General features: G+C 48.1%; 1 protein-coding gene across 2 annotated transcripts; it reads right to left on the bottom strand.

Annotated features, from left to right (window-relative positions):
- Positions 1–17533: 17533 nt before the first annotated feature.
- HTR1D (5-hydroxytryptamine receptor 1D) lies at positions 17534–34901 on the bottom strand. Of its 2 annotated transcripts, none has more exons than XM_059690865.1 (2): positions 34747–34901; positions 17534–20816 (listed from the first exon to the last, which is right to left on the bottom strand). In XM_059690865.1, the coding sequence occupies exon 2, from the start codon at positions 20230–20232 to the stop codon at positions 19099–19101; it is 1134 nt and encodes a 377-aa protein (XP_059546848.1). In that variant the 5' UTR covers positions 20233–20816; positions 34747–34901; the 3' UTR covers positions 17534–19098. The 2 variants fall into 2 exon arrangements, with proteins under 2 accessions (XP_059546848.1, XP_059546847.1); XM_059690864.1 differs by having other exon boundaries at positions 17534–20927; positions 34747–34894.
- Positions 34902–71797: the final 36896 nt, after the last annotated feature.

Below are 71797 nucleotides of genomic sequence, written 5' to 3'. Positions count from 1 at the left end.
TCTCTCTAAAAAAATTAATTAATTAATAAACATATCCTTGGGCGAAGATAAAAAATGGGAATAATAATAGCACCTATCTCATACAGTGACTGTGATGATAAATGAAATAACATGTGAAAGAGCTTAGTTCAGAGCCTGGCACCCAGTTCATGGTGGCTGCTATTACTATTTCATGATGTCCTCCCAGAAAGGCCCCACATGTGCTGGCCTCTGGGCTGTAGGGCTAACTGACAGTCTTGACTTCATAAGCTCAGTTGGTAAAAGGAATGAGGTAGATTTGCATGATCAGGCAAGAAAATGCATCTACTGGGTATTGTTAAATGATAAGAGTAAGTTGCAGAATTACAGGTACAGTAGGATCCATAGTTATAACTTTAATATACCAGGTATGCTTAATGTATACATAAAATATGGAAAATAGCCCTAACCGGTTTGGCTCAGTGGATAGAGCATTGGCCTGCGGACTGAAAGGTCCCGGGTTCGATTCTGGTCAAGGGCTACCTTGGTTGTGGGCTCATCCCCGGTAGGAGATGTGCAGGAGGCAGCTGATCGATGTTTCTCTCTCATCGATGTTTCTAACTCTCCACTGAGCCTAACCAGTCAGGGCGATGTTTCTAACTCTCTATCCCTCTCCCTTCCTCTCTGTAAAAAATCAATTAAAAAAATATGGAAAATATAGAGAACTAAATAGGAGGCTCTCACCTTTCTTCTTACTGTTTGACATGTTTGTGTGTATGTGTGTATGTATGTGTGTGTGTGTGTGGCAGGAACTTTATAAAAAACACTACTAGATGCTAAGAGGGAAAAAGAAAGGGGAGAAAACACAGCCACAAGACAGGTCAGCCGTGTGCATCTGAATCATAGGAAGTTCCACAGCTCACATCTCATTCTTCATGGCACTCCCGAAAAAGCCCCTGCCCAGACATTCTCATTTCCCTCCCTTCCCAGCCCTTAGCTTCATTTGAACTTTCAATGCTACAGCCAAAGGCAAGACTCCCAGCAGAGCTCCCAGAAACCATGGCAAAGCCAGTAGCAAATACGTTTAAGCAGACATTTTTTTTTCTCCCTGTTCTATGCCCTCCTACACCTCCCAAAGAATAACACTATGTCACCATCATGTGCCTACTGTGCCCAAAATTTGCACTTTCGTGTTCCTCATGTTATCTGTCTGCAATTTAATTTTAAAATAATTTTCATTTCTTTATTTATTTTTATTTTTATTTTGCTTTAGAAAGAGAAGAAGGGAGAAGGGTAGAGAGAAAAATGTGAAAGATAAACCTAGATCTATTGCCTCCTATACACACCCCAACCGAGATCGAACCCAAAACCTAGGCATGTGCCCTGACCGGGAATTGAACCTGAAACCTTTCAGTGCATGGAATGACCATGCACCGAACTGAGCCACACAGGCCAGGGCTGCAATTTAAATTTTTTACAAGGAAGTTCTATTACTTAGTCATCAGGAAAAATGGCATATATAAAATATATAAAAGTGCTAACCAAGCTGGGGTTGGTTCACTTTTGTTGGTTTGAAAACAATAAAATATAACATTGTGGTTGAGGCAAGTGCTAAGGTTCACAGGAATCATAGAAAGCGAAAGTGGAAAGAGAGAAAATCACCCTAAATTTCTCCTACTATCCCCCAAAAGGCATGATTTACATTTACATTTCAGGACACCCACCAGGACCTATATTTCATTCATTCATTCATTCATTCATTCATTCAACAGACATTTAAGGACTCTTTACCATAAACCAAGCATCATACTGGGTACTTTATAGTTACTATCCCATATAGGTTATGGGGGTTATTATTCTGATCTTGCAGATTAAGGAAACAAGGCTCAAGTAGGTAAAGTATACTTGCCCAAAGTCTCACATCTAATGGGATCTAAACCAAAGGCCTTCACAACATCAAAGCTCAATTCCTGAATGATGTGGGCTGAATTACAAAGCCAGTGAGCCGTGCACTCGGGCAGCCATGGTGGCCTGACTGGCCTTGGGCAAGTCACTGAACTCTTCTCAGCAGTAGTTTCCCCATCTCTGCGGGATGAGGGCATACATGGATATTTTGTGCAAATTAAGCGTCTTGCAAAGTTGTAACACATAATACAAAGGGAAGTCATTGGGTCAGCTGTTCCAGGACTGAATCCCACTCATCTTTGGATCTCTTGGTGCTGTCCCCCTTATTGTGTAGCCCCCTTAAGGTTTACCCACCATTAAGGCATTTAGGACAGTCTTTCTTGCATGAACTCATACTGCCCCCCAGTAGCCTGGGACCTCCTCAAGGATGGGAACGATGCTTATTCATTTCTGAACCTTCTGCCCCCACTACAGTGTCTGCCGTGCATCCCCCCCCCCCATTCCTTTACTTATTTATTTCATAACAAATGGCTGCGGGCCCAACATGTGCCAGGCACTGCACATACTACACGACAACAAAGATCTGGAGAGACAAGACAACATTAAACACAATTAATTATTTCATAACAATTGCATTAAGTGCCACAAAGTATCAGGCCAGGTGCTACGAGGGCTTTGGGGATGCAAAGTGGGGACCTAGCTCAATCCAGGACACAGGAAAGGCTTCCTAAAGGAGGTGGCCTTGAGGCTCGGAGAGGTTAAGAAATTTGCTCAAGGTCACACAGCTGGTAAGGGGGAAAGCTGGGATTTTAACCCAGGATGCCTGACTCCATAGCCCATGTTCTGCCTGCTATACAACACTGCCTTTTTATCTCTTCCATCTTATTCTTCCCTGGCTCTTATTCATGCGAAGGGAGCAAGGTCTATCTAACACTGAACGCACTAAAGCAATGTTTTTCCCAGCTTTGGGGACTAGGGACCCTCTTTGAGAATCTGGTGAAATCCATGAAACTCTCCCAGAAACAACATGTATACAGACACCCCCACAAAATCATGCCTACAGTTCCAGGGGGTTCGTAGGCATCCTGGCACTCAGCTTTAGAACCCACACCGTGGCGGACCATAGGACCTTAGAGTGAGATCCTCAAAACTTCAGAAAGAGACACCAGGGCCCCATGGGGACCTCAACTGCCCAGACAGACCCCAGGATCCTACAGAAAGATTTTCAAGATCCAAGAGAAAGAAGATCCTGGGATCCCGTAGGAACCCCAAGTCCTCCGAAGTAACAGCAGGGCCCTGCAGAGATATTCCCAAGATGCTTTGGTCTATTCGAGAACCTCAGGCCCCCTTACAGCACAGGTACCCCCCCCCCCCCCAGAGGAACCTGCAGGCCTTGGAAAGCTGTGCTTCTTAACCCTTTGGGCGGTCCCTGACACCTTACAAACTCTGAAGAAAGATGCAACACACAACATGTTCCACACAAAGCCGAGGGGCTTACTGACCTCTGGGAGGCCATCAGTAGCCCCCAGATTCTGACCTCCTGTTCTTGAGCTTCCACAAGAACAGGACACCCCACCCCCACCCCCTGCCCCTGAACCACTCAAGAACCTGGACCAGGACGACCGACTCAAGGCACAAACTTTAGAGTCAAAACAGACCAGGAGTCGAATCCTGGCCCTGCCGTTTTCTCGCCATGACCTTGGACCACTCACCGACAAACCCTCAGGTTTTCAGCATCTCGCCTCCCAAAAGAGAGGGTTGGGCAAGCCTCCCTCCCCAGCCCAGCCCCGGCGGCGTGGGCTCCGTGCCGGTGGGCGATGGCGCCCGTGGGACTCAGCCTGTCCGCTCCGCCGCCCAGGGTCGGGCTGCAGCACTTGCCCGCAATGCTAACGGGCAGCCTGCACCCGGAGCGCCGGCGGGCGGCGGGGAGGCGGGGTGGGGGTTGGGGGGCGTTTGCCGCAGTGACAGCTCCGCGCCCGCGGGCCTGGGAAGCCGGGAAGCCGGCGGGGCGGGCGCGCTCGCCGCCTCTCCCCCCACCCGGCAGGGCGTTCCCGCCAGCCCGCTTCCTGCAGCCGAGGACGGGGGAGGAGGACGGCGCGGAGGGGCCGCGGGCCTGGCAGGCCTGGTTCCTGGCTTTCTCTCCGCATTTCCTGAGCAGGACCAGCCGGGGGAGGGGGCCCAGCACAAACCTCCTTCCCCGGGAGCGCAGCCAGGAAACCGCGTCCTTGCTCACCCCGGCCCCCGCTCTGTGCCCGAGCCCTGCTGATGGCGCCCGCGATCTCCCAGTCCTTACCGCCGGGTGCGATGCGACCCACTCACCTCCCCCCCCCCCCCCCCCGAGGAAGCCGAGAGACGAAAGGGCAGACCCCAGACCCCACAACACAGCAAGTTTCCACCCCCGTGATGTGAGTGTATTAACTCCATCCTAAGCATGAGAAAACGGAGGCTTCAGAAAATGAAGTGACTCACCCAAGGTCACCCTAAAAACATTACATGCCAGGCACGGTGCTGCAAATGCTCCAAAGCTATTTCATTGTTGAGGCCTCAGAATCTATGAACGTAACGAATGCACCTATTTAACAAATGAGGACAGTGAGAACCAGAGAGGCCAAGCGGCCTCTCCAATGTCACACAGCTACGAAGCGACAGAGCTAGGAATTGAGCTCCAGTGTCCTGTTTCCGGAGCTCAGCCCTGCTTCCACTCATGACAGTCAGTAACCTGGGGGCCCGCACCTTGTCTCATCTGCTCCTGTGTCACCAGAACCCCACCTGGAACTTGGCACAAAACAGGTGGGCAGAGTTGACCATGGAGCCTAGCACAGAAGTACAAAGTTAGAAGGACTAGGTGGGTGCCTTTTGAGCCTCTTCTGAATGACCAACACCATGCTCCATGATGTGGAAGATCTAACTACCCTGAACTCAAGTCAGTCCCAGTGTTAGTGAAGCTATGCTCACTGCTGTATTAGAGAAAGCTGGAACTCTCAGTGTCTAAATAACAACAGAATCTAGTTCAATGTCTGTCCCATTCACTCAAGTCAACATGTGGTCTCCAAGGTCACTCTGACATTGACATCCAGTTGGCAGATGGGAGAAAAAAAAGAGAGGAGGTATTTAGTTGACTTCAGGACGCTTCAGCCGAGTGAAAATTCAGCCTATGTTTGAATACTTCCTATCATGATGAACTTTCTCTCTCCCATAATAGCCCATCCCCCTGTTGGACAAATCCGTTGGTCTAAATTATAAATAATCCATTTTGTTCGTGCATGGTTCCTTGTAAACCAGCGGTTCTCAACCTGTGGGCCGCGACCCCTTTGGGGGTCGAACGACCCTTTCACAGGGGTCACCTAAGACCATCAGAAAACACATATATAATTACATATTGTTTTTGTGATTAATCACTATGCTTTAATTATGTTCAATTTGTAACAATGAAATTGGGGGTCACCACAACATGAGGAACTGTATTAAAGGGTTGCGGCCTTAGGAAGGTTGAGAACCACTGCTGTAAACAAAGGAAGACCGCCATACACGTTGCCTGGTGTTCTTGGCCGTTTTCTAAGGGTAAGCGGCTCCGTGATGTGAAGTTCCTTGTGAACTGGAACAATGCCAGGTGTTCACCAAAGATGCTCCCCTTCCAGGCACAGAGTTGTTTCGGAGAAAAGCAGCTCAGACTACATTTTCCAGCACCGCTTGTGAGTCTGTGGCTAGTTTTCACCAATGGGAGATGGGCAGGGAAAACGTGTGCCGTACGCAGGCCAAATCCAAGTTAAGCAGTGTGTCTGCTTTCTCAAAGCTCTCGCTTTTTTTCTCCCATCTGCCAACTGGATGCCAATGTCAGGGTGACCTTGGAGACCACATGTTGAACATGGCAGAGCCTTGGCCAGCCTGGGTCTCTCTCAGTCACTTGAGTGAATGGGACAGACATTAAACTAGATTCTGTTGTTATTTAGACACTGAGAGTTCCAGCTTTCTCTACTACAGCAGTGAGCATAGCTTCACTAACACTGGGACTGACTTGAGTTCAAGTTAGTTAGATCTTCCACATCATGGAGCATGGTGTTGGTCATTCAGAAGAGGCTCAAAAGACATCCATTTAGCACTGACTGTGTCCAGCTGGCTCTGCTGGTCATAAATAGTCTCTGTTCATCTCATTGATGCATTATTTCCTGCCAATTCCAAAAAGGGTTTTGAGGTGGTTTCCATTGCAGCCTCAAGCCTATCTGATGAATAATTAAAGAGAAAAAAATCAAAGAGTAATGAAAGCCTGGACCAAAAGCCAGTGGGGAAGCAGGGAAGAAAGATGAAAAATTGACTAATTATAGCAGAAATGCTCCACTAAGTTTTCTAAGGATAGCAACTGTGACCGAGCAAAAACCATGGCTCTGAGTCTCCTGGCAGTCAAAGCAAAGAGGGAAACAGGATGAGTGCAGCTATAAGCATGTGATTAAACACAGACCCTGGAACCAGACTGTGTTTTTCGAAGCCCAACTCTACCACTTACTAGTCATGTGACCGTAAACTACTTAACTTCTCTGTGCTTCTGTTTCTTCATCTGAAAATGGGGTTGATATAATGATAAAACCCCTCTCTTAGGATCATTGGGACGATAAAATGAGTTAAAGCATATTCAGTTCTTCTTTTTTTGTTAATCCTCACCTGAGGATATTTCTCCATTGATTTTTAGAGGGAGTGGAAGAGAGGGAGAGAGACACAGAGAGAGAAACATTGATGCGAAAGAGACACATCCATTGGTTGCCTCCCACACATGCCAAAGGTACTTGTCCTTGACCAGAAACTAACCAAGGACCCTTTAGTCGGTGGGCCAACACTCTATCCACTGAGCCAAACCAACCAGGGCCATATTCAGTTCTTATAAAATCTGTAGAAGAATTGCCCATTGCTACAGTCTGATTGGAAGAATCAGGCCAGTGATTTGGGAGAGACAAATATTTTCCTGCACTAAACTCTCAGAGGAATGTATCACACAAGGGACACCCCCTGTGCCTCAACAAGAGTTTTATGACAACTCCTGGGCCTTTTGTCACATGGTTGTTTCTCTTACTGGTTTATGATAAGCCTTGGCATCCTACTCACTGGGGAATTCTGGGGGCAGGTTGCTGGGGTAACCTAGGGCTCTAGGTACCTTTCTGCTGACTGTCCACAGGGCAGGTGTCATGATGAGGAGCAAAGGTGTTGGCGTACATTTATTAACTTCTAGCTACAGCTCCTCCATTTTTACAGTGGAGACAGTGACAAATAGTACCTGCCTAAGAGAGTTGCCATAAAGATTATAGAAAAGAACATATAAAAACGCTTCCCACAATAACTGGTAATATAGGATGAACACAGGACACAAGCGCCCACAAAATAATGGGAAAACCGACACAATAAAACAGAGAATTTCCCTGGAGAGCCCTGGAGTAAGGAGAGTACTTTTTCGTTGTTAATCCTCACCCGAGGATATTTTTTCCATTAATTTTTTTAGAGAGAAGTGGAAAGGTGGGAGGGTATTGGGGGGGGGGGAGAGAAAAAAAACATCGATGTGAGAGAGACACATTGACTAGTTGCCACCCACAGGCACCCAGACCAGGGCTGGGGATCAAACCTGCAATCCAGGTACGAGTCCTTGACTGGGAATCAAACCCGTGACCCTACAGTATGTAGGCCAATGTTCTATCTACTTAGCCATACCAGCCAAGACTATTTTTATTTTTAAAAAATTATTAATTTATGAGAAAGAGAGAGAGAGAGAGAGAGAGAGAGAGAGAGAGAGAGAGAGAAACATCGATGTGAGAGAAACACATCGATTGGTTGCCTCCTGCATGAGCCCCAACCAGGGCTGGCCTGAGGAGGAGCCTGCAACCAAGGTATATGCCCTTGACCAGAATCAAACCTGGGACCCTTTGGTCCGCAGGCCGACGCTCTATCCACTGAGCCAAGCCAGCTAGGGCGAGATTAATTTTTAATGCTTCAAAAAGTAGAAAAGTAATGGTGCCTTTCCCCCAGATTGTGACCCTGGGCTGACCAATCGTCATTTCTTTGCTTCTGGCTGGAACGCTTCTTTGCCCTTATTCCTGTGGTATGCAGCTCAGGTTGGCCCGTTTTTTGGAGCCACACTGGCCTGGAGAGGTGCCACAGAGCAAGAATGACCACGGTGCCCCAGCAAAAGACTGTCTCTGAGGGGGGACCGAGGGCCGGAAGCTCCCCGTGGGTTCCATGTGTTGGGTGGAAAGTACTGGGCTGAGTTTTATACACATTATCTTGTCCAATCCCCCACAACAGCGTCAAGTGTAAGCCCTAGTTATGATCACTTCACAGTTGGAGAAACTGAGGATCATAGAAGCAAAGGGACCTGTCTTTGGTCACACAGCTAAGGAGCAGCAGAGCTGGGACATGAGACGTGTGTGACGCCCTTACGTGTTCCTAGCCACTGGACACGCTGCCTTCCTCCTCCAACCCGACCCAGGATCTTGCCTCTCTCTTTAGCCACCCTCTCTCTTCCTCGGCTGTCTGTTTCCATCAAGGATCTTCTTGGAAACACCTAATGCTGGCCACTCACTCCTCCCTCCGGCCTGGCCCCAGGGCAGCCCCTCACCCTAGAGGAACCATCTCATGAACAAGACAGACAAGTTTCATTGAGAGTAACTCCAGCTAATCAGAGGCCGTGAGTGGATGGAAAATCAGACACCACTGCCATCACCCAAGTCCAACCTGCAGCTTTTATTTACTCCGGGTTGGTCTCTCTGCCTCGAGGCTCAGCCACCTCCATTCCTCCCTGATTGAGAACCAGAGTGATTGTTCGCCACACATCTGACCACATGATTCCCCCGCAGAATAATCTGCAACAGCTCCTATTGCTCCCAGTTTAAAGTTCAAAGTCAATAGCCTGCTTTAGTCCCCAAGGCCCAACTTACTTTCTCCAACCTTCTCTTTCCTCTCAGACATCCTTGGCCCCACTGTCCCCCACATTCATAGTTCCCAGCCTCACGCCTTTGCACAAGCAGTTTTCTGTGTGATGAGAGGGGAACAAATGTGTGGATGAGCTGTCAGGCCCGAGCAGGGCTGTGAGGCTCTCAGAGTCCATTAACTGCACCTTCCTGACCTCTGAAGGAGACTTGTCTGCCAGGGGGATTTACCTACCGTCCGCCTGGAAAAGGAGCCAGGTAGGAAGAGAGCACCAGCCACTCTGGCTCTATGTAGAGTCCCGGGACATGAGGATCTTATCTTGAGGCCAGGTGTCAGAGAGGTGACATGATAAAACAGCAAAGGGGAGCTAGATTTCCTATCAAGTCTGTGTGCTGCCTGCGCCCAGCCTTTTAACAACCATCCTATGCTATCTCCCTTGGTGGAGGCAGAATCCACCTCTGTATATGCACGTACTGCATACAGTTGCCAGTGTTGTCCTGCAGCAGGCACAGGCTTCCCACCTCATCATGCTCACTGGCTAAGGGAAATTGCTCTTCGCTAGGAAGGTGCCCATCCACCTGGGATTTCTGCGTCTTTCACTGGTGCTCCTGCGCCACCTCGTGGTAATGTCTGGAATATGCCGGGATTTCTGACGAGAGCTCGGATCTCAAGGGTGGCATTTTCATCCTTCTCAGGCCCTCTACATTCCTCACCTGAGCCTGAGCTGCTGAGAAAGGCAGACGTTGATTCTGTCTCACTGTGGAATCTTGGGTCTGTTACGAGGCTCTCCCGGCTCAGGTTCTTCATCTATAAAAACGGGTCCTTCTACCCTCCAACATTCTAGGATCTTTACCTAAAGTGACCCGTGAGCTTATCTCAGTGGGCAGAATGCAAATTCTAGGAAGGCAGGGAAGTTGCTGGCTTGTTCACTTTCTATCCCAAGTATGTGGGGGCAGTGCTTCATATAATAGATGATGCTTTGTTGGTTTGGGGCTGCATTCATAGAAGCACTGTACGTATAATGAAGGAGGTGATGGTCAGGCTGCCCATGTCTGTCCAGGTCCTCTGTTATATTTGGGATCAGAACTTTGAAAGGAACATGAATAAAGTGTGACTCACTCATAGGAGGGTGACCAAAATGATGGTGGCGGGGGGGACCACAAAACCACACTTTATGGGGAGCAGTTGAAGGAATCAGAATATTGACTCTGGTATTAAAAAAACACTCAAGGGGAAATTGTGTCTGTCTGCCTTCTGAAGAGGGCATCTGGGAAAGAGAGATGGGAGGACTAGGAGTGAGGGCGGCTACTTCAGGAGTACAGAAACCAAAACCTAGACAAGCTTTCAGTCTGAGCTAGATAAAGAACAGACCTGCATTTGAGTCTCAGTCTGTCCCTAACTAGTTTCGTAACCTTAGGCAAGTTCCTGCATCACATTAAGACTTGGATTTCTCAGGTATAATATGGGTATAGTATGCAGCACTCAAGCCTGTTTTTAAATACCCAGTGCAAGGCTTAGTGCCTGGTTAGTGCTGAGTGAGTGTAGCTATGGTTAAAAAAAAAAAAAAAAAATAGAAAGGTAGCCCAGCCGATGTGGCTCAGTAGTTAAGCATCAACCCATGAACCAAGTGGTCAATGGTTCGATTCCTGGTCAGGAACACGCCCGGGTTGCAGGCTCGATCTCTGGTATAGGGTGTGAGGGAGGCAGCTGATCGATGTTTCTCTCTCATTGATGTTTCTATCTCTCTGTCCCTCTCTCTCTAAAGTCAATAAAAACTTTTTTTTTTTAAATAGAAAGGTAGTGAGCACCCTGTCATGACCATGTGAGCAGAGTCTTGAGGGTACTAGGTGTTAATGCCCAGGAGTCAAGCAACTGTTGGGGGTGTGGCTCAGGGTGATGGTGTGGGCACTACTGGCTCTTGGGTCACAATGCCTCACTATGTATCTTGGACTTGCTATTTATTTGCGGTGGGATCTTGGGCAAATTATGTAACTATTTTGAGCCTCAGTCTTGCCATCTGCAAAATGGGGACAATACCAGTTCCCACTTCACTGAGTCATTGGGGGATCAGGAGATAAATAATAAAAATGTGTGAGCCACTGCTCTAATGTTAGTGCTCTGATGGGGTAGTCCTTGATGACCTTGAAGGTTCCCTTCCACCTAATACCCTCCAGGTCGGGAATCCCTGCTCCTCCCCTTGGGAGCAAAATGCAGGGGGCCCTGGTGAAGCAGGTAGATGCACTGTGGTCCTAAGACTCCCAGATGCAGGGGACTGCTTGCCTCTGGTCCCTGCCCATGCAGGGAAAACAGGGCACTGTGCCTCCCCTCCCCCACCAGCCAGCCCTTCCTGTGACAGGAAGGTGGCTGGAAGGCACCTGGGGGAGCTGAGGGAGCAGGGCCCAGGGGAAGAGAGGCTGTCTGGCTTTCTCATCTGCTCCTGCACTTTGGTCCCCAGATAAACTAAGCTCCATGAGGGATCCAGCTGCCATATAGGGTATAGGCATGAGCTGATAGCACAGGGAGGATCAGAGGTTGCCAACTGGTGGACCAGGAGGCAAATCTGGCTGGCAGGTTCCTTTGTGGTTGGCATAGCTGCACAGAGGTTTTGTTTTCTTTGCTTTTTAATTCGTTGTCAACATTTTATTTTATTTTTTGAAAATATATTTTATTGATTTTTTATAGAGAGGAAGGGAGAGGGATAGAGAGCTAGAAACATGGATGAGAGAGAAACAACGATCAGCTGCCCCCTGCACACTCCCCACTGGGGATGTGCCCGCAACCAAGGTACATGCCCCTGACCAGGATCGAACCTGGGACCCTTGAGTCTGCAGGCCAATGTTCTATCCACTGAGCAAAACCGGCCAGGGCGTTGTCAACATTTTAAAATAAGGAGATTGCATAGTAAATCCAGATTCCTTGCTCTCTTAAAACACATTCTGCTTGGCACAGGTCAGTTGGAGAGGAGGAGTGGCTGCCACCTCTAGATAGGGTATCTGAGCTGCAGTCACCAGAGCCCCCACATCTCCCTACTGAATCACACCCAGGCTGCTTCATCCACTTATAAATGGCCCCTGCAGGCCCCTGAGCTTTTTATCCCAGGGAAACAGCACTGGCTTTGACAATATATAGGAGACAATGGGACACATCCTAGCCCAGTTATGTGACTCATTAGTGCCCCAAGCTCCATTTCCCAGTCTGTAAAAGGGGAATAGAGACATGGATTCCTCCCGGGGTTAACGTGAAGATTAAATAGGAAAATGTCTGGAGCGTAGTAGGTGTTCAACAAAAATTCCTCATGCGTAAACTGGCCTGGTCTCATTCAATAATCTCCTCTGGTTCTAAAGCCGGGGTGGGCAAACTTTTTGACTCAAGGGCCACAATGGGTTCTTAAACTGGACCGGAGGGCCGGAACGAAAGCATGGATGGAGTGTTTGTGTGAACTAATATAAATTCAAAGTAAACATCATTACATAAAAGGGTACGGTCTTTTTTTGTGTGTGTTATTCATTTCAAACGGGCCGGATCCGGCCCGCGGGCCGTAGTTTGCCCACGGCTGTAAAGGCTACAATGCCAGGCCCCAGCCACCCTATGAGGCTGGCACTGTCATCCACGTTGTACAGAAGGGCAAACGGAGGCACAGCGATATTAAGCAAGTGAAGGGAAGCGCTGGGATAGGCAGCCCAGTCTGTCGGATTCCCAAACCTGTGCTTTCCCACTATCTCACCCTGCCCCTCTAGGCTGCAGGCCACCTTAGCCCTGGGCACTCCACTGGGGTTAATAGTGTGGATTTTGGCCCTAGCCAGTTTGGCTCAGTGGATAGAGCAACTGGCCTGCGGACTGAAGGGTCCCAGGTTCAATTCCAGTCTAGGGCACATTCCCCGGGTTGCCGGCTCAATCCCCAAAAGGGGGCGTGCAGGAGGCAGCCCACCAATGATTCACTCTCATCGTTGATGTTTCTATCTCTCTCTCCCTCTCCCTTCTTCTCTGAGGTCAGTAAAAATATATTTTGGAAAAAAAGTGTGGATTTTGAGGTATCACTGTATGGCTTGCATTTTGACTCTACCACATACTAGCAGTGTGATGCTAGGAAAACAATGTCATTTCTTAGGACTTTCAGTTCTTTATCTGGAGGATAATAAAAGGACCAACTTTATGTGGGTTAAATGCTCATAAAACACCCAGGGCAGTGCTGGGCACACAGTAAGAGCTCAGTAAATGCTGGCTATTGCCGTCATTAGCTGCACACTGGCTGTGCGTCAGGTACTAAGAGTCCAAAGATCAATGAGAGCCTCTGCAGGCTCAGAGTCTGATGAGAGAGATCAGAGGTCAGAGTGACATATGCTGGAAGGGAGCCTGGCCGTCAAGGCTAGAGGGGGGTGATGGTTGATTTTATGTGCCGACGCGGCTGCGCCCTTGTGCTCAGACATTTGGTCAGACAGTATTCTAGAAGTTTCTGTGAGTGAGATGTACGTTTAAGTCGGGGGCTTTGAGTAGAGCCCATTGCCCACCAGAAGTGGGTGGACCGCGTTCATTCAGTCGAAGGCCGGAATAGGACAAAAGAGGAATTTCCCAGAGGACGGCCTTTGGACTTCGTCCTCAATGTTTGCTTTTCCTGGTTCTACAGCTGCCTTCTGACGCAAAGGATCATCTTTTGTCTGAATCTCTGGCCTGTTGGCCACCCCACCAGGTTCTGGACGCGCCACGCCTCCACCACCGTGAGCGCCAATTCCTTGAAATAAATCTCTTTCTCTAGCTATGCACATCCCAGGGGTTCTGTTTCTCTAGGGAACCCTGACTAATACGGGTGGGGTTGGGGGGTTGGTACCATTACCTCTGCCAGAGGCGGCGGCATCCTTATCTTGTTTGGCAGGGATGGAGGAGGTCATCCGAGGGCTCTGGCTCTGTCCCCGGAGGATGGAACAGTTCTTTAGTGATTGGGACTCACTTACTATGAGGACCCCACAGAGCTGGAAGAGACAGCACATACAGAGGCTGCCAGACTCAGGACTCAGAAACTACGGAAGAAATGTAGCCTGGATCGATGGAAAGCTCTCCCCGTGGGTTCAGTTGTGCAGCCATAGCATCAGGGGTGAGGGGGCGGGAGCCTGTGGCCAGCTTAAAAGCATTAGGAGTATCCATAAGATTCAGTGCTTTGAGTTTGACCTCAAGTGCAATATGGGCCAATTCCTCGCTGAGTCGTGTTAAGAAAAGAAAGGCTGACGGGGCACGAGGCCGCTCAGCCTGAGGCACAGCCCTGGCCTCCAGGTTTCACAAGCGCAGGATCAGGGCGGGCAGCTGGAAGTTACTGGAAATCAGACTTGGGCACAGTGGGAAGAACAGTCAGTACTGACAGGAGAGGAACTGGGTGTCTCATGGGCACTGATCTGTCACTGAGAATGTTCCAGGAGGAACATTCTTCTTTGTGATGTAACCAAGACGTTGCTGTAAAGAGAAAGGGCATGCACTTTGGATGGGAGAGACCTAGATTCAAACTGCAGCCATGGCCGCATCACGGCCGTTTAGTCAACACTGGTCCACAGATAGACTGCACACGGCCTGGACTGTAGGGGGCTGTCCCATCTGGGTTTGTGTTTGCACCCCGACAACCTCACCGATGACACGTTACTCAGAATGTTTCCCCGTTAAACGGCACATGAGTCACCCTCTCTGAGCCTCCATTTCTTCTCCTGCCAAGGGAACCTCAGGCCTCAGGGAGCCTTGGAAATCCCTGGGGGACTGCTCGAAGCAGCCAATGCACATAAACTGTTCGTCACATTGAAATACCCTTTGGCTATCCCCACATCCCCACCCGAGGCCCCAAGCCTGTGCCAATCTGAACGTGCCTCATGCTGCCCAACCTGCCACCATCCAACCTATGGGAGGGCAAGGGAGCAAGAGATGGCCCTTCTGGTGTGTTAGGATGTGTTCAGCAAGTAACAGAAAAAGTCAGTGAATAGTTTAAACCAGCGGTTCTCAACCTGTGGGTCGCGACCCCTTTGGGGGTCGAACGACCCTTTCACAGGGGTCGCCTAAGACCATCGGAAAACACATATATAATTACATATTGTTTTTGTGATTAATCACTATGCTTTAATTATGTTCAATTTGTAACAATGACAATACATCCTGCATATCAGATATTTACATGACGATTCATAACAGTAGCAAAATGACAGTTATGAAGTAGCCACAAAAATAATTTTATGGTTGGGAGTCACCACAACACGAGGAACTGTATGAAAGGGTCGCGGCGTTAGGAAGGTTGAGAACCACGGGTTTAAACCGTAAGAATGGTTGTTGCTCACTTAACAAGCAATCTGGGACAGGTGGTGCCAGGGCTGCCCCGGGGCCTCATCCTGTGGTTAAGGAACTGGGTTGGCGCTTCCCGCTCTGCCATCCTCCCGGCATCCATCCGCAATGTTTCCCTGCAGGATCACGGGACAGCTGCCCTCCTTCCCATCCCCATCCTCACAGGGCTGCTTCCAAGCGGGAAGAACTTTTTTTTTTTCCTTGTATGTCTCTCTTTTCCTGTAAGAAGTCTCTTTTCCCAAAGCCCCAGCTGACTTCCCTTACACCATGCATGACCAATTTGTCCCAGTCTGCCTGGTATTTTTCTGATTAGAACTGAAATTCCCAGGTCCTGGGAACCCCCTTAGTCCTTTAACCTGATGGTCTCCCTACTTACACCCTATTGGCCAGAACTGGGTCACATGTCTATCCCTTGACTAATCCCTAGTAAAGAGAATAAGGGTATACCAACTGTTTTAAACCAATCAGGATTCACCTCCTGGGAGACTGGGCATGTTGCCATTTGAACTGATGGGGGTGCGGGGGTGGGGGGGGTGGTTCTGTGAGCAAGGAAACGGGATGATTGCTAGGTGGGCCCCTGCAGTGTCTGCCACACTAGCAAATGCCAGGAATTAGCAGAATCCTGTCCTAGACGATCCTGTCCTGCTCCTCCCCATACACGCGTCATCGTCATCATGCTGTGTATGTGTTTGTGACTAAGTGTGAAAGAATTAGGAGCATGACAAGGATGTTGGGGGAGGGGGGAGGGTAGAGGATGGTCCCGAATACGGCCTTCCTCTGTGGTCCGGGAAAACAAGTTTATTTATTTTTAAGTTTTTAAAAAACAAGTTTATTTTTAATTTGACTTTCATGTGGCCTAGTTAGTGGGCAGTTCTCCAGGCATAGCATCCAAGTGGGCAGGTTTCAGGTTGTAATAAGGAAGACCAGAAACAGCTGCTCATTCTCCGAAGCTGCCCTCTCCTTTGTCACTGTGTAGAGACTGCGGAGGAGGGGTATCTGAGCGGAAGGGCAGAGCGGCTGAGTGCGTGCTTAGGGATCAGTCCCAGCCACGGCTTCTTGGGGACACTGGGGTCACCCAGCCTGCTCACTTTTCTCTTGCCTCAGCTACGCTCAGGATAGAACTGCCCTGAGTCTGACTGAGGACCTACCTGACACCAAATCTCATGATTTGTGAGATTCCAGCCCTAGGGCCAGTCATTTTATCTTAAAACTTTAAAGACAAAGACATGGAGAATAAGTCATTTGTAAACCTAGAAATGGTGTTCCATTCATTCATTGGCTTATCCAGTCAAACAAATATTTACTGAGCATCTACTATGTGCCTGGCACTGTGGTGTGTCGGGAAGCAAAACAGTAAACTTGACAAGGAAGATCCCCACCTTTAAGAAATTGACACTCTAGAGGTGGCAGACAGACAATAAGCAAGAACACAGATATTTCATCATCAGTAATAAGTATAATAAAAAATAAAGCCAGAGAAGGGGATAGGGAATGGATAGGTAGGTTGCGGGTGGAAGGTGCTCTTCTAGATCAGAAGTCTGCAAATTACAGCCTGCAAGCTGCCACCCATTTCAGTAAATAAAATGTCATCGGAATCCAGCCAAGCTCATTTATTTACACATTGCCTATGGCTGCTTTTATGTTGCAATGGCAGAGCTGAGTAGTTACAAGAGAGATGACATGACCTGTAAAGCTAAATATATTTACTATCTGGCCCTCAAACAAAAGTCAGCTGCCACAGTGAGATACTATTTCACACCCACTAGAATGGCTCTCATCAAAAAAGGTCATAGTGAATACTGCTGAGCATGTGCACAGATTGGAACGGAAATGTAACATGGTGCAGTCCCCTAGGAAACCAGTCTGGCTGCTCCTCTAAAGGGTAAACATAGATTACCATATGACACAGCAATTCCACTCCTCAGTATGGACCCAAGAGGAATGAAAACACATGTTTACACAAAAACTTGTACAAGAAAGTTCATAGCAGCATTGTTCATGATAGCCAAAGAGTGGAACCAACCCAACTGTCCATCCACAGATGAATGAGTAAATAAAATGTGGTATAGCCATACAAGAGAATATTCTCTGTCAATAAAAAGAAATGTAATAGTGATAGACCCTATCAGAAAGAATACATGTGCCCCTATGTTCATAGCAGCACAATTTACAACAGCTAAGATCTGGAAACAGCCCAAGTGCCCATCAGTAGACGAATGGATAAAAAAAAAAGCTGTGGTGCCCTAACCGGTTTGGTTCAATAGATAGAATGTTGGCCTGCGGACTCAAGGGTCCCAGGTTCGATTCTGGTCAAGAGCCTGTACGTTGGTTGCGGGCACCAGTGGGGAGTGTGCAGGAGGCGGCTGATCGATGTTTCTCTCTCATCGATGTTTCTAACTCTCTATCCCTCTCCCTTCCTCTCTGTAAAAAAACCCAATAAAATATATTAAAAAAAAAAAAGCTGTGGTACATTTACACAATGGAATACTATGCAACTGTAAAAAAAGAAGGATCTCTTACCTTTTGAGACAACGTGGAGGGATCTGGAGAGTATTATGCTAAGAGAAATAAGCCAGTCAGAGAAAGACAAATATCACATGATCTCATTTATGTGTGGAATCTAATGAACAAAATAAACTGACAAACAAAACAGATCCAGATACATGGAAGCATGCCACAGACTGACGATTCTCAGAGGGGGCAGGAAGAGATTAACCAAAGGATTTATATGCATATATGCATAACCCATGGACACAGACAATAGTGCAGTGAAGGTATGAGGAGGAGGTGAAAGTGGGGAGGAAGGGGTCAAGTATTATTACATTGTTGTGATACTTTCAACAATAAAGATAAATTTTAAAAATAAATAAAATATACAATAACATACCTATTATTATTGCCATTTTACACTTGAGGAAAGTGAGGCAAAGAGGGATTAAGAAACTTGTGCAAGGTTACCCAGCTAGAAATTGGTAGTCCTTGGATTTGAACTGAGGTATCAGATCCTTTGCTCTAATCATCATGTTACACTGACTTTCATTGTTAGGCGGTTCCAATGAGATAACAAATGCCAGGACTCTGGCACAGGGCCTGGCATGTGGTAGGTGCTCAATAAATGCTGGAGACAAAATTGAAATGAAAGGTTTCTACATCCAGGGAGAGGGGGAAAATTACTCAAAGACTTTACTGATCATGGTGTCTCGTGCTTTTTATTTGATAAGACTCAACATTTTTAAGATCTCTAATGAGAATGGTATGTAAAAATTCAGGGGGAAAAATCAGAATGGTGTTCCACTCAAACCTTGGTGGGTTCAAAGCCTGTCAATCTACTTCAGTGGGGGTGATTGTGGGTTTTAGCTTCAGAACATTCATAGGGTGCAGAGATATTGGAGAAGGAGGAAGGGTGCAAGATAGTTGATTTGGTTCCAATCTTTCCACTCCACTGCCCCCAGCTTTTGAATCTCTCTCTGTCACACCACATTGTTATCACCTTAAATGAACAACGGGGGGAGATTCCATCTGAGAAGGAATCAGAGGATGAAATCCCTTGGTGTTATTTTCCAATGAAGGTGCCACATGGAATGGAGATTCCTTCCTCCCTCCAAATTCTTTCAACTCAGGCCATTAATCTCATCCACCCTCTCCTTTGAGTTCCATAAAAAAACTTTGGTAGACCAGAAAGCCCCACTTTTGAGCCTGGCTCTTCCCACAGAGTCAGTTCCCCACCTGAATTGCATCAATGGGGAACCCGATGGGTCATGTTTCCTCCAACATGGATGAACCCTGAAAATATTATGCTAGGTGAAATCTTCAGTCTTTGTCCCCTTTCACTCAGCTTCCCAGCTTTTGGTGGCTTAGAAGTCAAGAAGACAACAGGAATAAAAACACACACAACAATTCTGTGGATTGAACCCAAACCCCAAATATCAGGATTAACCCAAATCTCAGGTGAAATAAAAAAAGACCATTCCAATTGGGTTATAGGACACAAACGATAGCCAGAGTCACCACCAAATAAGACTAGGAGGCTTTCCGGAAATGGACCACTTTCTGAAATGCTTGCCGGAACTCTTCGTTAAACACAGTGTAGATGATGGGATTGATGAGCGAGTTTAAATAGCCCAGCCAGGTGAAAAAGTCGAAAAGGGCTGGGTGGATCCAGCAGGAGTCCCGGCAGATGGGGAGGACAAGAGATGCCACAAAGAAGGGCAGCCAGCAGATGATAAAGGCCCCCAGGATGATCCCCAGGGTTTTGGTGGCCTTCCTTTCCCGAGCCGCGGAGATCCTCTTGCGCTCCAGCACGCTGTCGGCAAGCTTGATTTTCACCTGGTTGAAAAAGAGAGCAGAGCCGGCCAGATGAGAGTGCGCTTCGTGAAGGCTGGGGTTGAGAGAGCAGAGGGAGGACCCCGCAGAGCCTGTGATGAGCTGGGCTGTGGTGAAGCGCTTCCCGTAGAGGGATGGAGGGTTCAGGATGCGGTTCCGGGCAGCCAGGTAGATCCGGCCGTAGAGGATGATGAGCAACACAGACGGGATGTAGAAGGCCCCACACGTGGAGTAGATGGTGTAGGAGATCTGGGAAGTGTTCACCTGGCAGTCCAACATCTCCTCCTGAGCTTTGGCCTGCCGCCAGAAGAGAGGTGGGATGGAGATGCAGATGGAGATGACCCAGACGATGGCGATCATGGCCGCTGCATGGCCGGCGGTCCGGCGTTTACTGTACTCCAGGGCGTCCGTGATGGCCCAGTACCTGTCCAGAGCAATGACACAGAGATGCAGGATGGAGGCCGTGCAGCACGTGATGTCAGAAGACAGCCAGATGTCACACAGGATTTGGCCGAAGGTCCAGGTGTGGGTGATGGTATAGGCGATGCTGATGGGCATGACCAAGATGGAGACTAAGAGGTCAGTCGTGGCCAGCGAGCCAATGAGATAGTTGGCGGGGGTGTGGAGCTTCCTGGTGAGGAAGATGGTGGTGAGCACAAAGGCGTTGGAAAGGACTGTGGCCAGCGTGATGATGGCAAGAACCACAGCAAGAGAAATCTGGACGGCCTGCAGGGTCGCCGGGTCCCAGGCTGCTGGAGTGTCCGTAGCATTCAGAGACCAGTTGGAGGCCTCCTGCAGAAGGCCTTCCACCGACTGGTTTGTCGGGGACATTCTAGGTGGCTCTCCATAGACTCCGACACACACAGCTGCTGCTTTCACAGTTGTCTCGCCCACAGAACAAAGTCACCCTGTTTCGCACTGGTGGGACCATGCATCAGAACAGACCACAGTGAAGAGACCTCAAGGCCGGACTATTTAAAGAACACTGAGGTGGCCACCAGCTGGTAGTTAAAGGTCTGTCCTAAACCAGATGAATGCCGGGATGTCTCGCTGTTCTGGAACGCTGCCCCACACATGGCCAGGCCCACGGGACACATGCTGGCTTTGTCAGACAGGGGTCAGGGTATCACACCAGTGTGGGCAGTGCCCTGAGATTCTTGCCTTTGGCGTAGTGGCTCCTTCTGAGGCCTGTGAGATAAACATGTTTGATGGGGACTTCAGAATCCCTTCCCCATCCTATTCTGAGACCGTAGGGGATTTCAGGTTGCCCCTGGGGAGCTTTTAAAACCAGAGACACCAAGAAATAGCAGCTGACTCAGAGGAAGTCCAGTCGGCAGCTCCCAGTTTTCCCGGGTTCGTCTGGACGCATCATGAGGTACTTGACGTTGGTTCCTGTCCCACTGATGGTTGTGAGCCTGAACAGACAAAACATTCCAGTTACCAAGACTCGAAGAATGCATGAGCTGGGAGAAGGCAAAACAAGCGGATCCCTGGGAGTTCATGGAGAAGGGCACATGTTCTGAGTTCTGGGGTTTTAAAAAGAAGAAAAATAGAGAATTAGGTTCTAGAAGAACAAGTGAGACACTTGCGATTCACTAGAGGAGTAAAAGGATACTGCTTAGCGCCGCGAAACTGGCATTCTCCAAAGTGTCCTGAGCGTACGGGCAGGGCCATGTGCCCCGCCCCCACAATTCCCAGAGCGAGAAAGTATCATCGCTGTTGGAAGCATCACAGGCTTGTTACAAGGACATGTAAGCAGCTCTGTAAATCGTGAATCAGAACTCCTTCTATTTATTCAGTGGAAACTAAACTAAACAACCCTGTGCACAGAAAAGCAGGGAAAAGAAAAGAGGGGGAAAAAAAAAAAAAAAAAGGCCAGGCCAGGAAAGATACCAAATTATTAAGATGTGTTTCTCTAGAAATGGGGGGGGCGGGGGGGGGGGTGACTTTTCTTCTATTCTACGAAATCTCCAAATTTCCTGGAGTGAGCCTGCTTGACTCTTAAGCCCCTTCCCCCCAAAGGCAAAAGCAAAACACCATTTTGTTAGCAAAGAAATGAAAACGCTGAACATTTTTCATGGTGAAAATTTTTTTAAATATATTTTATTCATTTTCTACAGAGAGGAAGGGAGCGGGATAGAGGGTTAGAAACATCGATGAGAGAGGAACATCGATCAGCCGCCTCCTTGCACACCTCCTACTGGGGATGTGCCCGCAACCCAGGTACATGCCCTCGACCAGAATCGAACCCGGGACCTTTCAGTCCGCAGGCTGATGCTCTATCCACTGAGCCAAACCGGTCAGGGCGGGTGTTTCATCTTTTAAAAATATCTGCTGAGCCCTGGCCATGTAGCTCAGTTAGTTGGAGCTTCGTCTCGATTTGCCAAGTTGCGGGTTCGATCCCCAGTCAGGGCACATACAAGAATCAACCAAAGAATGCAAAGCTAAGTGGAACAAGGAATCGATGTGTCTCCCCCCCCCCCTCTAAAATCAATCAATTAAAAAAATATATCTGCTTAGAGGAGCGAAAACAGTCTCAATTTAAGAAAACCAATCTTGAGTTTCAGCTCAAATAAACTCTTACAAAAATTCTCTCTAAAAAAATAAAACAAAACAAAAACACACACAAAAAAACAATCTTAAGCCACCTGCTCCAAAATATTCCCAATGTTTGAAGAATATTATTAGAATCTCTTTCATGAGGCTCTTGGTATGTTCCAGGCACGGAGTTGGCCCTGGAGCTGTCACCTGATCTGTGATGCGGGAACATGGCCCCCTACTGACAAAGAGCCAACCAGTGCTCAGAGAGGTGATGTCACCTGCCCAAGGTCACCCAGGTGGGAGTGGAAATTTCCATTCTTCTCCACACTGCCTCAGTTCAGGAAGAAAGGCCTAAGGCACATGTGCTTCCAGGAGTGAAATTGGTTTGGGATCTCGGGTAGTAGGTGAAAATAGGATCTCTCCTGCCCCACCCCAGAAGTTTCTGTAAAGATTCCTCCCACTTTGGTTCCCGTGGAAAATGCGAAATTGGGTTGGACTGTTTGGAATTTTCTTCCTTCCAGACAGTCTGGGCGAGAGGCGCCGTCATTTCTCACGGAAGGCTGGTGTGCTTGCCCCACAAGCCCATGCCTCGGTCACTCCTTGGGTTCCAGGCATTCCAATGACCTCATTCCAGGGAAAGGCGTGGACTCCGAAAGTCCCGAGAGGCTGGTGGGTGACATCCTGGGAAGAGGGACGGGATGGATGGGCTCGGTCAGAAATGCTGGCTGCAGCTCTGCAAGAAGCCTCACCATTCTGCGTCCCCCTCCCCGGCCCCTCCTGCCTGCTGTCCTTCCCCATCCTGACCACAGTTGGGGGAACTTCCCATAATCCAGCTACCATTGGAGATACAGACTGTAGCGAGACAGTCAACGATCTCTCTCCCATCACACTTCAGGTAATAAAATAGAAAATGCAAATTAAAACAACAATGAGACCATTCTCACCCAACAGATGGGTAAACATTTCCAATCTGATCATGCCATGTCATTCAGTGAGGGTGTAGGGCAACAGGAGTTGTCAGCTACCACTAGGAGAGTCTAAACTGGAGGAGCCTCGTTAGCAAACAATTTGGCATTACCTCATAAAGCAAACTATGTGGTGACTACCTCACGGCCCAGTAATTTCACTCCTAGGTATGCGCGACAGACACTCTTGGAGGTGTTCCCCAGCTGACAGCAGCCGGAACGGCCACGGTAGCACTGGCTGTAATAGACAACAAGAAGCCACCCCAACATCCATCAACAGCGTGATGGGATGGGGCATATTCCCACGATGAGGTGCTGCAGAGGAGCAAAACTGGTAGACCAAAGCAGCACGCATTCTCACCAACATAACGCTGAGGGCCAACGTCAAAAACATGCAAGAAACAAACTGTTTAGAGGTATAAATATGTGGCAACACATAAGGAAAAGCAAACAAATGTTAAATATAAAATTATACCTGGAGAGGAAAGGAGGCAGGAATATAACTGTGGAGGGGTTCGAAAGGTATCAATGATGTCCTATTTTGTTGTTGTTGTTGTTTAATATATTTTTATTGATTTCAGAGAGGAAGGGAAAGGAAGAGATAGAATCATCAATGATGAGAGAGAATCATTGATTGGCTGCCTCCTGCATTCCCCCTTCTGGGGATTGAGCCGGCAACCCAGACATGTGTCCGTGGCAGGAATCAGACCTGGTTCATAGGTCGACGCTCAGCCACTGAGCCACGCCAGCTGGACAATGACGTTCTATTTTCTAAGGTGATGGAGGGTACATGGGTGTTTATTTTTCTTCTTTAATCTGTATGTGTGTTATATGTATATATACTTTTGGAGGGGATGATATATTCACTGTTTTTCTTCAACAATTTTGTACGTTATATATATACTAGAGGCCCGATGCACGAAATTCATGCAAGAGTAGGCCTTCGCAGTCCTGGCTGCCTCGGCCCTCGCAGCCCCGGCTTCATCCAGAAGTTTGTCTGGATGGTCGTTCTGCTGTTCGGCCATTCAGTCAATTTGCATATTATGCTTTTAATATATATATAGCCACACTACTAGCAATACCATTGCTATTTTTTGACACATTAATACCTACTGATATATTTGAGTCCCAAAGATGTGGGTTCTGGTCCCAGCTCTGCCACTGACCAGCAGGTAGCCGAGGGCAAGTCACAATTCCTCTTTGACCATCAGTTCTTCCGAGGTAAAATGGGGACATAAGCTATGCTGCCCCAAAGGGGTGCTGAATAGTCCAGAAGATCATGAGTATGATATGCTGTAGAGTCCTGAACAAATATTACCATGGTAACAAAGATGGAGGGCAGTAGTGAGAAGCATGTGTTTTATGTCAGGCAGGCTCAGGCCCCAATCTCTGCTCCACTTTCTCTCTGTGGCCATTGGGCAAGTTACTTGAGCTTTCTGGGCCTGCACAGCCTGGGGATGGAGATGCGAATCCAGACCTCACAGGAGTTGGGGAAGAACTGATAAGATCATGGGTCCAGATGCCCAACAGAGTAAATGATGACTTCTCCCGTTTCTCTGTGATGTGTCCAACCATATTCAGGTCTCCAACAAGGTCTCTTCCCTTACAGAAACAAGGCGACACTGTCCATTTCAGTGATGAAGTCTGCTTTTGTCAGAACTACCTGTCCACCAGGCCTGGGAGCTTCTCCCCTGCACACCACACTCCACATGCCATCCGCACAGCTGGACTTTCCTCAGCTTCTCCCCAGCCCAGCAGCCTCTCCCCTGGCGTCCAGATCACAGGACCCCAGCACACCATGCATCCCCAGCTCCAGCACCACTGCAGAGGGATGCAGGGGGGAGAAGCAGGCACACAGACCTGAGTTCCCATCCCAAATGGTTCCACAGGCCACCCCTGACCACAGCTGACTGGACCAGGATGGATATGTGACCCGATATGAACCAGGCAGATTCTCTCGGGAATGTAGAATGGAAATGCTGGGCAGACAGATGATGGAAAGCTAAGGATCCTGAGGCTGGAGTCGGGCCACAGCCATGACCAAATCCAGGGCAAGTTTTGGGAGAGCAGAAAAGCCATCAATAAACAAAGAAGACAGATCAGCAGAAAGAGGCAGGAGAACTGAGCAGAGAAAGGAGCGGGGATGGTGGGGTGGGGAGGGACCACCTGCCCCAGGAGAGGAGGAGGAAGGAGCCTTCCAGCCCCAGAAATGATCCTTCCCACCCTCAGAGGTCCATCTGTGACCCCTGTGACCAGGAAGCCTCAGCGGTACCAACGCGTACTTTTCCTAGTTGAGCCAGTTCAGGTGGACACAACAGGCCCTGAGAAACAGCAATAAGACAGGATTCTCAGTTCCTTCCCACCAAGCAGGCCCTACTGTGGGCGGAGGCGATGCATTCCACCTCCTGGCTATTCCTGCTGGTCTGTAAGTTGCGGTTAACAGCACCTTCCTCCCAGAACTGCCATGTGGATTCAGTGAAGGAGGGAAACCATGCCTCACCGGGCGGCCTCACAGCAGGCCTTCCTTTGATCACTCTTACCGAAGGCGTCCCACCCAGGGAGACCAGCGCCTTCCCTTTCCAAAGGATCTCGATTTTAACTGAGTCAAAAAACTTTGCCAGAAACAAAGCGGATGGATGGGTTTAATGTATCCTCAGAAGCCAGCCTCCTTTTGGAGGAAAAAAACCAAGGTTCTGTGATAAAGATTTGTTGCCGTAGAATAATCCACACTGAGGAATTGTGCATCTGTCTGTTCTTGGGAAGCTGTGTGGTACGGATGAGCAAGCCCTGCGCAGGGAAACGAATCTGCAGAGTTCTCCCGCTTGTGCAAAGTGCATCCACAGCTGTTATTTCATCTTTCTGCCTCCTGGAACCTCCCACAGCCTCGTTTTCTCCTCGGCAAAATCAGGGCAGCACGTCTATCTGCCGGGGGTGTCAAGAGGGTGAAATAAAAAATAATAGATGTGGGAAAAGCTCTGAAAATGTTAAATGGGTGTGTGTTGTGCGTGTGTCTATCCATAGCTATCCATCTGTAGCTCTATATTTGAGTGCAAGTTTTGATCTCTAATCATTATCCTTTTTTTAATTAAAGATTTTTAAATTGGTTTTAGAGAGGGAGGAACGGAGAAGGAGAGAGAGAGAGAAACATTGAAGCAAGAGCAAAGGACCGAAACCCGGGCATGTGCCCTGACTGGTAATCGACCCGGTGACCTTTCAGTGCACAGGACGACGCCCAACCAACTGAGCCACACCCGCCAGGGCTCTAATCAGTATCTTGGGCAAGTCCATCTTTCACCTTTGTTTCTCTAATTATAAAATCTGGAAAATGTAGAAAACTAAAAGGAGCCAAACCTCTGAACCCAAACCTCCACTCTCAGCTCTAAAACAAACAAAAACATGTATGTCCACCGAAAGACTTGTGCAAGAATGGCTGGCAACAGCACTATTTAACAACCCCAACCTGAAAACCGCCCAGGCAGACATTAGCAGGAGAATGGATAAATCCACCCTGGCTTATTCATACAGAACACCTCACTATACGTCACTGTATATCACTGAAGATGGAGCCAGCTCCCCGCTACACACAGCCACAGAAAGGAAATCGCAGACATAAAGTTGAGCAGAAGCAGCTCAACATTATGCACCATATGTGATTCAAACTTCATAAGGTTCAAGGACAGGCAACACCGACCTACGCCGACAGAAGTCATGCCAGCGTCACGCCCTTGGAGGGGAGTGCAGTGACTGGGAGGAAGCATGAGGGGGCTTGTGGGCACAAGTCATGTTCTGTTTCTTGAGCTGGGTGTGTTCTCTGTGTGAAAATGCGTCAGGTTGCACACTTGTATTGGGGGTACTTTTGTTTCTGTAAAAAGTTTCCCTAAAAAAGTAATGGTCACGTGCCTAACAACCTCCGGCATCCGTTTTGCTGGTCAAAAGGAGCTTGTCACTTAACATTGCTGAGCTTAGTTTCCTCGTGTGGAAAAAGGGAGCAGTGACAGCACCAACCTCAAACTGCTATTATGTTTGCGTGAGCTTAAGAGCAAGCACCGGCCATGGAGTAACTGCTCCATTAATTTTAGTTAGTTACAATGAACAGCCCCTCCCTGGCAAACACGATCTAGAAGGAACTTTTCTTTTTTTTAAAAAATATATTTTATTGATTTTTTACAGAGAGGAAGGGAGAGGGATAGAGAGTTAGAAACATCATGAAGGAGAAACACCGATCAGCTGCCTCCTGCACACCCCCTACTGGGGATGTGCCCGCAACCAAGGTACATGCCCTTGACCGGAATCGAACCTGGGCCCCTTGAGTCCACAGGCCGACGCTCTATCCACTGAGCCAAACCGGTCAGGGCTAGAAGAAACTTTTCAAATGAGGTCATCCAATCAGCTGAGATTGCTGCTGCCCAGAGAGGTGGGTGACTTGCACAAGACCGCAGAGCAAAGCTTGGGCATCCCTCCTAGCTCAGCTCAGTGATTCTACCACCCAGGCTGCCCTCTGGGTTCAGCATGGACCAGCCCTGGCCGAGAGAATGAGGCTTGTGAGGAAGTGGGCAAAGGGGTTTTAAACTCTCATCATCTGCCCCTAATACCTACTACTCCTTGAGGCAGAGTTAGTCCCCATTTTATAGATGAAAAAAACAACAACAAAAAACTGAGGCCCAGAGAGGTAAAACGACTAGCCCAAGGCCACAAAGGTGGCATAACTAGGATGAGAGCCAGAGCTAAGAAATTCTAGAACAGCCACTCCTGCCCATCTGTGGCCATTGAAGACTTGAAATGTGGCCACTGGGATGTGCTGTAAGTGTAAAAACCACTGGGTTTCAAAGGCTGAGTTCAAAAAAGAATGAAAAGTATCTCATTAATCATTTTTTTATATTTTTATTGATCTTTTACAGAGAGGAAGGGAGAGAGATAGAGAGTTAGAAACATCGATGAGAGAGAAACATCGATTAGCTGCCTCCTGCACATCTTCTACTGGGGATGTGCCCGCAACCCAGGTACATGCCCTTGACCGGAATCGAACCTGGGACCTTTCAGTCCGCAGGCTGACGCTCTATCCACTGAGCCAAACCGGTTTCGGCTCATTAATCATTTTTTATATGTTACATGTTAATGATTGGGATATGTTGAGTAAATAAAATATATAATTGAAATTAATTTCACTTTTTTTAACTTGGCTATCTCTACATTTTCTAAATCTAAAATTATATCTGTGGCTTGCATTATAGTTCTCTTGGGTATCCCTGCTCTAGAACCTGTGGTTCTCAACAGGGTGACATCGCCCTCTAGGGGTCATTCTGAGACTGTTCTCAGAGAAATCAACGCAATCCAGGTAAAGGGCTGAGACAGTACAAGTCGGTGGCTGGAAGAGCAGTAATTGTAAAGTAATGGCCAACATTATTAAGAGCTTACTATGAACCAGAACTGTTCCAAGCGCTCCTCCTGTATCAACTCATTTAAGTCTGGCCACGACCCTCGGAAGTCAGTCCCATTATTATTCTTCCCATCTCTGGGGGGGGGGGGGGGGAACCAAGGCCCAGAGAAAGGACTTGCCTACATCCCCAAGCTAGGCCCGGAACCTGGGCTTGCTCGACTCCATGCTCCACCGCTCATAAAGTGCTGAGTAAAGTCAGTTCCACTCCCTTCCTCATTCTACAGATATTTACCCCACGCATGCCTGGGCACATTCAAAACACCTTTGCCGGTACCGGTACCTGCTGTATGCCAGGCTTCATCACTTCCTTTGAAAGGGTCTCTCTTTGCTGATGGGAGGGTGCACAGACACCTTCACCCAGCACTCAGCACAGCCCCAGCAGAAGGCAGGAAGGTGGTTCCTGAGTGCTCCTCACATTGGACAGGCACACGCATTCCCGGGGGACCTTACGGGAAATACAGGTCCTGATTCTGAGGGTCTGGAGCAGGACCTGAGATTCTGTATTTTTTTTTTAAAATATATTTTATTGATTTTTCACAGAGAGGAAGGGAGAGAGATAGAGAGTTAGAAACATCGATGAGAGAGAAACATCGATCAGCTGCCTCTCGCACATCCCTCACCGGGGATGTGCCCGCAACCCAGGTACATGCCCTTGACCGGAATCGAACCCGGGACCTCTCAGTCCGCAGGCCGACGTTCTATCCACTGAGCCAAACCGGTTTCGGCGAGATTCTGTATTTCTAAGCAAGCTCCCATGGGCCACAGGGAGTTAGTTGTACAAGGGATAATAGTAGTGTCAACCCTAGGGTTCAAGAAGGATGTCAGAGTGTCAGGACTCCTCACCTAACCCGACTCCTTCATGGACAGGAGAGAGAAACAGAGAGGGTAAGACACTTGCCCAGGGTCACACAGTGAGTTACAGGCAGAGCCCAAGTCTTCAGATTCCCATCAGCCACTCCTACTGCCTCCAGTTTGCAGCAGGAACGGGAGATGAACGACAGAAGTACCCAGAGGCTCCCACATCTGTTTCACACTATGTGCTTTTTGGCGTTTTCAACCCCTTGCCCCCTCCACCCCACCTCCCACCCCCCCACCCCCAACACACACATCTCCCATTTGAGTTTCCACAGTAAGGGAGTAATTCTGAGAGCAGATTCTCAGGGCAGACCACACTCTGCAAGAACCCTTAAGGGCTGTATCCTCTGGCCCTGGAGCGCCTGCCCCTCCCCGACAGATGCTGCTGTCTGAGTTCCCAGAGAGCACTGTAGCTGGGGAGCTAAACCACTTCCAGGACAGAGGAGAGGCTGTTTTCTCCAGACCGAATAAACAAGGTACTAACAATAGGAACTCATTTCCTAGAAATTAAACACCGAATTTGTTAGTGTTTATAGGATCCCATCCCGCTACTCACCATCTGCTTTCCCTGCTGGGAGGCACCGCACAGCCATGAATAGGCGCCCAGGTTTTGGAGTCAGGTAGCCTGAATTTGCTTCCCAGCTCTGCCATTCACTAACTCTGTGACCTGGGGCAAATTCCTTGACCTCTTGGAGCCTCAACCACCTTAACAGCTTTTTCCTCATCCACTCAGTAACTATGTGTTTAAAGCCACATGTTGGCATGAGCCACACAGATGTGGGCCCTGCTTCTAGAAAAACTTGCGGTGGCCCCGGGGAAACTCGCCTGGAACCTGGGGCCACAGGCATGATTGATTGACATGAGAGTGAGAAGAGGGCCTTGGGAAAGGAGACAGGTAACCTGCGGCAACTCCAGATTCTCCTCTGAAGGTGGCTTTGCGGCTGGGCACTGGCAGACAAATCGAATCCACAAGAGAAGAGAAACTGGGGCTGATGACACCTACTCCACAGGACGGGAGCTTGGAGAACCCTTCGCTCCATGCACCCCAACCCCTATTTCTTCATTTCCTATTGCTCACCGATCCAGAGACTGCACAGCCCAGCACTTCCCTCTCCTCCGTTCACGTGCACTCAGCAAAACAGCCCGCCTCCAGCCTGGCTGAGACTTCCTTCTGCGAACACACTATGTTTCTCTCACGCCTCTGAGCCTTTGCACAGGCCATTCCATCTATCTAGAATGCCCTTCCTCTGGTCTCCTCCAACCCTATAGAGGTTCCTCTGGATCCTAGGAATGGTAGTGATCACTCCCTCCTCCCCAACTGACTGGTCTCCTTATCACGCATTAACACTGGACTCCCCTCAACTGGGCTCACTGGCTGACTGCCTATCTTCCTGTTGGACCTGATTCCCGGAGGGGTGGGGGACACGTGTGCTGGGTCATGAAGCCCAGTGCCCTCTGTGTAGGGTATCCTTCCTCCTCACCCACCTGCCCAATTCCAATTTCAACCTCAGGATCGAATTCAACGGTCTCCTCTTGGCTGAAATGTGTCTACTCTTTCCACCCAAATGGGGTCCCCTCCCCTCTGTCCAACAGGGGCCTTACGTTTATGACTGACATGCGTGTCTCTCAGCATCCTGCAGCCCAATGCCGTGGGGCTCTCTCCCTCAAGACGGTCCATTCTGGGAGCAGAGACTGGTTTGTTCACAGCTGTAGGTTTGGGGCTTAATACTTACCATGGTTCAGGAAGGATTTACTCAAAGGATGAAGGAAAGAACACTGCGGTCTTCCCTTTGACACCCTGTACCTCTGGCCCCAAATGTCCTTCGGTCATTCCTCCTGGATGTACCACAGGGGTCTCCACCTCAATCGAGCCACCATCTTCCTCATCCATCCCAGTCCTTCCTGTCTGCTCCTTGGCAGGCTTATCCACCCACCCCCAACATCTAGAATCCTACCTCCCTCTCTCTCTCACTCAGCATGTAACCAATTACTTTTCTTTTATGAATGAGGAAGCTGAGGCCCAGAAAGGTAATGCAACCAGCTCAAGGTCACACAGCAAGTAAGTGGCCAAATCCAGGACCTTGCTCTCTGGACAGCCTGGACTCCCTCCTCTACAGCAGTGGTTCTCAACCTGATGCCGCGACCCCTTCATACAGTTCCTCATGTGGTGGTGACCCCCAACCATAAAATTATTTTTGTTGCTACTTCATAACTGTAATTTTGCCACTGTTATGAATTGTAATGTAAATATCTGATATGCGGGATGTATTTAGGCGACCCCTGTGAAAGGGTCGTTCGACCCCCCAAAGGGGTCTCGACCCACAGGTTGAGAACCGCTGCTCTATAGGTTCTGTCTCCTTCCCCCTGCCTTCTCTACACACATTTGGGGCATCTGTGTCTTGGTTCAGGCTGACAGACTGCCCTCTGCCTGGGAGAGCAATCTGTCCCACTCTCTTTCATACATGTCTACTGAAATCTGCTCTCCGTTCTCTGAGGCCCTTCTCAAAAGCCACTTGCCCCAGGAAGCCTTCCCTGTCAACCAGATGCAAAATCTCCCTCCTTTAACCCTCCCGACTCCAGGTTTGTTTGTGCCTGTGGTGGAAGCTCCTTGAGGAGCTACCCCCTCCCCCTCCAGTGCCGGGAGCACTGTAGGCTGCAATCGATATAGAGCAACTCCCAAAAAACAAAAACACAAGATTAAAAAAAAAAAAAGATATGGAGCAACTCCTCTTCCAGGGCTCAAGTGAGCCCTGGAGAAATAACAGCATTCCCTCTCTCCTGTCTGAAACTCTCCAGGGCTCCCATATCTGAATCAAATTTAAAAAATCTTTTTTTTAAAATATATTTTATTGATTTTTTACAGAGAGGAAGGGAGAGAGATAGAGAGTTAGAAACATCGATGAGAGAGAAACATCGATCAGCCGCCTCCTGCACATCTCCTACTGGGGATGTGCCCGCAACCCAGGTACATGCCCTTGACCGGAATCGAACCTGGGACCTTTCAGTCCGCAGGCCGACGCTCTATCCACTGAGCCAAACCGGTTTTGGCATCATGGTCCACAAGGTCCTATGTTAACTGAACTCCCACCCCCCAACCAGCCACCTCTCTGACCTCATTTCCTACCATCTGCTCCCCTTAAATATCACCTCTTAGGCAAAGCGTTGACCAGCCAACATAAAGGAGTTCTCATCCGCTGTTATATCTTCCCTGCTTCAGGTTCATTTCAGCACTTCACCCTATCTGCCACCGGCCTGAGAGTTCTGGGCTGGAAACATACATCTATGAGGTCATGTGCAGAGAGGTAGTCACTGGAGCCAATGGGGTGGACGAGACCACCCCGGGAGAGTGTCTGCTAAGAGAGGAGAGGAGAGGAGCTAAAGGCTATAGAAAGGAGGATGAACCTGCAAAAACAGAGACGCAGTGGGCAAAACAGACAGTATTGAGTTGCAGGAGCCAGAAGAGTGTTCCCAGAGGGAAGGAGTGGTCAGTGGTGTCAGGGCGGCTGCTAGAAAGTTAAAGACTGAACACTGTCTGCTGAGTTCAGCTTCCTGGAGGACAGAGGTGACCTGGGCAGACCCCCGCCCCACTGGGGGCCTCGGACGGGAGCCATCTGTGCAATGAGAGGAACTTCTTAGATCCTGGGAACTCTCAGCTCTGAGGTTCTGTATTTCAGCACAGATTCACATCCCAGTCGCCAAAAAGACCAGTACTCCACCTGCAGCCTGGGAGACACGGGATGACCTGACTGGCACTCTGAGGAAGCACCCCTGCGTTCCTGGGCCTGCACTGGGCACTGTGGGGAGGAGAGGAGGCCCTCGGCCCTAGCATTCAGGCCCAGCTGGTCAGCTCCCTCCCTCCTCTGTGACCCTCTAGGTCAGGGGTCCTCAAACTATGGCCCGCGGGCCACATGCAAATACAAATATTGTTATTTGTTCTCGTTTTGTTTTTTTACTTCAAAATAAGATATGTGCAGTGTGCATAGGAGTTTGTTCATAGTTTTTTTTAAACTATAGTCCGGCCCTCCAACGGTCTGAGGGACAGTGAACTGGCCCCTGTTTAAAAAGTTTGAGGACCCCTGCTCTAGGTCCTGGCTTCCTTGGATGCCTCCAGGACAGAGACCACCCCTTCCTCCCCACCAGCTGGACGGGATCAAAGGCTGGAGTAGGCCCAGCTGCCCACGTGGCCTTGCTTGCTGCTGTCTGTAAAGGGCCCTCGATGTCCTTGGAAGGAAGGCGGAGACCCTGGCCGGTGGCTATGCAGCCCAGGGGAGAGGACTGACCCACATTGGGGGCCAAGTCCCAGGAAGAGGTTGAGAGGCTGCGCTGAACAATGACCTCATTTGATGTGCACAGCAAGCCTGTGAGGCGGACATTCTTATCCCCACTTCACATGGAAGGAAACCACGGCTCAGAGAGGTTAAGGGCTTTCCCAAGGTCACACAGCTAGTAAATAGCCAAGCCTGGTTTGTAATGCGGCCAAGTCTGATAGAGAGCCCATACTCTTTTTAAAAAAATTATATTTTTATTGATTTCAGAGAAGAAGAAAGAGAAACATCAATGGTGACAGAGAATCATTGATCAGCTGCCTCCTGCACACCCCCCACTGGGGATTGAGCCCGCAAACCAGGCATGTGCCCTTGACCGGAATCGAACCCAGGACCCTTCAGTCCGCAGTCGATGCTCTAGCCATTGAGCCAAACCAGCTAGGCAGAGGGTCCCTACTCTTAATCCTTGCACCTCCCCAGAGCTGGGGGGCTTTAGCCTTATATTCTCTCACAAGTAGTGTGACCTGGGGAAAGATTTTTCCCCACTCTCCACACCTGCAATAAAGCAGATTTCTTAGTGCCCTTCCAGTCCTGATGCTATGTGATTAGCTAGCATCTGTACAGAACTTTACAGTTTATAAAAAGGCATCCATTCGGCATCTCATATATCCCCCGAGTCTCGCAGGGTGGGAGAAGTATACCCTGCACTTGACAGATGTGCAAACTGAGGTTCGCAGAGATGCAGTGACCTGCCCAAGGTCACAAAACCAGTCCGGGTTCTGGTCTGGAGCCCGGGTTCCATCCTGGACGCTCCTTCAACTCCCCTCCCGAAAGGGCGGCCCCGCGCCGCGCCGCACCCCGACCTGGCCGGCAGGGGGCAGCGCCCGCTCCCCTCGGCCGCAGAGGCCACGCAGGGGAGTCGCAGCCCCGATCTGGGGGGCGCGCCTCCCGCCCCTACCAGACCTCGCGTCCACACCCGCATCCGAACGCGCGCCCGGGACCCCGCAGCTGCCTCCGGGCGCAGCCTGGGCCCACCCTCCATCCCGGGACCCTGGACGGCGCCCCGGATGCTCCCCTCGGACGGGGCAGGTCCTCCGGGACCCTCTTCCCCGCGCGCCTCCCGCCCGAAGGCGCCGGGAGGTGGGACGTCCCGGGTGGCCGAGCCCCGAGCCCAGGCGCCCTCTTCCACCCTGGCTCCGGCGGGGTGGCCGCGGCGGCCACACTGCGAGCCGCACGGGGCCCCGGCGCGCCCCTCCCCGGCGCACAGACTCCGAGCGCTTACCCGCTCCCGCCACGCAGGTGCCGGCCCCCGGCTCGCCCGCCCGGGTCCTGCTTCCACGCGCCGCGTCTAGTCTCACCGCCAGCCGCCGCCTCGCCGCCGCGGCCACCCGAGCCGAGCTCCCGGCGCCTCCCGCCCGCTGCCCCGGGCCCTTCCCGGCCCGCGCCCTCCGCGCTCCCTCCGCCCCTCCCAGCGCCCTGCGGCTCGGTCTCGCGCTCCCCTTCCCGCGCCCGCCGCGCCTCCCCGCTCCCTCCCCCAGCGCCTCCCCCGCCAGGCTTCCCCCGCACTCGGCCCCCCGCCCGCCCGCCGGGAGCGAGGCTCGGCCCGGCCCCCCAGTCCGGGTCCTGCGGGAGCTCCGAGTCCCACCTCCAACCCCCGCCTCCGCCCTGGCCTCCGCCCCAGCCCCGGGGCGCCCCAGTCCCCACCTGTAGGAGAGCGGGTGGCCTGGTCCGGAGGAGAGGGTGGTAGGAGGTGGGCCCTGGCCGGAGACCCTGGCGAAAGCCTAGCTCCCCCCGTCCGTCCCTGCCCCTGTGTTCATCCCTAGTGGGATTTTTATTTCGTCAGTTAACAGGTATGTATCCACCCACTGCGCATCGGGCATGTTCGAGGCACTGGGAACCTAGCAGAGAACAAAACAGAAGTGGACCCACTGGCGCTTAATGAACGCGGTAAGCAAAACTTAGGGACGTTAATGGGCTGAGTGGTGTGGAAGATAAAAAGCAGGGGGAGGAGATAGAGAGTGAGGGGAGGCACTGAACAGGGCGGTCAGGGGAGGGCTCACTGAGAAAGACGGGGTGAGGGAGGGGCCCTGCAGAAATGTAGGGGTACAGCTCCCGTGAGGGACAGGCACAGAGACCCTGAGGGGACAGTGACCCGCGGGTTCTGGGGCCGCGTGAATGGCAGGAGCTGAGGTCAGAGGGGCAGCTCCTTCCCTCATTCAAACAGCAGATTCCAAGTTAAGGGGAGGCAACCCCCAGGTTCCAGCAGGTATGGGGGTGCTGGGATGAATCTACCTGCTTCCAGAGGACCAGGGTGGAGAGGCTAGAGCACAAAGAGGAACAATGAGAAGTGCCCACTGAAGAGGCACCACGCCGGGCACGGCTGGCGTCCGGGTTTCACGGGTTTCACGTGGCTCCCGGGGAGCTGGCCTCGATCCTTACAGGCTCACTGCCAATTTGGACTCCATGTATGTCGAAGCTGTGTTGTTAAGTGCCCTTGCCATTATGAGCCCTTGGTGAATTGACCCCTTTATCATTGTGGAGTGCCCCTCTGCCCCTGGCAATCGCTCTGGTGAAGTCTCGTGAGCTGGGTGTAGCAGAGGCCAGCAGCACCCACTGCCCCTGGTTTATCTGCAGCCCACACAGCTGCGTAACGCCTGGCACACCAGGAACTCTGCAGCCCCTCCTGGCATTCTTCTCGGTGTCCTGCTCTACAAATTCCCTAGCCACTGGCCCTCCCCTCCTCTCTCTACACCTCACCCTCTTGGTTTACCAGCTTGGTGACCGGCCTGGAGCCTTCGTCTCTCTCCATCTCTCTTTTTTGGGAGGCTGTGATCGATGGTCATTAATAATGCAAAGGTTCTTTTCGTCTTAGTGCAAACCCCAGGCAGATCAATCACTGGCAAATAGACAAAAGTTATGTGCAGCCTCACCCCTCTCAACCTTATTCACTCTACTCAGGCCCTGGGCTCTCTTCCCAAATAGGAAATAGGCAGTGCCAAATGGAGGCATTTCCCAAAATAGGTACTGCTGCTGGTACCCCAAGGTGAACAGTCCTAGAGGAGGAGGGGGTCGTAGCCACGCAGCGCAAGCGTTTGCAGCTGCCGCCCAGGTCCCAGCCTGAGACCCTGCAGTAGGGAAATCCACATGGCAGAGTAAATATAGACACGCTGGGCCTCTGTCCCCACGGAAAAGACCTGAGAGCTCCGGAAGCTGCCCTGACTGGGGGTGAGCAACAAGGGATCGGAGAGATGTGCAGCATCTCAGCACAGGCTAACAAAACTTACATCATTGAACAACAAGAGCAGTTCAAGATGGTAAATGCCCCTGGAAAGTTGGTTTAAGCCAAAAGCTGGGTCTGCTGGAGAGGGCTCACTTCAACCTCTCAGCCCTCACCCTGGGCCAGACCTCACTCTCAGGAAGCTCACAGTCCAGTAGAAAAAGCCCCCAGGCAGTTAAGTACAAACCAATGTCGGGGGAGGGACAGAGGGAGCAGGGGCTTAAGGGGCTCAGAGGAAAGCATGCCCCACCTGGGAGGTGGGCAAGGGCAACCCCCCCCCCCCGCACTGAGCCTTGAAGGGGGTAGGAGTCATCTGAGCAAACCAGAGGGAAGGGGAGCAGAGAAGTTTCCTGGTAGAAGGAACAGCATGTGCAAAGGCACAGAGGCTACCGAGAGAATTTGGTCTGTAGATGTCGCTAGCGTAGGGGAAAGTGGTCGAGATGAGGCTGGGGGTGGGGGGGTGGGGGGCAGAAAGGGGTCAGCTCATGAAGCCTTGAATGCCAAGTGAAGGACCTGGGGCTTTATGGGAGCCAGGGAAGGGTTTCGAGTAAGCGAGGGGCATGATTGGACAGGGCAAGTTTGCACTCTGTGGTACCCTGAACTCTGACATCACGTGGGCATCATCGACCGTTCCGTCACAATCTCCATCCCTGCTACCATGATCCAAAAACCTTGGGGCAAGTCCCAGGTCAGCTTCCTGTCCCTTCCAAACCATTCTCCATGCGTCACTAGAGCAGACTTCCTAAAGCATAGGGAGCCCCTGCCCAGACTGGTAGGGCAGGAACTTCCCTCCTCACTCCCTCCTGCAGAGGTCCCAAGTCCCTTATCCTGGCATTCCAGGCTCTTCCCAGTGTGTTCCCACGCTGTATGCCCTGCCTTCTCAAACCCGGCTCAGGCTTTCCCTTCCATTCAGAAAGTCCTGGCCCTCATTTCCGTTGGTTAGAGTCCCACTTATTTCCAGAATCTTTGATACCTCTTTGGTCTCCCATGACTCATCCCTCAGGGCCCAGCTCTGAAATCCCCTGCTCCGTGGGGCCCCTCCCATTCCTCCTGAATGGAGGTGGTGATTCCCTCCTTAGAGGTCTGATGGCAAGTGCTGATGCAAGGATCAGACTGAATTTGAATCCTGATTTTTCAGTAGCTGTGCAACCCTGGACAAGTTATCTAAATTCCGAGAGTTGGCTGATGGGTAAAATGATAACAGTAATAGTACTTATTTCATGGGGTGATGAAATCATGCATCCAAAATACATAGCATTCTGCCTGGCACACAGTAAGCCCTCCCTGAGTGTTCCCGGTCAGTATAATGGCCACACCTTTCATAGTTATTTTTTTGTGTCCATCTCCCCCAATATTATGAGTTTGGGAAGGGAAGGGGGTATTATTCATCTAGGTATGCTCCATGCCTACCACATGGAAGACATTCAACCAAAGATGGATGGATGGATGGACGGATAAATTAATGAAAAAAGAAGCCACCCATTCACTCCTGCTCCCCTAGATTCCCCTCTGCTTAGGAGGTGGGAGCCTGGCTTGTTCTTTTCTGAGTAGGATTGAATGAATTGTGTGTAAGAGGACTGGTGTCTGGGGCACGCTTTGTCACCAGACAGTCTGTGGTTGGCAATTTCTTCTGGGGAGAGCTGTCTAGACAGAGGGGACATCTGCACCACAGAGGAGCAGGGGCTGCATGGGAATCAGAATCCAGGGGAGGGCTTTCCAGGGAACCTGTTTTCTTCCTTCCTCACGCAGGACCTGGCAGAGCGGGTTTGCTATCTGCCTCCAGCAGTAGAAATTAGTTCCCAGCTTCAACCGGGGAGACAACAAAGAGGGGTTCAGCATGTTCCCTACCAGCCAGTGACAAGGGTAAAAGAAGGTTGGAGAATCCATCAAGGAAAGGAACTAAGATTTATTGAGCAGTTTTTAATGTGCCAAGCACGATGCCAAGTGCTTACCAGGCATTCTCCTCTCTGCAACCCTGTGAGGAAAGTACTCCTGTGCATTGCCACTCGATGAAGAAAGAAACAGGCACAGAAATTAAGTGACTTTCCCTTGCAAGGGTCAGAACAGGATGGGACCTCAGTTACGTCTAACTCCCAAGCCCATGCTCCTCCCCATGAATCACACATTTAGTCAACAAATAGTTTGAGCACCTTCTCTTTGCACAGTGCCTGTGGTAAGCGGTGAGAGGCTAGCAAGGGTAATTAAGACGTGATTTCTTCTCTCAAAGAGTGTATAACCTGAGGACAGAGGTGATCTTACTCAGCTTTGTGTTCCCAGCCCCAGCCTGGCAATACAGTGAATGTTGAATAAAGCACAGATTGTCAGGCCTGGAAGGCTGTTTGGAGTTCAAGTATACCAATCCTGTTTGTTTACAGATGGGGAATCTGAAACCTAGAAGGTGGAACTAACTGGAGACTATGGTTAGGGGCTTGGGCTCTGGATTCAGACTACTTGGTTTGAATCTCAGCTTCATAGCACTTACCAGCTGTGTGACTTTGGGTTGGTCAGTTAACCTCTCTGAGCCTCAGTTTCTTTGAAGAAGGGGAAAAAAAAAGGATGGTTTGGCTCAGTGGATAGAGTGTCGGCCTGAAGGGTCCTGGGTTCGATTCTGATCAAGGGCACATGCCCGGGTTGTGGGCTCGATCGCCTGTAGGGGGCATGCAGGAGGAAGCCAATCAATGATTCTCTCTCATCATTGATGTTTCTCTCTCTCCCTCTCCCTTCCTCTCTAAAATCAATCATATATATATATATATATATATAAAATATTTTTTAAAAAGGATGGATTTGTGAGAATTAAATAAGATCATCTATGCATGGGGCTTAGCATAACACTTAACATGTAATCCCACAACAGTTTGCTCTGTTTACGATTAAAACAGCGAGTCAGTAATAGATCTGGACTAGACCCTGGGCTTCCTGACTCGAAGTCCAGTGCTCTTTCCAGCTCCTCATGGTTCCTTGTGTTCATTAGAGTGTGGTTAGGGGAGAATGGGAGTCACTTAGGTGTGATCAAGTGTCTGCTGTCCTTGGGAACAAGTACCCACCATGGTCTCAGTGCCTCCTGCCACCCCCACTCCTGGTCTTTGACGTCTCCTCTCCTTCCTTCCCCCCAAGGCCCCTGCACTGGAGCCCAGAGACTCACAACTAACCAGAGACTCACACCACACACTGAAACTTCTGATAACATCCCCACACCTCCCATCACAATTTCCTCTGCTCCAGCAGGGTGGGACTGAGCCAAGGAAGGCGCCAACAGGAAATTCCCCGGAGCAGTGAGGGATGGATGTCGGAGGTCGGCCAGGGATACTATCTCCAGCATCAAGCCTCCCAGTGAGCTGGAAAGAAACCGGTCCCGCAGGAGAGGTTTTTCTGTTTGTTTTCCTCAAGCTTGACTTCTAACAAGAGAATTTAATTAAGAGCTCCATTGCTTCGCCCAGGGAATGAAAATCGAGGGAACAGCAAGGCGGAGGCTGGTGCCCCCCAGCAAAGGAGGAAGGGGCCTCTCTTGACTCAGATCAGCCTGGGGCGGGTTTAAGCTACAGCAGAGAAGTCCAGCTCACAGAGGACATTCAGTCTGACCCCAAGACAAGCACCTTTTCCTGCAGGAAAAGTTTTCGATTCTGCGGTGCAAATGTAAAGAAGTTTAAACCAGCTGAAGCAACAGGCAGAGTTTGATATTCCCAATTGTTTCTGCTCACCCCACTCCAACTGTCTTCCCTGGGGCTGCTGGGGTATAGAGGCAAGTCAGTGGGTCTGAGTTCAAATTCCAATACTGTATCTTCCTCTGCCTCAGTAACATCATCTGTAAAATGGGACAACTCCACCAATGCAGTCACATGACCCACCTATACAATAAGGATAATAACATCTTTCTTGCAGAGTTGGGGGTGGGGAAGATGACTGAGCTGGGAGCTGGAAAACAGAAGGGAGATAATGTGTGAGAGAGAAAAAGGCGTGGGCTTGAGAATTAGACAGGCCTGCTGCTCACTTGGGCTGGATGGCATTTCTCTGAGCCACAGTTTCCTCATCTGTAAAATGGAGATGTTAGTGCCTACTTCACTGGGTTATTAATGAGAACGAAATGAAACACGATATGGAAATACCTACCCCTGGGCCTGGCCAATCGTTAAATGTTTGTGAAATATGAAACACCCCCTCCCACCCCTCACATCACCACCAGATTCCCAGGATTTGTCATGGAGAGAAATCTTTGTGATTTGTGATTTGACATGGCTTCCTACTTCTCTGCTCTCTGAGACTTCTGGGGCTGGGCTGGAGGGTCAGTCATTTGCCAAGAGGACACATTTTCCTTGACTTCTGACTTGTCACAGGACTGACATGGACTGGGGATGGGGCCAGCTTAGTCATTTTAGCAAAATCCAATCTGGATTCTGTTCTTTTTTTTTTTTAAAGGCAATATTCGACTTAGTCTACTCTAACCAGTCATTTCAACCAAAAAGGCTGAAATGTTTTGTGAGTGGAGGTACATGCCCCGGAGGAGATGATGGCCTGGTATCTTGGTTTAACTCATGACAAAGCCATTTGAGAAGGACTTTGATGTTTCTGCCCCCAGGTGGCCAGGAGGAAGCCTCTAACTCACCCCTCAGCTCCTGGAAGTCTCAGGAATCTCTCAGGAGGAACTGAGGCTGCAAGAAACAGAGAAGAAACGTGGACCCGGGTTTGAGTTCCCATTCACCTGGCTGTTCGTTCTTGCCAGGTGACCTCAGTCAGACCCATCACCTCTTGGAACCTCTGTTTCCTCTCTCCCTTATTTCATTCTGTTTTCCTCTCTGCTGTCTCGTTCTCAAGGGGTCCCTCCCGGAACCCCCCTCTCTAACATGCTCTATCTCCTTACCCTGCTGTGGTATGTTTTTCTTAGCACTTTACTGATGTTATATTTTTATTAGAGGCCCAGTGCACAAAATTCATGCACTGGTAGGGTCCCGGATGTTGGTTCCCTGTTCAAACTCCTGGAAGAACTCCAGTTGAGGGAACAATTTGCATACTATGCTTTTATTATTTAGGGTTCTGTTTACCGTCCATTTGCTCCACTATTGTCTATTCTGTTTGCCACCCTGTCCCCAGACCTAGATTTATGCCTGCACATGCTAGATACACAGTAGGTAGTTCTTGAGTGAGTAAAATAATATAAAACCTTGCAGGGTTGTGGTGAGGATTTTTGTGTTTACATCTCACTCTTCTACTTACCGGCTATGTGACCTTAGATAAGTTAGTTCCCTGCTCATCTGTATAATGGGCATAATAAAAGTATCTACCTGTATTGCAACGAGTACATGAAATGATGCCTATAAAATATTTAGCACGGTGTTGGGTGCAGAGTAAAGTGCTTAATAAAAATCTGGTACTTGAACAGACAACAGTTGAATTGAAAGGTTTACTCCACCTTCAGTATGTGGAGTGGAAAAAACTCCAGAGCTAGGGTGTAGGATGGATGAAGATGAGGGTCTGCCATGGGGAAGACCAGGCAAGAGGCTGTTGCAAGAAGTGTAGGGCCTGCCCAGCCAGTGTGGCTCAGAGGTTGAGCATCGAGCTAGGAGCCAGGAGGTCCCTGGTTCGATTCCAAGTCAGAGCACGTGCCTGGGTTGCAGGCTGGATTCCCAGTGTGGGGCCTGCAGGAGGCAGCCAATCAATGATTCTCTCTCATCATTGATGTTTCTATCTCGCTCTCCCTCTCCCTTCTTCTCTGAAATCAATAAAAATATATTTAATAAATAAAAAAAAAGAAGTGTAGGGCCTGACTCCAGGTAGTGGCTGTGGGGAAGAGGGAGGAAGAAAAATAGGAGTATTTCTGAGAAACTCACTGTTCTCAGAGGACCGATGCCAGCCTCAGACAGAGTATCCTCAGTTAACTTGCGCCCTCCGCAGTCTTGTGATTCCATCCTGGTGGTTGGGAGCAGAGCGTTCCAGGATAGCACGCCTCTGAGCACGGCAGACAATGAGAAAGGCTGAAGCCTGAGAAACAGATGGGGCCAGTGGGTGACAAGGCACCGGGCATAGCACTTACATAATTAATCTTCGAGGAGGGGGTTGTCATCCCATTTTATGGATGAGCAAATCTGAGGCTCAGAGAATGAAAATTACTCCCAGGTCAATCTAGGAAGTTGGGTGAAAACAAGAGGCCCTGCTTACAGCTTCCTGAGTGCCAGGCCCTGCCCTGAGGAGCACTTTCCATAAAGAGCTCCCAACCAGCCCTTGACGTCTTTATTCTCCCCATTTTACAGATGCAGAGACGGCACAGAGAGGGCAGTAACTTGCCCAAGGCCTCAGAGCTAATAAACTTGAGAGAACTAGGATTCCATGTTCTCTCTGGGGTCCATGCCACAGCCCGTGACTATTTGTCCAACTATAAAATAGCCCTGGCCTGTTTGGCTCAGTGGATAGAGAGTTGGTCTGTGGACTGAAGGGTCCTGGGTTCGATTCCAGTCAGGGGCATATGCCTGGGTTGCGAGCTCGATCCCCTGTAGGGGGCATGCAGGAGGCAGGCGATCAATGATTCTCTCTCATCATTGATGTTTCCATCTCTCTCTCTCCCTCTCCCTTCCTCTCTGAAATCAATAAAAGTATATATTAAAAAAAAAAAATAGGACTCAGACCATCTACTCTCACAGGATGGCGGGAAACAACAAGATCATGATTCACAGGGAAGCACTATGAAAAGTGCAAATAGGAAGTGAGGGACTGCTACCCCAGAACCGAGATGAAGAGAGACAAGAGAAGAGTAGCCAGTAGTGTTCCCGGCCCAGGGATGGCTCCACAGAGTTGCTTCCGGCCTTTTCCCCACCTCGTCTCCCTAAAACTCATGAGCCCCATGTTCCCGAGGGTGCTGCCGCTATATGTTACTCTAGTTACAGAGAGAAACCTGGCAAGTAGTGGGTTCTTTCTCAATGTTGAATGGAGCAGAGAGATATAGGGCAGAAGTCTACCAGTTTTATGATTTTATAGCCCATCACACCACTCTCACTGGGACCCAACTAAGCTGAAAGGCAGGGTTTAATCCTAAAAAGGGGCTTGGAAAAAATGATACTAATACATGAATGCCGAACGCCACTTCCAAATTTAACCTGTAGGTACTATGGAAAGAGCAGCTCTCATCTCTCCAAAGACAAGGCAGTTTGACAGTTGCTGACATTCCAGGGAACTTTCTGGTGTGGAGAATCAATTGACAGTCACATTTGAGATTCCTAAGCTTCCTTTTAAAGTCTCAAGGCTTCCCTTCCAAACATAACCTCCAAATTCCATGTAGAAATACATGGAAATTGAAGGACAGTTTTGAGAAATTCATTTGAAAGACAGTTTTGAGAAATTAGAGCTGATTTTCACCCATCAGACTGGAGAAATTTTAAAAGGTTGGTAATAGTTCTGGCCTTGTAGCTCAGTTGGTTTGAGTGTCATCCCTATACACCAAGGTTTTGGGTTCGATCCCAGTCAGGGCATATACAAAGATCAACCAATAAGTGCATAAATAAGTGGAAGAACACACCAATGTCTGTCTGTCTGTCTGTCTGTCTCCCTTCCTCGCTCTCAAATCAATAAATAAAGTTTAAAAAGTAAATGAAAAAGGTTGGTAATACCCAGCATGGACTAGGGTGTGGGGAAGTAGGACCCGCATTCACTACCGGGAGCAGTGCATATTGGGACAGTCTAATTTGGAGAACAGCTTGGCAGCAACTATCAGAAGTTTAAGCAAGCATGCTCTTGACAATTCCACTGCTGAGTATCATCTTACAGAAGTACCCTTCCACATGCACACAGATGTATGTTTATCATAGTGGGAAAAAATGAAGATGGCCTAGATGCATTTTTGTATTCCTTTTGGTGAAATAAATGATATTATATCTACAGTATGATCTACCATAAAGCCATTTTTTTAAAACCTTGGTAGATCTCTATTGATATGATAAGCTCTCTGGATGAAAAAAGCAAGTTATAGAACCAGATGTGATCCCAGCCATGTACCCAAAGCTACATCTGTGTATATATACAGCTGTAAAATGCACATGAATGCTAGACACCTGGGAAGAATTACACCCAGCTTCTAACAGTGGTCAGCTTGGGGGTGGGGGGGGCGGGCCGGGAGGAGGATGGGGCAAGAGCAAGGCACTTTCACCTCTTACTCTCTTACATATAAGATATTGTTGGCATTTTTTACAAGCACATAAGTTATGTAATTATATATAAAGAAAGAGAAAAATGAGGTATGAACCTTTTGAGCAAGTTACTTTACATCAGCAAACTTTATGCTGTATAAGAGGAGTTTCTAAGATAACTTCTGGCTCTAAAATTCTACAAACACTAAATAAATAAATACATTTTCAAAGAATACTTCGAAACCAAAGGTTTAACAACCTGGCTTGAGTCAGGATCCACTGTGAAATTTGCTAAGCAGGTATTAGACACCATGTTAAACTCAGAGTCTCATGATAGGTGTTCAATAAATATTTGTGGATTGAATGAATAAATTACTCATTATGATGAAAAAAAATTTGCTAAACATCTCCAGGGATTCTGAATCTGTAAGGCTCCTCAAAACTATTGCTGAGTTGTTTTATTTTTTTATTTATTTTAAATATATTTTTATTGATTTCAGAGAGAGGAAGGGAGAGGGAGAGAGAGAGAAACATCAATGATGAGAGAGAATCATTGATCAGCTGCCTCTTGCACGCCTCCCATGGGGTCAAGCCTGAAACCCGGGCATGTGCCCCTGATTGGAATTGAACCCTGGACCCTTCAGTCCACAGGCCAATGCTCTATCCACTGAGCCAAACCGGCCAGGGCTGTTGTTTTATTTTGATACTTTTATCAGAACAAATGTAGTCACTGAAGGCTCTGGAAGGAAAAGAGACCTTGGCAAAGTCCAAAGTTCCCCCTCCCCCATGCCCTGTGCCTCCTCCCCTCCTGCCCCAGGCCCTAAGCAAAAAAAAAATGTTTCCCCTTTCTTCCTCCTTAGTTCCCCACAGATTGGACCAGCTGTGAGCAAAGTAGAATTAAATCTCAAACATTCTGAAGAGCTCCAAAGACATTTCCTCCCTCCTGGAGGAGGAGGAAGAGCATCCTTTGAGGAAGATGCTAAATTGCCTTAATTATGTGTCTTTGGAAGGCACAAGTGCCCATCTGCTTTCCTGGCGGGGGGCGTGGATGCATGCTAAGCACAAATATAAATCAGGCCAAATACAAACACAATTAGCAGGTCCATGCAGCCCTGTCATCTAGAGATAGAGCGAGAGTGGTGCTCCAGGGCGCCTCTTGGACCTGGGTTCCAGTTGGAGCAGCAGCTGGCATGAACTCTGGACAATGGGCAGTGAGGCCTGGAGGGTGAGGCCACAGTGAGGTACTAGGGAGAGGCTGCGGGAGTGGGGGTCTCCAACTGGGGCAATGCTGACCCCATGCAAGAGCAAGACCATAAAGTCACGGAGTCATTGGACCTTGATAAACGTGAGAAGCAGAAAGGGTTCTGGGATGGCATCGCGGAGCGAGCACACAGGCTCCTCTGGATTCAAACCCTGGCCCTGCCACTTTTTAGCCATGTGACTTTGGACGAGGTCTGTGGCCCTGACTGGGGCTTTCTCTAATGTAAGAGGGGAATAGTAGTACCTCCTTAGATTGGAGTGGGGAGGAGTGAGGTGATGTATATACAGCTCTCACATGAGGCCAGGCAGGGTTAAGTGCTCGAGTTGGCTCTTATGTTACTTCTCACTGTCATTTGCCCTGACTCAGTTTCTCCATTTATAGCATAAGGTCTGGAGGATGCTCTGGCTCTGACCATCTGGTGCTTTATGCACAGTGACAGCACCAGGCTGCCTCCAGAGCTTATCCTGAGAAGAAAAGCCGAGTCAGGGAGAAATTCCCAAACACCTGCTCATCACTCAGAGCAGCGTGACTTGGACCGTTATGGGTTGAGGATGAAGGCAGTTCTCTGGCAAAGAGAGGAAGACTTGGGCATGTGCTGAGCTATGTCCAGTTTTTATATATATACTAGAGGCCCGGTGCACAAAATTCATGCACTTGGGGGGGGGAGGGGTCCCTCAGCCTGGCCTGTGCCCTCTCACAGTCCAGGACCCCTCAGGGGATGTCAGCCTGTTGACTTAGGCCCAACCCCTGGCAGTCAGACATCCCTCTTGCAGTCCGGGGCTCTCACAGTCCAGGACCCCTTGCTCCTTACCACCACCTGCAGTGGAGATGGGAGAGGCTCCTGCTACTCCGCTCTGCTCACCAGCCATGAGCCCAGCTTCTGGCTGATTGGCACTTCCCCTATGGGAGTGAACTGACCATCAGGGGGCAGCTCCTGCATTGAGTGTCTGTCCCCTGGTAGTCAGTGCTCATCATAGCAACCGGTCATTCTGGTCGTTCTGCCTTAACAGTCACTTAGGCTTTTATTATATAGATATATTTCAGAGAGAAAGGGAGAAGGGTAGAGAGATAGAAACATCAATGATGAGAGAGAATCACTGATCGGCTGCCTCCCGCATGCCCCACACTGGGGACTGAGCCTACAATCTGGCATATGCTCTGACTGGTAACTGAACCGTCCCTCTTAATTCATAGGTCGACGCTCAACAACTGAGCCACACCAGCTGGGCAGAACATGTTTTTAAATGCATAAAATATGCCTGGCGGGTTTGACTCAGTGATTGAGTGTCCACCCATGCACCAAGAAGTCACCAGTTCAATTCCCCATCAGAGTACATGCCTGGGTTGCGGGACGTGCAGGAGGCAGCTAATCGATGTTTCTCTCTCGTCGATGTTTCTATTTCTCCCTCTTCCTTTCTCTTTCTCTAAAAACCAATAAAAATATTTAAAAATAAATAAATGCATAAACTACAGAGGATTATAAAGGAAATAATTATAATGAAATACAGTTGTCAAAAAATAGATATTTTTAATCCATCCTATATAATAAAAGCCTAACATGCAAATCGACCAGGGGGCAGACGCTCAACACAGGAGCTTCCCCCAGCCCACAGGCCCCAGGTCAGCCAAGGCAGGTGCCAGCGGGGGGGCCCCCTGATCGCCCCGCCAGTCGCCCTGCAGATTAGTCCTGAACACCGGCCAGGCCTAGGAACCTTACCTGTGCATGAATTTCATGCACTGGACCTCTTCTAGTAATATTATAATAACAGTGTTTCTTTATTAGCACATCAAATCACAAGTTTTGGTATCTGGACTAATTTCAAAGTTGTGATGATCATAAACAATATTTTAAGATATCAGCAATAATCATAATATGATACCAAAATATCTATGACTTTTATTGGAGCCAAAGCCACAGGATTTGCTAATAGTATTTGGTTTATTGCCTGCATTTATAACTGAAGTGCTACTAATGTTCAGATAGAAGATAGTGAAAACAGATGTCATTTTTCCCTAAGTCCATAACCTGACTAAATTCTGTCCATGGAACTCTTGGTGTCCATGGACCCAGGTTAACATCCCCTGCCTAGACTGTAACTATGGTCCCTAGGTTGAGTTGTGCTGGAAATCAGATATAGTAGTGCTTTGATCACCTGTCTGCGGATTGTTTCATTGAAGACCAAATGTTTGACCCCGACTGTGATGGGCTCCAACTCCATTTGTACTCCTAGGGGGAAAGCCTTTTGTTTGGATGACCCATTCCAGGGAACAAGGGAACAGGACCACCTAGAGATGTATGATACTGACAGAGGGCGGGCCCTTTCTGGTTCTTCTTCTTTTTTTAAAATATGTTTTTATTGTTTTTAGAGAGAGAGGAAGGGAGAGGGAGAGAGAGAAAAAGGAACATTGATTGGTTGCCTGCACCTGGACCGGGAATCAAACCTGGTCATGTGCTCTGATCAAGAATAGAACCGGCAGCCTTCTGGTACATGGGATGATAATCAACTGAGCCACACTGGCCAAGGGTCCTTTCTGGTTCTTGGTGGCTTCCATGAGTGGCTTGAATATATGAAAATGTGAGCCCCCAATTTTTTATAAGATCTCAGACTTTTTATCTTAGTCCTGTCTGTTTCCAAACAGACAAGGTTTCTTGTCTCTTACTTGGAGGACTTCATTAGATACAGATTGATTAAGACCTACTGTATGCCAAAGAGTGTAGCAAATATTGAGAATGCATTTATTCTTTCAATTTATACTTAGTGAGCATACTGTTAGTCAAGACTTTTGAGCTAAGCAATAAAAAGGTGGAGGGTACTTATTGGCTCACATAACTGAAAAAGCCTAAAGAGAGCACCGCTTCAGGTACAGCTGAATCCAGGCTGTATTTTTTTTTTTTTTTTTTTTTTTTACTATATCAGCTTAGTTCTCAGATAGGCCTCCCCATAAGTGTAATAAAACAACCACCAGTAACTTCAGGTGACTATCTCACCTGCTACCCACATTCCCAGTTTCATCATCATCATCATCATGTCACCATCACTTAGAGCTGGGGAGTCCTTTGAAACAAAGCAGTGTTCAAAGCTTCGATGTATCGATTGACTTCTGTTATTTTCTCTCTTGCATTCCTTGGAATAGCAAAGCATCTGGCAAGCAAGCAAAATCAGCATTCTCGTGGAAATTACACTCCCTAAATTAAAAATGTCTCTCTCTTAAACTAAAATAAATTTCCCTTCCTTAAAATAATTATCATGCTTGACAGATTGGACTGCACACACAAAAAATACATGTTTCTCGCTCTGGCCCATGACACTCTAAACAAAGTCAAAATAACAAATTAGGGGAAAATATTCCCACCTAAAACAATACACAAAAAAACCCCAAAACGGTCCTAAGAAGTAAACAAGAATAAGACCAAGAAAAGTGGGCTAAGGAGACAGACAAACTCATAGAAACAGACTGCTAGTGGCCAAAACACTTTTGAAAAGATGTTCGACCTCACAGAGAAGCCAGGGATGTGCACATTAGAACCAGGACATGCTCTTTTTCTCTCAGCGGATTGGCAAACGTTAGACTAACCAACATGTGGGGAAGTGCTGGTGAGCCACAAACTGCTACAACCCGCAGGAAAATAACCTGGCCCTGTCTATGAACATGTGAAGCAGGCATACCTTTTGACCCACCCATTCCACTTCCAGGGGTCTGTCGGATGGGAAGAAAAGCTTGAGGACACAGCGGCAGGTGTACAGGAGACTCACCGATGTGCTCTTTGGAACAGCAAGAAGCCGGAGACGGGAAGCAAGAGGAAGGTCCGTTGGTGGAAGAAGGGAAGGCGGCCTACACGCCCAGCATAGAATATTATTAATGACTAAAGAGAATAAAATGTTGCATATGGATGTGAATGACCTTCGACACGGTATTAAGTGGAAGACACAGGCGGGACGAGGTCTGCTCACGTTTGCTCAGCCCTGCTCACCACAGCCCTGGAAGGATGCCCAAGGAAGGAACTGCTGATCGCTTCTGGGGAGCCAGCCCTGGAGGAGAAGGGTGGGAGGCACGCTCATCTTTGAATACGCTTGGAATTCTGAACCATGTGAGTGTATTACTTATTAAGCTTGAGGCATAGAGGGAATAAATGGTGATGGAAAAAATAAAGTAAAATAAAAAGAACTAACCACCCCTCCCCCCCAAAAAAAACCCCTTTAGATTTATGAAAAGAATAGACACATCCAAATATATTGGAAAGGTATGCACAAAATGAAAAAAGTATGTTCCAGAATAATAAAGAATATTTCTTTTTTGTACAGAAAGAAAGCAGAAGAAATAAAAGCTCTAACACTATAGAGACATACATGCGCATGTATTCATTTACGCATAAAAAAGGAAAATTTTCTTTACAGATGACCATGCACACATTTTCTAATTAAAAATAAACTGCCCTCGTTGGAGGGTTTTTGTTTGTTCTGTCACATGCTTAATTAATTTGGAGCTGAGGACTCTGGTCTGGGAGATTTCCGTGCAGACTCTTGGTGTCTCAGACCATGTAGATATATCACCTATTACTTCCCTGGGCGTCCTGAGCCACAGTGGTGGACGGACACTGCTTTCTGTGTCCTCTGGTGTTTAACCCAAAAGGCTGGGCCTCCCAAGTACCTCCTGTGCCCAACACAAGAGAAACATGCAGACGCTCCCGTATGTTAACGGGATTTTGGGGTCACCTGTCAGGAAACAGAGCAGGGGAGCCACAAGCAGGGGAAGGAGCAGAGACCCCTGGGACCCGGTGCCAGCCTCTGCCCTCAAGGAGGCTGCTGGGCAGAGGCTGTCCCCGCTGCCCAGGGCTGCCTGGTGGATGGCCCTAGACAGCTGCGTGGGCCCCTGAGAGCCACATTTCCATTGTTTTTGGAGGAGGCGATAGCTGGTGGCTTTGTTCCCCAGTGACATACACCCCTGTGACACTCTGCTCTCACATATAGTGTGGAGGCCTGGCCTGCATCTCAGTGGTTACTCCCAGTGGAATTCTAGCCGGCGTGATTTCCACTGGCCTGCTGGCTCTCCTGGACTAATTTACTGGTTAAGAGCTCCAGGGTCCCACGGACTTTGCCATAAACTATCTATGGGACAGGTGACTTATCCTCTCCGAGCCTCGGTGTTTCCATCTGGCAAATGGGGTGAGAGTGGTAAAGCCCCTGTCCATGAAGGTGTTGTGAGAGGAAATGACGCTGTTGGGGAGCCTGGCACACGGTCGATGTGACATCTGGTCTCTGGCCTTAGGCACAGTGGGTGCCAGCTTGCCTCTGGCTCTGTCTGTACTGTGTCCCCTAGTGCCCCCTCATGGGTGTGGCTGGGCAGGGGCCGTGCACAGTGCTGTTGTGTGAGAACGTGTGAGCCTGAGTGTGAGGAAAAACGTGTCTAGAGTTGTCTGTTCGGGGGAGGACATGTCTGGCCGGTTCATTGAGACCCAGGCAGACCGTCTGCCATCTTGAGGCCGCACAGCAGGAAAGGAGGGGCCGTCTTGGCAAAGGCTCTGAGGCCCAGTTTATAAAAATAACCCTCCAAGTCCCTCAAGGAGCAGAGGCAGTGACCCTCTTTTTCCTGCTCTTCATACCTCAAGTGAGATTAGACAGGCACAGCCATTAATTATTTCAGAAGTAACCGAGGCAGCACTTGCCACCCCAACAGCCGAAGCTGCAAATGCCCACTTGGTTTTAATTATTTTTCAGGGAAATAGTTGCATCCATCAATCGCGGACCCATTCTGCCGAGTGGAGGGTTGGGCTGGGTGATGGGATGGTGCTTCGTCTGGCCCTCAGGGAGCTCTCTGGGGAGCCTGGAGGGGGCAGGGAGAAGGTGGTATGTGATGGGACTGGTTTAGGGAAGCCATCAGAGAGCAAACTGGTTCCTTGTTCTGGGGCTCTGACTCAATGCAGGGGCCCGGGCCTTTGAGTGTGGGAAGGACCTGACAGGTGGGAGGAAAGCCTGGGTTGGCATCCAGGCTCCTCACGCCTTGGCCATGTGACTGAGCAAGGGCACACCCCTTGTTTCTATTTCCTCACCCTAGACTATTGGTCAGGAATTCGGGAACATCATATCGTAGAGCAGTGAGAATAGCCAGAAGAAACTGAGGCCCAGGTGGTACCTGGGGTCACTCAGGGGTCACTGACAACCGCAAGCCTCAAGGTCCCAATCCAGGCTTGTCAGCTCCATGCCCTTTTCCTGGGGTCTCCTTTTCTGGGACCATTTCCAAGGGCCACATGTGCTTGGTGGCTGCTCTCTTCTTGCAGCCCTGCCAACAGGCCTGGCACGTGCCCAGCTGGCCTGGGCGTCCCACAGGCCTGCTCGCCTCCAGCATTTTGGGCTTGTTAAATACTCTCAGCTCTTCAGCATCCTCAGAGCAGGCCCCAAAGGTGGCTCAACTGAAAAAGGAGGCGGTGGGACTAGATGAACCCCAACCCTGAGGAATGGAAAGGGTTCTTTTTACAACTCTGCATCTTGGGGATTTCTGTTCTGAATTCTGGCCGTTCCCACTACTTCCAGAGTATGCCATTTCCAAATTCCTGACCAATTGCCTCTGTCCAAAACAGGTTCAAATAGCTGCTCACACGGCCTGATTGGCAGCAAACAGTGGCCTGGTAGTTGGTTCTGGAACCTCACTGCCTGGGTTCAAATCCCCACTCCAAGTTGTGCAACCTTGACCAAGTTATTTCACCAACTTGTGACTCATGTTTCCCCATGAAAAAAATGGGGTTAATGATAGTATTGACATGATGAGGTTGTTGTGAGGTTTAAATGAGATAATACATGTCAGTGCTTAGTCCATAAGGAGGCCTCAATGACTGTTAGCTAATAACAGAACTACAATATGTCATTAATGCATACCGGTCTCCCTATCTCGAGTGCAAGCTTGTTGAGGGCAAGGATCGTGTCTATTTTATACCTTTCACATAATGGATACCAAAAAAAAAAAAAATTGTTTTTTAAGTTGCTGAATTCAGGAAGCATGTGAATTGGAGTTCTGGGACTCATGTTCTGAGCAAGTGACATTTTCCTACTTGATTTTAAGCTCATCCTTATATTTTGCTGGACTTGTCCTTTCTAGTACTTCCCAGACCTATAATACAATTATGTAGTTTTCACTGACTGTTTGACTCCCTTCCTAGATTATAAAATCCATGAGGGAAGGAACTCTGACTGTACCCGCAGGCCTAGCACAGGGCCCGGCAAACATTAGACACTTAAACATTTGTCAACTGGCTGGTGACTCAGCTGCTGACTCAAAAGATTAGCAGAGGTGTGTTAGTGAATAGAGAAACCTTGCTTTTTTAGAAAGACTGATGACACACTAGAAGAATGTTATGTTCTATATAATAATATATTCCATTAAAATATATGCAATTATTGCAAAATTAGTTTCATATAAGCAGCCAGATATCACCTATTCGTAACTATTATTTATTACTGCTGAGCTTAACCTTGACTTAGGGCTATGGATAGAATAGAAAGTATTTGTAACTCACTCTTCATCTCTTTAAGTCCTAGGATGCATATCTAAACATCTCTGTGGAGCATGGAAGCACCTTAACAACAAACACCCTTACACGTGGATTTGCTTATAGGCCAGTGATGTCCTCACAGCCATGAAGACTATATACGTTTAGATGGGAGTGCTACTGGTAATTAGCTGTTTTCCTTTCTTTCTTTCCTCCTAACTACCCCCCCCCCCAACCCCAATCTCCATCCATAGACAGAAGGAAAAACAAAAAGAAAGCTCTAAGTCATGCATTCTCTACCTCATCAGAACCATGACCCTTTGTACTATCTTTTCCCTGAGCAGAAAAATGATTTCTCTTCATCTGTCAGCCTTTCCCTAGTAATGTTTTTCTCTTCCTTTTTGGAGAAAATCGCTTCTAGCGTTCCCCCTTCCCTCCTGACCAATAACAGCTGGGCATACTGGAAAATAAAATTTACATTAAGTTGTTTCCGTGGCAACCTCACACTGGATCTTTGGCCCTAAGGCAATCGCATTCCTTTTCCAGTTACAACAAAATCACGAGTGCCAACAAGTAACTTTTCTTTAAACTACAGGACAGAAGCTGATGAGGTTTGTAAATAGAGATAAAGTGCTCATACCAGATGAAGGTCTCTTGATAGAGAGCATAAGATGAATTTCTGAAGAAAAAAAAAATTCCTCTGTAAATCATGGTTATTTGCAGCTGTTTGATGTCTGCATAAGAAAGCTGGTTGCATTATAAACATCAGGGAGAGCTCTCATTCCTGGAGCACCACCTGCTCCGTGCTGGGCCTCGGACAAAGCGCTTTGCATACATGAATCGCCTGGTTTAATGTAATGCTCGCTGCATCCTGCAGAGCTCTTAGCCCACAGATGGTGTTTAGAGCCACAGGGCATCTGCTCCCATGGAAGATGTTTCGGCCCCCAAATTAACGTGTTGGAACTGAAGCATTCACGCCTCCTAATAGGAGTAACAGCTGGCAGTTACTGTGTCGTGCTCACTGCCAGGAGATCTGGCCGCATCCTCTCCGCCAATCATGAGAACAAACTCAGGAGGTGGTATTACCCCCTACTGTAGATGGGGAAACTGAGGCTCGGGGGGGGGGGGGCAAGCGCCTTGCCCACACAGCAAGGAAGTTACAAAGTTGGGATGTGAACCCAGGAGGGTTCAGTCCCAAAGCATGTGCTCTTGTCACTCTGCCTCCCAGAAAGGCTACCCGCCAGAGAAGCGCAGTGAGAGAGAGAAGCGCAGTGAGAGAGAGAAGCGCAGCGGGGCTCAGAAGGCACCGGCTTCCAGGGCGGATGACGACCCGGGCAGGGTCTGTACCAGGGGAGGGCAACTGGGGCATGGGAGGTGGGAGTTTTGCTGAGCTTTAGTTGGCTCCCACCTTCTGAAATGCTGTCTTCCTCCCTCCTCCCCCTCAACTTTCCTACCTGCCCGTCTCCTACTCACCTCCTAAGCCTCAATTATAAGCTGCCTCCTCTGCAAAGCCTCCCTGACTTCCCAGGCAGATTTCAGTCTGACAGATCTGGCTCAGCCACGTAGGAGCTGTGGGCCTTGCAGACTGCTTCTCCCCTCTGAGCCTCAATTTGCTTATCTGTACAAGGGGGGCCTCACAGGGTCCCCGTAAGGTTTCAGGGTGATGATGTATAATGAAGCAAGTAGCAGAGCGCCTGACCGCAGGAAGTGCTCAGTAAATGGCCTCTTACAAAACTTTGTTCTCATTTCAATGATTCCATTATGTTCTTTGTAACGGGCCTGTCTCCCCAGCTGTTGGGGAGGCCTCGAGGGCAGGATCCTCATTTTCTCTCCTGTATCCTGGCCCTGGCACCAGTGAACCCTACTGACTGATTGACTGTGTGAAAGGTCACCTGGCCCATCTCCCAGAACACTGGGCTCCGGGGAACTGCGGCCGGGAGAAGTTGGGTGCTGGGGCTTCCCAAGCTTTTCAAACTCAAACACCCCTGAGAAAGGTCATTGACCCATCAACCGTCCGCTGGGCTTAGGTGACATGCAGCTGGGAAGGGCCACCATCTAGGGGCCTGGGGTAGGAAGGAGTATGTCCTGGGGACAGAAAAATGGAACCGCAACCTTGCTCAGCGCCAGCCTCAGCCACACCGACCAACCTCGTGGTGCTTTGTCTCTATCTTGGGGGTGGGGAAATCAGAGTATATACAAATAGATAAAATAACAGAAATCATCGTCTAAGCCATACAAGTTATGTGTGTTTCTGGTTCTCCATCTATTGATGTTATAAGTTCCAAGAATGGTCCGTCAAGGCCCAAAACAAACAAACAAAAACCAGGGTTGCAGCCTGCGGGCAAATTGTGTGTGGGGTGTTGGGGTGGGCGGGGCTGTGGCTCAGGCCTCATTGTGGGGCTGCAGCCTCCTCCTCCTGTGTCACTCACCCCCGTGGCCGCTGGAGGACACGGAGGAAAGGGCCTCTTCCAGGCGGCCAGCCTCGGGCAGAGTTCTGCCGTGCTCCTCAGAGAGCATCCAAAGGGGCGGCTGGTACTGAAAAGGGAAGCTGAGGAGGCGCAGTTGCACCCGGGATGGCCGGGGATCCCAGATGAAATGCTCAGCCGCACCCCGGCTGCACTCCGAGCTTGGATGTGCTCAAATCGCTGTCCATTTCACTGTGGCCCCTGCCTGGCTTCTCCTGCTCCAATCTTTCGTGGCCACAAAATCGGAAAATAGGGAGGACTGGAAAGCACTTGGAAATCGCCTGGTCCCAGTCAACATTTCCTCGAGTGCCACGGCGTGCCAGGCCCTGAGGACACAACGACTGTTCATAATCATAATCAGTATTAATATTACCTCTGGGAAGAAGGGAGGAGCCTGGGATGAGAAGCTTCTCTGATTTAAGCTATGGGATGTCTCCACGCTAGAGGCCTCCCGTCCTCCTTGGGAGTCAGAAGCAGCTGGACCACAAAGCATCCTCTCTTGCTCTCTGCCAGCCCTCACATCCTCCTCCCACACCACCTGCCTGGCCACGACGGAGCCGAGAGAACACTCGACCTCTCATGTACAGCTGGGACTCGCCTGGGGTCACACTGAATGAGTGACAGCTCCGGGCAGAGACAGCACTTCTGCAACTTCTCTCCCACTCCGTGCCTCCCCAGCTGCACCGGCACAGACTGGACACATAATGGCCCTTTGGTAACTTACTTCAGAGGCAGTGTGGGGCGATGGTGAACGTCCTGGGCTTTGAACACACGTCAACCTGGGATTGAATTCTGGCTCTGCCACTTACACGCTATGCAGCTTTACATTAAGTCACTTCACCTCTCTGAGCCTCCGTTTCTTCACCCATAAAATGCAACTAATAACAGTACCTCCTTCAGAACTATCCTGGAAGAAAGGAGAGTATAGAACTTAAGAGCCGGACTGCTTGGTTCAGATCCCAGCTCTGCCAGCATTAACTGTCACTTGGGCACCAGTGTCTCCGTTTTTTCATCTGTAATCTAGGGATGATAGTAGCACCTACCTTCTCAGAGTCATGAGGACTAACGGGGATTTTACATCAAACGCTTAGGATAGAGCCTGGCACACATTAAATTCTCGATAAATGAGGTTCGTCACTAGTATTACTGCAGGGTTGTCAAAAGCGCTACTTGGGATAATGCACAAAAGCAGCTGGTGCAGTGTCTAGGGCACAGGAAGTGACCTACAAATGGCACATTTTGTCTCTGCTGTCACTTCTTTTAAAAATATATATTTTTATTGATTTCCGAGAGGAAGGGAGAGGAAGAGAGAGATGGAAACATCAATGATGAAAGAGCATTGCTGATTAGCTGCCTCCTGCATGCCCCACACTGAGGATCGAGCTAGCAACGGGGGCATGTGCCTTTGACCAGGAATGGAACCATGGAACCGTGACCTCTTGGTTCTTGGGTTGGCACTCAACCAACTGAGTCACCCCAGCCGGGCTCTGCTGTCACTTCTTGCTGAGGGGCCGTGGAGGATGGGGCTGCCACTCGCAGGCCCACAGTTTCCCTGGCCAGGCTGACATTCTCCCACCACCTGGAAACCCACCTTTCTTCTAATCCTCCCAAACACATTCACAGTTGTCAGCCACTCAGCAGCAATTAAGCTTCCATTTTAGATGTCAAGACAGAAATACATTTTGCTGCTGAGTGGGGAGGCATTCAGATGGGCTGTCAGACTCAAGTTCTTAATGCGCTTTTGGGGTCGGTGAAGACTTTCACAGACTTACATACACTGTTAGAACCAGAAGGATCCTAGAGAGGCCCATTTTACTGCAGGGGAAACTGAGGCCCCGAAGATTACCGTGAGCCAGGGACACAGACAAGGAAGAACCACGCTGCATGTGTTTGTTTTCATGTTTAAACAAAAATTGCAAAACGTACCCTAGGCTCGAAGGACATGTATATGATGTGTCTTAACTGTTTAAAGAATCATAATAAGCCCGGTCAGCATGGCTCAGTGGTTGAGCGTCAACCTATGAACCAGGAGATCACGGTTTGATTCCCGGTCAGGGCACATGCCTGGGTTGCAGGCTGGATCCCCAGTGTGGGGTGAAGCTGATCAATGATTCTCTCTCATCATTGATGCTACTAACGCTCTCTCCATCTACCTTCCTCTCTAAAATCAATAAAATATATTAAAAACAAAAAAAGAATCACTTAAAAAGAATCATAATAAAATCCTGAGTCTGCCATTCAGGTTCAGAAACAGAATAGACACCTGCGGAGCCCCTAGGGCTGCATCTGTTTACACAGCGTCCCTGGCCAGGCCGACAGGCTCCACCACCTGGAAGCCACCTTCCTTCTAACCCCGTTTCAGTGTTTGGTGAAGGAACTGCCCATAGAACACTGAGGGGATCCATCAAAAGAGGGGCTCCTCCCAGCAGGACACCCGTGAAGGGAGCTCTGGGTCTTCTGTCCTCTGCAATTCTCTGCGGTGGAGCCCAGACTACAAGCCCAAATGTCCCAGCATCGTTTTCAAAACCTGACATTTTCCTGGGTGGTGGTTCTGGCCAAATGTTTTAGCTCCTCAGCATCAGCTTGGTCTCCCACCTTTGGGAAGCTAGTAGCCCTTACTCTGACGCCGGGGTCACCACATTTGCTGTCCACCAATGGGAAGAATAAACACCACCACCTCCATCATGGTTATCATTTAATGAGTGTTCAGTTGTTCTGGGCGGGGAGCTTGTTTTCACAGGAATCTTAAGAGGGGTCACCATTGCCCTGGCTGGTTTGGCTCAGTGGATAGAGCGTCGGCCTGCGGACTGGGGGGTCCTGGATTTGATTCCGGTCAGGGGCATGAGCCTTGGTTGCGGGCACTTCCCCAGTGGCGGGGCGGGGGGAAGGGGGGTACGGGGGGGGAGGGGTGCAGGAGGCGGCTGATGGATGTTTCTCTCTCATCGATGTTTCTCACTCTCTATTCCTCTCCCTTCCTCTCTGTGAAAAATCAATAAAATATATTTTTTTTTAAAAAAAGAGGGGTCACCATTAGTAAACTCTTTTTTTTTTTTCCAAATAAGGAAACTGAGGCTCAAAGAGATGAAAAATTCTAAGATAATTCAGGATGGGGTAGAGCCAAGATTTGAACCCAGGGTTGTTGACTCCAGGGTCAGATCTGGGTTTTGTGGGGCCTAAACAGGTTATTTAGCAGGTAAAGGGAAGGGAAAAGTTTTCCTTGACCCTCTTAGAGTCCAGGCTGGGGGGAAAAATGAAACTGAGACAGATTAAGAGGGGAAAAGCATACCAGTTCATTTAGTATGTTTTACGTGACACAGGAGCCTTCCTAAGGAAACAAAGGCCCAAAGGAACCTGAATGAAGACTCGGAAACCGGAGTGTGTATATGCTGGGCTTGGCGAAGAGTGGGCACCATGTAAACATGTGGTAAGTTAAGGTGTAAGAGGTAGTTGCAGTAAACTGGGTCAGTGCGCTAGGGTTCTTCTTGGCATCCCTTTTCCTTCAGAGATAAGGATGCTCCCTCCCGGGTGTAGGGAGGGCACCTCTCACATGGGAAGTTTAGGACCCATTTCAGAGAAAAAGAGCGAGGGGAAGAGGAGGTCAGCGTGACCTTCTTGGCTCTTGCCAGTTTCTCAGATTCCTTCATCTTAGAATATTTAACATGCCAAGATGCCATATTTTGGGGTAGTGTGTCCTGACCCCCATTAGGGACTATCTTTAAGAAAAGGATAAAAAATAAATAAAAAAAATTTTGGAATGAAAACGTTGAAGTGGTTTTAACTAATTGCAGCTGAAAGATCTTGTTTTTTGCAGCTTTCACAGAAATGTTTCCTCTGGGAACACACTGGTAGGACCGCGCCCCGTCTTTGGAAGGAAAGGACCAGGGACAGAGGAAGGGCTTTGAGGCCACAGCTTCATTAGCAACTCATAAGGCCGCCTGTGCCTCGGCTGTAGACAAGTTTTCAGGAAAGAATTATCCAGCCCTGCTGGCGTGGCTCAGTGGTTGAGCGTTGACCAATGAACCAGGAGGTCACGGTTCCATTCCTGGTCCTGGCACATGCCGGGTTGGGGGTTCAATCCCCAGTAGAGGGTGTGCAGATGATTCTCTCTCACCATGGAGGTTTCTGTCTCTCCCTCTCCCTTCCTCTCTCTGAAATCAATAAAAATATATTTTTAAAAAAAGAATTATCCAGCCCCAAATGTCAATACTGTAGTGCCTCAGTTGAGAAACCTAAGAAAAGGGGTTGGGCCAGGCATGGGTGGCAACTGAACAGCATTTTACACCTGATTTCTCACATCTCTTGGCCCTGGAAGTAGAGAATAGATTGTTCAGCTTTTAGAATTACAGCTGTGACCTGGGTGACAAAGAGAGGGTGTCCTGCACACACGTGCCCAGACGCCCGGTGCTCTTCCTTCCCGCTTCTCTCAATGTTGGCCCGCTGTGGCCATCCCTGTCCGGGGCAAAGGCTGAGCCCTGGTTGCATGAAGGGGGGAAAGAGCTGCGGGTGTGACGCTCTAGTCTGGTAAATACCTGGAAGCAAACGTGCCTCCCCCACAAGAACAGATTTCCTCCTGGAGATGGTGCCTTTCTGATCTGAACGAGAAATTGGTATTCTCCTGGCGCTCTGCTTTTCATCCTGTTTGCTGTGAAACAATATCGCCGCGTGTGCCCTCATTATGCCAGAAGTGCCTCTCCCCTCCTTGCCCGGAATTGCATGACAAGGCTTCCTAGAATTAGGAAACAGTAAAGGGTGCCCTGCCCCATTGTCCCCCCCTCACCAGAGGGGGAAAGGAAAAATACTTCAGTCATTTTGGAATAAGGCTGCCTTATTCCCTGGCTTGTCTCCCAAGCACGGCACCATGACAAAGCTTTTCGTTTCATATTTGCTGCACTTAGGATGAATGAGGCACGGACCCCCAAAAGACTGATTTGGGGGAAAACCCGTGCGGGGCCAGAGTTCAAGGATGTATCCTGCCTCCACCCATGCCTTTCTGTAGGAGGTGGCTGAGGAACGTCAGAAACATGGAAAGCCATACCCCCCATTCCCTTGAGGGCAGCTTACAGATAAATTAGGGAAAGAAAACGTGTAAGATTTGGTAACACCTCTCAGGCTTCTACCAGCAGGTGGAAGTTAACCTAATGCCCAAGTCACTGCCACAACCACATCAAGATGGAAATGAGCCTGCCCAAGTGGCTCAGAGGTTGAGCATCGACTTATGAGCCAGGAGGTCAGGGTTTCATTCCCAGTCAGGGCACATGCCCGGGTTGCAGGCTTGATTCCCAGTGCAGGAGGCAACTGATCAGTGATTCCCTCTCATCATTAATGTTTCTATCTCTCTCTCCCCTCTCCCTTCCTCTCTAGAATAAAATATATATATATATATATATGAAAAAAGATGGAAAGGATGTTGAAGGGCAGCAGAATATGCTACTCCAAAATATGCCATTTTGGCATACTGATTATTTTGAAGTGAAATTATTTTAAAAACAGCCAGTGCAAGGACAGTCTGACCCTCCTTTGCACTTAGGACGAATGAAGCACGGACCAGGAGGGTGGAAGGCATCTTTATCACTAGAGACAGGGAAACTAGGGCTGAGAAAGCTACTAGTATATAAACCAGTGATGGCGAACCTATGACACGCGTGTCAGAGGTGACACGCGAACTCATTTTTTTGGTTGATTTTTCTTTGTTAAATGGCATTTAAAACATATAAAATAAATATCAAAAATATAAGTATTTGTTTTACTATGGTTGCAAATATCAAAAAATTTCTATATGTGACACGGCACCAGAGCTAAGTTAGGGTTTTTCAAAATGCTGACACGCCGAGCTCAGAAGGTTCGCCGTCACTGATATAAATAAACCTTGTTACTTCCTCACTAAGTTACTACCCCAAGAAGCCCAAACTTCTGTCTTGTCAATTCCTCACAAGTATCTGTTTCTTTGTCTAGAAGGTATAAAAGCTGCCCTGGCCAGTGTGGCTCAGTTGGTTGAGTGTGGTTTCATGCACTGAAAGTTTGCCAGTTCGATTCAGGGTCAGGGCACATGCCCAGGTTGAGGGTTTGATCTTCAGCCAGGGTGCATGTGGGAAGCAGCTAGTGGATATCTCTCTCTCACATCGATGTTTCTCTTTCTCTCTCTCCTTAAAAATCAATAAAAACATTTATTTTTTTAAAAAAGGTTTAAAAAAATGCCTGCTTTGGTCACTTCTTTGGGTCTCAAATATACTTTTTTAAGACATATTTTTATTGATTTCAGAGAGGGAGAGAGATAGAAACAGCAATGATGAGAGAGCATCATTGATCGGCTGCCTCCTGCACATCCCCTACTGGGGATCGAGCCTGCAACCCCGGGCATGTGCCCTGACCTGGAATCAAACCTGACCTCCTGATTCATAGGACACTCCACCACTGAGCCACGCTGGCTGGGCAGGTCTCATATTTTTATGGGGCTCCCATACATATAAAATTTGTTTTTCTCCTGTTAAACTGTCTTACATCAACTTAATTAATAGACCAGCTAAAAAACCTAGAAGGGAAAAGCTTTCCATTCCTACAATGTACTTGGTATAGTTAAGTGATTATGGTGATACCTTCCTTGATCCACATGTTTGGACTTGCCCAGATAGAAGATTATCTAGATAACTCTTTTTAAAAAATATATATTTTTATTGATTTCAGAGAGGAAGGGAGAGGGAGAGACAGAAACATCAATGATAAGAGAGAATCATTGATCAGCTGCTTCCTGCATGCCCCTTACTGGGGATCGAACCCGCAGCAACCCAAGCATGTGCCCTTGCCTGGAATGGAACCCTGGGCCCTTCAGTCCATAGGCCAACGCTCTATCTACTGAGCCAAACCAGCTAGGACCTCTTTTGTGTGTGTTGTTGTTGTTTTCAAGTCCAATTGTGGTAAAATACACAGAATATAAAATTTACCCCCATAAGCATTTTAAGTGTGCATTCATAATATTGGTATAAAATACATCTGTGCAACCATCACCACCATCCATCTCCATAAGTTTTTTATTCTTAATTTATCTTTATTATTGAAAATATTACAGATGCCCCCCCTGTCGCCCCTCTTCCCCCACTAACTCCCCTTCATAAGTCTTTTCATCTTATAAAACCAAAACTCTCTACTTCCCATTCTCCTTCTCCTTAGCTCCTGGCAACCACGTTGCTACTCTCAGACTCTATAATACTTCCTCATGTAAGTGGGATTATACAGTCTTTGTCTTTTTGTGTCTGGCTTATTTCACTTAGCATGTCCTCAAGTTAAAGATGTGTCAGAATTTCCTTCCTCTTTAAGGCTGAATAAATAGTCCATTATATGTATACTAGGGGCCCAGTGTACGAATTCATAAATTATTTATTGTTTCATAAATATTTTCACCTGGAAAGAAACTGTGGGCCGAAAGGCTGTGGTAGGCACAGGGGGGGTCTTGGCCCATCCTCTGTGCCCCTGCCTGGCCCCTCCCACCATGCCCCGCCCCCCCGCCCCTGTCTGCCAACAGCCCTCCTCCTTCCGCCACCACCACTCCCACTCGCTGACGGCACCAGCCCCTCTCACACCGGCTGATGGCATGCACAGAGTGATCGGGACCCTCACCAGGCACCAGCAGCAGGTGCAAGTGGCAGCTCCGGTGCTGGCTGTGGGTGCAAGCGGGGCTGGCACTGGCAGCAGGTGCGAGCGCTGGGCAGGACCGTGGCACACGGGAACAAAGAATTTTCAGTAACCACCAGAGGCTTGCCCCAATGACAGTGACCGGCACCCCACCTTGGTCTGGCGCCCCGCTCACCTGCTGCACCATCCTGCTGTGGCCAATGCCTGCCATGTTCCGCACACACCCCCTGGTGGTCAGCGCACGTCATAGTGACTGGTTGTTCGGTTCTGGTTGTTCCGTCGTTCAGTCTATTTGCATATTAACCTTTTATTATATAGGATACCTCATTTTGCTTATTCATTCATTCACTGATGGAAACTTAGATTGCATCCATGAAAATAACTTTAAATTTAAATTCTTTAAAACAATTTCCATTTTACATAGAAATTTTTCCTAAAAGGTTACATGCCCCAGCCCTGTTGAGAGGAAGAAGCTGGGTATGAACTGGAAAGTTCTAAACCAGGAGTCCTCAAACTACGGCCCGCGGGCCACATGCAAATACAAATATTGTATTTGTTCCCGTTTTGTTTTTTTACTTCAAAATAAGATATGTGCAGTGTGCATAGGAATTTGTTCATAGTTTTTTTTAAAACTATAGTCCGGCCCTCCAACTGTCTGAGGGACAGTGAACTGGCCCCCTGTTTAAAAGTTTGAGGACCCCTGTTCTAGACTTTCAGGCTTTGAGCTAAGAATCAGAAGTCCCAAATTCAAATTCTAGTTTTGTTATCAAGACAATGCAATTTTAACTTCCCTAGGCCTCAGTTTTCTCATTTGCAAAGTGAGTAAGATTAAAAGCAATCATATCTTAATTTATGTGTTCACATTTTATTCTATCCACCCACACACACCCCCATAATGTGCTAGGGAGCATCATAATTCTGAAATTCTGATTAAAAATTAAGTCCTATTCTTATCACTTACTTGACATATCCCTTTTCTCAAACCTCCTTTTCTTAACCTGGCTCTGAATTTGCCAAACGGGCTCAAAGAATCAAAATGAGGTAATGAGTGAGCACATGACACATAAACACTTGAAGCGATTATTGACATCATACTGAGTATAATTCTGTTGATGGAAAAAAGCGGGGGGGGGGGGGTTCCTATGAAAAGTAATCTCACGGGCGACCTGATCCTAAATTCCTAACTGGGCAGGTCCTGGTGGGTAATCACTAAATACAATGTGTGATCCTGGCTTGGATCCAAGATTGGTAAAAATACTGTAAAGTGAATAAAATAATGAATAAAATAGTGAAAGCTTTTAAGCCAGCTTTGTCCATTGTTCTTGTGGATCTAGGTTAACATACCTTTGAAATACCAGAAGTAATACCCTTCAAAGGAGGTTTTAATCCTCAAGAGAACACATAATCTTGTTAACTATTCTGTAATCCAATCCCCACCTTGCTTTCTGGAATCTTCCTTACATTGCCTCCCTTAACTTCAAATGCATAAAAGAAGCTGCAAAACCATCCTTCTCCAGAGCATTTGAGATCTTGCTCCCCGGCATATGCTGTCAGTTTGGCTCAAATAAACTCATAAAAATTTTCTACAGGTTTGGGCTTGTCTTACATTGACAAGTCAATGTATTCTCTGCTACTTTTTGCTAAGAGGAGAGGGTGGCCTGAAGCAAGGCAGCTGGGAAGCCAGGCTTTGGCGGGGACACAGGGAAGAGGTAACCAGAAGAGGATAAAGATGGAGGGTGTGGGAAGAACAGGTGGACTTGAAGACTTTTCAGAGAAAGGATTTGAGCTGGAGGCAGATTAAACGTTAAAGGGCTGAAATGTAACAGAGAGACAATAGCTGTCAAGTCTTGTTAAGTGAGGTGCCCTTGGTGGTGAGGCAGCCTGGGTGTGGCTGGGATGGAAGGGAAGTCTCTCTCTTCCCCACCCCTCCCCCTGGTGGCCCACTGTTTCCCCAGGGCTCTGGACTTTTCCCACAGGCACAGCTGGTGGTGAGAACTGGCACAGGGGCTTCTGGCTTTCACATGTCAGTGCATATGCCAGAATCCTCCCACAGGGAGTCCTTCCCGATACAGGACGACTACTTACATTCCAGAAACGTCCAGTTCCAGTCCCACCGGCTCTTTTCCCTTTTCAAATACTCAAGCCTCAACGCATATCTTCGAGATCATTTTAAGAAACATTCAAAAGGAACACACTCAAAAGCTAGACGGCTTGCTCCCATTCACTCACACGCAAACTCACTGGGCTCCTCCTGGGCCAGGCCAGGGTTTCTCAACCTGTGCATGCACATTTTGGGGAGGATAATTCTTTGTTCTCGGGGCTGTCCTATGCAGAATAGGATGCTTACCAGTATCCCCAGCTATGTCCTCAAGGGAGGTAAGAACAGTTGAACTGTATGTGTTTAAAATTCTCCCCAGCACTGCTCAGCCGGCATGGCTCAGTGGTTGAGCATCGACCTGTGAACCAGGAGATCAAGGTTTGATTCCCTCTCCTTTCCTCTCTCAAAGCAATAAACAATTTAAAGAAAATACAAAATAAAATCCTCCCAGCAGTGACTGACATTTTGATTTTGTGATTGGCCATTATCTTGCACCTCCATGTGCTGCCCGCCTTCCACAGCTCTAGAGCAGAAACAACTCAGTAGTAGCTCAAGCAGCATTTTGCCTTCTTTTTTCTAATAAGAACCACCTATCCTCACGCCCTAGACTGAAACTGCTCTGATCACTGCTGAGCAGCTGTGCTATTTTTCTTGCTAGTTTAACACACTTTATTACATAGGATTTCTTTTGTTATTGAAAATTGTCCAAAGTAAAAAATAAATCAATGAAAATTTCCCAAAGTGAATTTTCTTACCTAATGATTCCTACCTTTAGTATAATTTAATAACCTAGATTATATTCTACCTTTTCAGTATGGAGCCATTTCCTTTTTTAAAAACCCTACTTGGAGATGATGGTTCATGTAAAATTGTTCCCAAGGCAAATGACTGGCCAAAAATCTGGGACAATTTGAGCAGTAAAATAATGAATGGTAGTGATGGATTATTAGCATAGAATAAGATAAGACTCTGCGAGTCCACATAAATGAATGGGGGGAGAGGGAGTTCTTCCCTACAATAGAATGATAACTAATAACTATAGAAAGAATGGTGCTAAAATGAGTGGGTGAAAGTTTGAGGAACATACTCAAAGAATATCCCCACAAGGTACTTAGTAACTTCAAAGGAAAAAACAGTAACTTCATGATGGAGAAATCTGGCAGACACCATCTTAACCATGTGGCTAAAGTTAGCATCAGTAATATTGGGACATGCTAATAAATGTGCTTCCTGACATGATGCGCTGAGGACATGAGATCGCTTCTGCAATATTTCTGCTAAATGTGCTCATATATCCTGAGTCCAATCACAAGGAAACATGAAGACCTTCCCAGATCGAGAGACAATCTACAAAATGACTGGCTCATACTCTTCAAAAACAACACGAAAAAGGCTGAAGAACAACTTCAGATTAAAGGAGACTAATAACTAAATGCAGCCAATCAATGATTCTCTCTCATCGATGTTTCCATCTCTCTCTCTCTCTCTGAAGTCAATAAAAAGATATTAAAAGAAGAACATTATTGGGATAGTTGATGAAATTTACAAATGGGCGTGGATTAGATAACAGTACTCCATCAGTGTTCAATTTCCCGATTTTGATAGCTATACTGCGGTTATGCAAGAAAATGTCTTGGCCTTAAAAGATACACATGAAATATTTATGGTTATGGGGACACAAAGTCTCCAATTTACTCTGAGGTTTTAGAAGCACACATACACAGAGAGAATGAGGAAGCAAATGGGGGGAAATATTCTAAATCAATAACCATTTGAAAGATAGGAACATCAATAATGAGAGAATCATTGATCGGCTGCCTCCTGGATGGAGCCTGCAACCCAGACATGTGTCCGGACCGGGAATCGAACTGTGACCTCCTGCTTCTTACATCGATGCTCAACCACTGAGTGATGCCCGTCAGGCAAAACTTATTTCTTTAAGTTATTCTTTCAGCAAATATGTGGGATCCTTCTATGTGCCAGACACATTCTAGGTGTTTGGTGAATCAAAGAGACAAAGATCCATGTGTGAGCAGAGGGAGGCAGACAGTAACCAATAGACATCAGTAAATGATATATATTATAGGTTAAAAGTCAGTAGGTGCTGTAAAGGGTGGAACCGGGTAAGGGGGATCAGAGGGCAAGAGCTGGGAAGTCAGGCCAGGCTGCCATTCAAAATAGGGTGGTAAGGAAAGGCCTTACCGCGCAGAAGCTCACACTTGGAGTGAGCTTTGCAGATATCTGTGGAAAGAGCTATCCACCAGAAGGAACAGCCAGTAGAAGCCCAGTTTTAAGGAGCAGCAAGGAAGCCGCTGTGGCTGCAGTGGAGTGAGGAAGTCATATTTCTGCTCAAAGCCCTCTACTGCAGTGGTTCTCAGCCTTCCTAATGCTTCGACCCTTTAATACAGTTCCTCATGTTGTGGTGACCCCAAACCATAAAATTATTTTCGTGGCTACTTCATAACTGTAATTTTGCTACTGTTATGAATCATAATGTAAATATCTGATATGCAGGATGTATTTTCAATACAAATTGAACATAATTAAAGCATAGTGATTAATTACAAAAACAATATGTAATATGTGTTTTCCGATTGTCTTAGGTGACTCCTGTGAAAGGGTTGTTTGACCCCCAAAGGGTTCGCGACCCACAGGTTGAGAACCGCTGCTCCACTGGCTTCCCATTTCTCTCAAAAATCCTCACAGCCCCAAGGTCCTGTTGAGCTCCCGCATCCTCATTATCTTTCTGATCTCATCTCCTACTCCTCTTCTAACTTCATAAATTTTTGTTTTAATTATACTGGAACAAAAGTATCTTTTTAAAAAATGCATTATTATCGTCTCAAATGCAGGCATCCCATTTTTTTTTTTGACTGCAGGTTAATAATGACACTTGGGCACAGGCTATCCTGAGTCCTGCATATCAATGAAAATGTTAGGGGCTCTAAAAGTACAATGTGCAAAGGTGTGAATTACATGAAAGAAAGACACAGAAAAGTCTGGGATTCTATGGATAGACTTCCCTCCTCCCTGTTGGTTTTATAGGGTCCCCTACCCCCAAAATGTGCCTGCATCATGTTTCAGAGAATTGCAGTTTTAAATATCTCCAAGGTCCCTTTCAGCTCTAGACTGAAATGATGTCCCATTTTCAAGAAGAGAAAATTATAGCTCAGAAAGAAAAAATAACTTGTCTAAGGGACGCATACAGAAAACGCGAGGAGTCTGTCTTAGCCGCCAGAAGCCACCTACTCCTAGCCCCTGGCGGCTCTGTCACTGTCTCCCCGAAGTTCCCGAGGACAAAAGCACAGAAGTTCCCTCCTCTAAGAATAAAAGGTTTTACCTTATTATTCTCCAGGGACAATTATGGAATGTTTCAGGTTGTGTCACTGATTACTCGCTATCATTTTGCGACTGCAAATAACTTTAGGTTCCCATGGCAACACACTCTGCTCTGGAAGCTGACTTTGTTCCCTAATCCACGTGGGAAGGAACAAGAGTCTCTCCCAGAAAACTCACAGCAGGTAGAAGAAGCCAGGTTAGGGAGCGTGGAACATGGGGATGGTTGTTAAGGACTTTGCCCAGTGAAAGACAATGAACCTACCATGGTCACCACTGAATGACTAGCCAATCCTTCACCATCCTATGGGCCCAAGAAGGAAAACTGCCCAATAAATAGTCTTCATATTACAGGGAGCATTATGACGCTTGGCAGGACCAAGACATTCAGTTGCTAAGCTTCCTCATCAAGTGAAAGAAACTTCCAGTAAACTTCACCAAAAGTACACAGTATTTTTCATAGAAAAGATGCAAACCCAAAAGATTTGGTAGATAGGATGAAAGACCCATCACAGGCTGAATTTTTGGGAAATGTATACTGATGTCTGCAAGTTACTTTGAAGTGGATCACAGAAGATGGATTGATTGATGGAGGATGGACAGATATGTCCTAAAGCAAGCATTGTAGAATAATTGGAGAACCCAGGTGGTTTGTATCAGAGTAGATACTCTAACGTCTATCAATCTCCAAGTTTGAAATTTTCATAATAAAATGTTGGAATAAACTCAAAGTCATATCACAGTATGAGAGAACAGGGAAGGGAAAAGAGAGTAAGTGCAAGAAAAAAGGTGGTAGGGCCCTAACTGGTTTGGCCCAGTGGATAGAGCGTCGGCCTGCGGACTGAAGGGTCCCAGGTTCGATTCCAGTCAAGGGCATGTACCTTGGTTGCAGGCACATCCTCAGTGGGGGGTGTGCAGGGAGCAGCTGATCGATGTTTCTCTCTCATCGATGTTTCTTTTTTTTTTTTAATATATATTTTTATTGATTTTTTACAGAGAGGAAGGGAGAGAGATAGTCAGAAACATCGATGAGAGAGAAACATCGATCAGCTGCCTCCTGCACATCTACTGGGGATGTGCCCGCAACCCAGGTACATGCCCTTGACTGGAATTGAACCTGGGACCCTTCAGTCCGCAGGCCAACGCTCTATCCACTGAGCCAAACCAGTTTCTGCGATCATCGATGTTTCTAACTCTCTATCCCTCTCTCTTCCTCTCTGTAAAAAATCAATAAAAATATATATTTTAAAAAGAAAAAAAAAGGTGGTAGGAAAAGGAGAGAAAGATAAAAAGGGAAAAGACAGAAAATAATATTTTCAGTCTCCTCCCTAAGTTAATTCCCTTTCCTTCTCACCTCAATCCTTGAGAGCTGTTTAAAGCAGAAGATTTGGACTGAACTGGGTTGAAATTACTGAAATATATCTTGGTGTCAAAAGGAGCTCAAAAGAATTTTTTAAAAATATTGACTAGCTAACGACCTTTGATGTTTTGGAATTGGCTACCATTATCCTAACAGGTCTTTTATGTAAAATAAATGTAAGCATCTGTAAAGGGCAGGGTAGAATTAAACAACTGTCTTTTTAGCTAAGCAGTCCAATCAGTATCCTAAAAATAGAAGTTAAAACTTTTGAACGGTAGGGCCTGTCACTCAAGTCCTAGGACTGGTGTAATATGTAATTGAAAAGCTTCAAGGCTCAGTCCTTTACACAGAGTTCAGAACAGTGAATGTCAAGGTAAAAAAAAAAAAACGTTTAAAAATCTTTGAAATTTGAAGACAAATTTTCTGTGAGCTACTGATAGTTTCGTAAACATACTGTACGTGTCCTTGGCAATAGCTCAAAAAAACAACCAAACCTGTGAAAATAGTGCCATCTGGTGGCCAGAGTGTGGAATAGTCTAACACTGTCTTTCCTACCAACTCCTTTTCCTCTTTGGGGAAGATTGTCTACTAATCCTCTATTTTTTCCACTATTCTTAGTTATTCAATAAGCATTGATAAGGAACCTTTGGAATACTAGAAGGAGCACAGGACTTGGAGCCAGAAGTTGTCATCATACTTCTATTTCTTAGTATCCTTTGTCTTCCTAGCATTAGTTTTGAATCCTAAGTTCTCACAAGGACTTGCTCATTCATTATCTTAAGGCCCAGGAAATGGTAATTATGTAACATGATGGAGGTGTTAGCTAATGCTATGGGGTTGCTGTATATTGTAGTCATTTTGGTCATGTCATGGGAAATCCCTCCTTTAAACAATTCCTTTCTTAGGGTAAGATTCTCTGTGTTTTCTAATTAAAATAGGAATGCCCATACAATGGGTGGTACTTTAAAAGGCTTGGGTTCTGATAACTGCTTTCAGTTTACTGTGCGATTTGGGGAATCACTCCCTTTTGAGTCAGCTTTATTTAGATGTCACCTGCCTACCTTACTTCACAGAGTTGTTGGATCTTATATTTTCATGTTTTCTAATAAACACCCATCTCTGGGATCGGCAGCCCAGGCCTAGATTGACTCTACTTCTCTGGGCAGACACTTTTTCTGCTTCAATTCCCTTAGGGCCACAACAGCAGCTATAACCGCAGGGAGTTAGGGCAGAAATATGCCTTTAAAAGCTGATTGTGTTGACCCATGAACCAGGTCATGGTTCAGCTCCCAATCAAGGCACATACCTGGATTGCA

This window comes from Myotis daubentonii, chromosome 3 (assembly GCF_963259705.1).
Source record: "Myotis daubentonii chromosome 3, mMyoDau2.1, whole genome shotgun sequence".
NCBI classification, from domain to species: domain Eukaryota; kingdom Metazoa; phylum Chordata; class Mammalia; order Chiroptera; family Vespertilionidae; genus Myotis; species Myotis daubentonii.
Note: the sequence above shows the minus strand (reverse complement) of the source record. Positions and strands in the feature narration are given on the sequence as shown.

Coding starts and splice junctions, on each gene's coding strand:
- HTR1D (XM_059690865.1), bottom strand. CDS start 20,232: ATGTCCCCGACAAACCAGTCGGTGGAAGGCCTTCTGCAGGAGGCCTCC.